This window comes from Cupressus sempervirens, chromosome 11 (genome assembly GCF_028749045.1).
Source record: "Cupressus sempervirens isolate cs-2001-9-10 chromosome 11, ASM2874904v1, whole genome shotgun sequence".
NCBI classification, from domain to species: Eukaryota; Viridiplantae; Streptophyta; class Pinopsida; order Cupressales; family Cupressaceae; genus Cupressus; species Cupressus sempervirens.
In genome coordinates, this window is record NC_143128.1 from 435,862,815 (window position 1) to 435,934,903 (window position 72,089).

Here is a 72,089-nt window from a genome sequence, read left to right on the forward strand (position 1 = left end):
ATCCATGGTGCCTATGTTCATTTAGCCAATGTATCATTGAAATCCCAAAAATATGTCTCCTTCAGTAGTAACGCCACTTCTGGTCCTCACACAACTTTCTCAAACCCTGTAGCTTCCTTTTCTTAATTCCACACACTCATGCACATTCTCCGATAAAAACTCTCCACCATATTCAAATGCAGTTGCCTTTCATCTATTTTGCCAAGGCTCTTGTTTCTAACTATGACCCTTCTACATCTCCCACGCTGAGTGAAGACTGTTACATGCCAAGAGTGCACCATCTGTTTGATATCACAACTTGTGTTTGATTTTATTTGTGTTTGAACTTATGCCTAATTTTGGTTCACTTTGGAAATTTAATGACATTTCACAATAACAAAGAGTTTAATTTGGCTTCCATCAGTTACAAGAAACCATATGAATTCCAATTCATTAATTTGTTGCAAAGTAAGAACATAAAGTTAAAAAGATTATAATGGATTCTATTTTCCAATTACTTAATTGATTAAAAATGAGGAAGACATAAAAGAATGGAAAGAGGGTTGAAAGATTATAACTCAGAAATAGTAATTCAAATGTTGTTAAAATTTGAACATTATAATCCTAATCATTTTATAGTTTTTGAATATTATTATAATCACTTATTTAAATTATTAAATTTTAAGGTTGTTAAATTACGAATATAAATTAATATCAAAATAATAATGATGAAAGATAAATTAAAATCCTTTGAGGGATGTTTTATATTATAACTTAATTTTTTTTAAAATTAATTATTTAAATAACTCATGCGGTTCCACAGATGTGTCAAGTTTCAAATTGTTAGGTTCTCTACCTATCTGCCCAGTGATGGTGACGCCCTGCCTAATTCTTTTTTGACAATGCTTCCACCTCTTTGGCATGCTTCCTGCGAGAATTTTCTTTGTAATTAAATTATAAATTATATAACCATAAATAATCATAATAGTTAACCTTTCATCCTAATTCCTTGAATTCGTGATTAACAATCAACTAACATGTCATCTGCACTTGAAAATCATAACGACCAACTAACTTACCATTTTGCTGGATTATATCAAATGAAACTCTCAATTGACTTCATGTGAACCTCAACATCTATATTCTAAGCTTGGTCGAAAATTGGGATGTAACATACCTTTCCCCTTGAGGTTCATCATCCTTGATGAACTGGAAATTGCAATGAATGTTATAAAAGAATAGTTAAAATTGGAATCTAAATTAATGGTTCATTAATGTAAATTAAAAGTGGAATTTAAATTTTGAGGCTCCATCAATGGCTCTTTCTAGAGATGCATATTCTTGTGGGATGTGGTGAGAATCCACCTATCTTTGGGACAAAAAGGAACAAAAATAAAAATGTAAAACATAAAACATTAGTATTATTAAGTAAACAATAAATGTATAATCGTTTAAGAGAAAAAGGGTTTAAGGTATTTTCCATGAATAGAAAATTCTAATACATGTCCATTTATCTCTTTAAGAAGGAAGGAATGCTCTCCAAGTTTGTCAGCTATAATATAAGGCCCTAACCTTAAAGGATAAAATTTACCATGATTCCCTATGTCTTGGTCCTTAACATTGCCATTTAACTCCCAATCTCCCACATTAAACTTTATTTTTGTGGCTTTCTTGTAATACAAGTATTTCACACATTTTTACATTTCGATGTTTTGTTGCAATTGTGATCTCCTGCTCTCATCTAACTATGCAAGAATAGTGATTCTTTCATCCATAAAGTCAATATCCCCAAGTTTCTTAGTTCTGATAAATCTATATACTAGTAGTAGATAATTTTTAGGGATTCTTGCTTCTTGCCCATAGACAAGTTTTAAAAGTGAGAATCCAGTTGACTTTTTCCTTGTTATCCTATTTGTCCTAAAAGTTGAGTGTAATTTTGAATCCCAAAATCTCTTGTTATTTCTTGACATCCTTTTTATTATTTAAAGAATACTTTTATTAGTTGACTCAACTTGACCATTTCCCTATGGATGATAAATGGATGAATATGACACTGTTATCTTGTACTTTATACAAAAGTTTGTGACTTATTTTTATCTAAAACACATCCCATTACCTAGGATACAATTGATTAATTGTGTGTTGTCATTGATGTTACACAAATGTCATATCAGTTCACAGTCAATGCATGCTAAGCTCACTTGGTCAGTGAAGATAGTTTTCCTAGTCTACTGAGTGTTCCTGAGTTTACTCTATGCAGAAGGTAGTATCTACCAAGCTCACTCAGGTGTCGAAGGAAGTTATGTATAAAAAATTGTTAACCAAGCTCACTCGACTAACAAAGGGAAAGTTGAACAGAGCCAGTGTTAACCAAGTTCACTTGGTTACCAAAGGAATTTTGTAAATTTGTAGTGTTAACCAAACATCTATTGGTTAACATAGTAAATCACTTCAGAATCAGCTTCTACCGAGCTAGGTTGGCTACCAAAGGATTTTATTGTTTTGGCATGTAAAGCTTAATTATTTTACCTATTGATTCTAGCCAACTGATGTGATGAATATTGGTTATTCTAATTTTTATTTGAGCTAACTTGAAATCTGAAAGGTATAAGTAAAAGGTCAAGTTGTGATTTCAATGTGTGTGATGTATGTAAGTTGAATGAGTTGAAAGAGATAAGAAGAGAGGAAGTGAACTTGAAGGATAAGTAGGTATCCTTGTGGAGCAAAAAAGTGTTATTCGATTAGGAAGGATCAAGTATGAACTAGAATAGATATCTGTAATCAATAATTTAGTTGCATCACAATTAGGTCATTTCATTGTTACTTTCTAACCATTGCGGCAGTGAACTAAAATCTCTTAACAGAGTTGGTTTAATAACCATTCGTAAATCCTCTAACAAGGTGGCAATTGCATTAAATTGTCTCAAGACCTTTTGCAAGGCCACTCCTAATAGGGTGATTAAATCCTTTAATAGGGTCACACCTAACAATATGTTTGGTAACTTTTAACAAGGTTGGCTCCTAATAGGGCTTACTTCAGGAGAGTGAAAAATAGTAACTAGTTACATTGGTGGTTTTTCCCAAATTGGGTTTCCACATTAAATCCTGGTGTCTGATGTGTTCATGTTATTTCTTTCATGCTTGCAAGTAATTACTAATAACATCTTAAGATTTACTAAAGTAATTCACACTCTTCATTTATCTAGTTACAGTAATTTTTTATGTGTTTACCGAGTATTAGTAGTAATCAATTTTACCAATCTAAATTTTTAATTGACATCCAAGGGATATGGAATTTATTTTAGTGGTAATTTTTTCACCCCCCCTCTCAGTTGCTCCTCTTATATTTCCAACAATTGGTATTGGAGCTTTTGGTGCTTGCAGAGAAGGTTTCAAGGACCTAAGCTAAAGATCAAGATGTCTTACAAGAGAGAGGTTCCAAAGCTGAATAGGGACAGCTTTGCAGCATGGCAAAGACTTATGAGGCTTCATCTGGCTACTATTAGTGATTTGGGATGTAGATATCTTGATGAAGAATATAAAACTCCCACTGGAACATTATTAGTTGAAGATATTGCTAAGAAAAAGAACCATAACATCATGATGATTGGCATTGCATCTGCTCTCAATTATGCTAAATTTGATGAGGTCAAAGACTATAATTGCTTTTGATATGTGGAACAAACTAAAAGAAATCTATGGAGGTGATGAAAATGTAAGAAGAGCCAAAGTAGACAGCCTTGGAGGAAAATTTTATCAAATGAGGATGAGAGAAGATGAAAATGTTACAAAATATGTGGAAATAATTAAGGCCAATGTTAGTACAATCAAAGCATCTAGAGGAGAAATCAAAGAATAAACTATTGTAAGTAAAATACTCAGAACTTTTGTTCCCATCCATGCAATTAGAGTATCTTCCATTCAAGAAAAGAGATGTGATCCAAATAAAAAGATAGGTTTGGATGCCCTAGTAGGGAGATTGATAGCTTTTGAACTAGACAACTTTGACAACTATGTTCCTACTTCCAAAAATATTGAATATGCATTTGAAGCTAAACTCTCACTCAAAGAAAAAGACAAGAAAATAAAAGATAATCAATCAAAAAGTGAGGAATAAACTGAAGAAATTTTAGACTATGATCTTGAAATTGTTGAAGCTCTACTTGCAAAGAAATATTCCAGGAGTGAAGGAAAGTACAAAGGTAAATTCCCTCTAATATGTTTTTCTTGTGAAGAAATTGGTCGTATTGCTACTAGGTGTCCAAATAAAGAAGGCAAGGAAGAGAAGAAAAGCCACAAGTACAAAGGCAAGAAGGAATTCAAAGGTCATAAATCCTACAAAGACAAAGGTAAGAAAATTTGTTTTATGGCTAAAGATTTTGATAACAATGAAGATGAAATAGTATATATTGTTGCAAAAGATGAATTTGATGATGAAGGAGATAAGATGACACTTGTATTTCATGTTAGCAAAAATGAGACATGGATCATAGATACTGGATTTTCTCATCATATGAATGAAGACAAAACTAAGTTTGAACATTTTGAACACTATGATGGAGGTAGTGTAAGGTTTGGAAACAATTAACCTTGTTACATAAAAGGAAAAGGAAAAATCTCATTAACCAATGAACTTGTATGTGATAATGCCTATTGGGTTGAAGGACTAAAACATAATCTACTATGTGTGGCATAGATGAACAACATTGGATTCAAGTAGAAATCATGAATGTCAAGGCAAGACTACTGGATAACCAAGGAAATCTGATTAGATCAGGCAGGCAAATAAAAGGTAACTTATTTTATCTTGATCTTGGTGATTGTTCATGTTTAATTGCTCAAGTAGAAGAAAGATTGTTATGGCATAGAAGGCTATGTCATGTAAATTTTTATAATATGTTCAAGATTAGCAAACTTAGAAGAGTAAGAGGTCTTCCAAATTTGAAGAAACCTGATGTTAGATTATGCAAAAATTGCCAAATTGGTAAAATGGGAAAGACTAGTTTTAAAAGTAAAAACTATCAGTCAAAAGATGTCTTGGAGATTATGCATACTAATTTGTGTGGACCCATTGGAATAGAAACCTATAGTGGAGAAAAGTTTTTCATTCTTTTTGTTGATAATTATTCTAGAATGATGAATATTATGTATTTGAAAGAAAAATTAGAAGCTTTTGAGAAATTCAAATGGTATCTAGCTAGAGTAGAAAAAGATTGAAATGCTTAAGATCAGATGGAGGTGGTGAATTCATCTCAAATGAATTCAAAAAATTTAGTATTGAAAGAGGAATCAAAAGACAAGTATCAACCCCTAATACTCCTAAGTAGAATTGAATAGCTAAAAGAAGAAATAAATCTATCATGGATTGTGCAAGGACACTAATGATTGAGAAGAATGTTGCTATGAAATATTGGAAGGAAGCTATCAGCACTATAGTTCATACTTTGAACCAAGTTCAATTGAAGAAAGACTTAAAGAAAACTCCCTATGAACTATGGTATGGCTACCAAACCAATGTAAGTTGCTTGAAATTATTTGGCAACAAATGTTATATCTTGAAATAATCTAGAAAAGGAAAATTTGATGTAAAAGGTGATGAAGGTATATTGTGGTGAATTCATCTCAAATGAATTCAACAATTTTAGTATTGAAAGAGAAATAAAAAATCAAGTATTAGCCCTTGATACTCCTGAGCAAAATTGAATAGCTAAAAGAAGAAATAAATCCATCATGGATTGTGCAAGGACACTAATGATTGAGAAGAATGTTGCTATGAAATACTGGAAGGAAGCTATCAACACTATAGTTCATACTTTGAATTGAGTTCAATTGAAGAAGGACTCAAAGAAAACTCCCTATGGACTATGGTATGGCTACAAACCCAATGTAAGTTACTTGAAAGTATTTGGCAGAAAATGTTATATCTTGAAACAATCTAGAAAAGGAAAATTTGATGTAAAAGGTGATGAAGGTATATTTCTAGGATATTCCTATAGAAGTAAAGCATACAAATGTTTGAATTTGTCTACTGGAAAAAATCATAGAAAGTGTACATGTGAGAATTGATGAATTTGCAAAAAATATTGAAGAAGAAAGAAAAAAGGAGCAAGAAGATTATAGAAGAAATGTCTACTATGAACCTAATACATTGCCAAACACATTTGACAAAAAGGTGACTTCATCTCCTAAGCTATCCAAATCTTCATCAGTTGCCGAATTGTAGGAAGTGTGGACCGAGTTAGAGGGACTTGAGTCACATTTAGAGGCTACTGAGTTAATGCATACTGAGTCTAAAGGACTCAAGCTATAGATAGAAGAACTTGAGCCACAAATAGAAGGACCAGAGCCAAAAGTTGAGATTCAAAATGAAGACAATGAAATACATTCAAAAGTCAATGAACTTGTATTAGCTAAATATGTCAAAAGGCATCATGCACCTAATTAGGTCATTGGAGACAAGTCAAATGGAACAATGCCAAGAAACAACCTAAAAGGTACATGTTTACTTGCTAAATTTGAACCTAGAATTGTCAGTGATGCATTAGAAAATGAAAGTTGCATTGAGGCTATGAATGAAGAAATAGAGAAAATAGAAAAGAATAAAACTTGGACTCTTGTACCTAGGCCCAAAGATAAAAATGTAATTAGTATAAAATGGGTATTTAGAAATAAGCTGAATGAGGATGGAAAGTGTCAAAAAACAAAGCAAGGTTGGTATGCAAAGGTTGTTCTCAAGAAGAAGGTATTGATTATGGTGAAACTTTTGCCCCTATTGCAAGATTAGAAGGTGTTAAGATTTTACTAGCTTATGCAGCTCAAAGAGGATTCAAAGTATATCAGATGAATGTTAAATCTTCATTTTTGAATGGAATTCTTGATGAGGAAGTCTACATTGAACAACCAAAAGGTTTTGTTGATCTATTAAAAAGGGACATGGTCTGCAAATTACACAAAGCCCTCTATGGTCTAAAACAAACTCCTAAAGCCTAGTATGAAAGACTACATAACTATTTGATACGGATTGGTTTTCAAATGACAAATGATAATAGTAGTCTATACATCAAGGAAGGACTAGATAAGAAGATTGTGTTGGCAGAAATATTTGTGGATGATACCCTATTCACAGGAAATGATGACTATGCAAAGAATTTTTAGAACAAATGAATAAATAATTTGAGATGTCCATGTTTGGTGAAATAAAATTCTTTGTTGGATTGCAAATACAATAGAATAGAAATGGTATTTATATCACTCAATCTAAGTATATCAAAGAAATACTCAAGAAATTTGGAATGGAGGATTCAAAACTAGTTGGAACCCCCATGTGTATTGGACTTAAGCTTACCAAAGATGATGATTCCAAAGAAGTAGATTAGACCTTATACAAATCAATGATTGGGAAATCACAATATGTATTACATACAAGGCTTGATATTGCCTTAGTATTTGGGATAGTGGCAAGATTCTTAGCTAAACCTAGAGAAAACTACATGATGGAAATAAAAATGATCTTGAGATATCTAAGAGGTACTGAAGACTATGGCTTATGGTACAAACTTGGAGGCAACCTTGACTTCAAAGTAATTACTGATGTTGATTGGGCAGGAAATCTTGATGATAGAAAAAGCACTAGTGGTGGAGCATTCTTTCTTAGTAAAAGGTTGGTAACTTGGACAAGTATGAAGCAAAACTGCACATCTCAATCCATAGTAGAAGCAAAATATGTAGTAGCAGCAATGAATTGCTCTAACATTGTTTGGTTCAAATAGTTGTTGGAAGGAATGAAGGTTGAAATCAACGAGCCAATAGTGATGTATTGTGATAACACCAATGCAATCATCATATCTAAGAATCCAATGATGCATTCCAAAACAAAGCACATTTCTATAAAATATCACTTTGTAAGAGAATTAGTACAAGATAAAGAAATCAAATTGGAATATGTGCATACAAAAGAAAAAATTCTAGATATATTCATAAAGCCATTACCTAAGGATGCATTGTTATATCTAAGAGGTAAGCTAGGGGTCATTCCCCTATCTAAAGCTCACTAAATAAAGTTTAGTGATGCATCAACAAGAACCAAGTTGAAAATCAATCAGTTGATGTAGTATTGACAAGGACATATTGTAGTTGAATATATACGCAAGGTACATTGATACTATTTAGAATGGTCTTTGGCGTGTGTTCTCAAAGAGGGAGAAGTTTACAGTCATATCTTTCTAAAAATTTATAGAGGGAGAAGATAAGCAATTCCTTCATAGAGCGAGAACACTATTGGAGAAGTTTTCTATATAAAATCAAAGAGGGAGAAACTTTCTAACAAAGGTAGTCTTGTTGTCAAAATTTCATTGTGCTGTGAAATGTTGTGTTGCCATCAATGCCAAAGAGGGAGATTTTTGGATATAATTGATTAATTGTGTATTTTCCTTGATGTTACACAAATGTCATATCAGTTGACAATCAGTGTATTTTGATCTCACTTGGTCAGTGAAGATAGTTTTCCTAGTCTATCAAGCATTCTTGAGTTTACTCTATACAAAAGGTGGTATTTACTGAGCTCACTTGAGTGTCAAAGGAAGTTATGCAGAAAAGAGTGTTAATAGAGCTCACTCAACTAAAAAAGGGAAAGTTGAATGGAGTTAGTGTTAACCAAGTTCACTTGGTTACCAAAGGAATTTTGTAATTTTGTAGTGTTAACCAAGCATCTATTGGTTAACATAGGAAATCACTTTGGAATCAGTTTCTATTGAGTTGGGTTGGCTACCAAAGGATTTTCTTGTTTTGGCATGTAAAGCTTAATTATTTTACCTATTGATTCTAGCCAACTAAGGTGATGAATATTGGTTATTCTAATTTGTATTTGAGCTGACTTGACAATCTAAAAGGTATAAGTAAAAGGTCAAGTTGTGATTTCAATGTGTGTGATGTATGCAAGTTGAATGAGTTGAAAGAGATAAGAAGAGAGGAAGTGAACCTGAAGGATAAGCAATTATCCTTGTGGAGTAGAAAAGTGTTATTTGATTAGGAAGGATCAAGTATGAACCAAAATAGAGATCGATAATCAGCAATTCAATTGCGTCACAATCAGGTCATTTCATTGTTAGTTTCTAACTATTGTAGTAGTTGTAAGGAAACTAGGCAATAAAGAATATAACCGTTTCCACATAACCCATAATAGATATGAAATAAACATGAAATTAAAATCCACATGCAAGAGAATAGAAAACATACCCACAAAATGTGACACAAGATATACCCTGGGAAACCCTCATTGAGGGAAAAAACCCAGCCTCCAAAAGCATCCATCATCATGTATTATTCAGCAAAAATACCATTGCCATACAACCATGGAAGCCTTCATGGCCATAGCCACAACCGAGCAAACTATATGAACAAGCATGAATCCACACATCTCATGCCATGCTTTCAACCTTCACAAATGCTCCCTTGGCTAACCTGTCAAGCCTTGTCCCGCTTGACTCTTGCCTTTTGTCTTCTCCTTGTCACTCTTTCTCTCTCTCTACAACAACTACCCTTGTGGCTGCTTATATAGTAGCAAGTCCCACAAAACCACCAAGTGGTATTACATAAACCATGTGCTACCTAACCCACTGACCCCACATTTAATATTGGGCATTTAATTCTTTTCTCCAATATTAAATAATTACATGAAATATTATCACAATGTTACAATACAACACATCAAGAATATTCCATGGGAATCTTTACATGTTGCACGTCCATCTAGGTACAACATTACATAATAAAATAAAATAATAAAACAACAATATTATGCAATGTGTGCAACACCCATTATCTCAACAATCTCCCACTTGTTGTATACATTGCATAGGGTCAATCTGTAGCCACATAAATGAACAAGGGAAAAATCCCTCCCAACACATCCACCATCGTGGATCAAAATACACCAAGTCCTCCATCCTGGTACCCACAACAAAATCAAAGTATCCAGCATCTCGAATATGAATGATCTCACCTTCTATTATGCCACTGTCACTGGACATACATAGAAGCCATCCAAAGAGAAAGCCACCCAACCTGTCGCATTAGAAGATCACAAATCCTGTACCAATTGAAATTCCAAGCACAAAAAATTTGATCCAAAGGTAATCACATGTATCTGTAGTTGTCAAAATATCCATAGCTGAAATAGCACCCACAGCACAGTGCCAAACCCATCCAACTATCCATACCTCTAAGGTATAACAAGTGAATCTTATATCACCGACATATCCAATCTGCAACCTGCAATCAAAAGCCTCAAGAGCAATACCTGCCACATATATACCAAGAAGCTCCACTGCAAAGGATAATGTCAAATCTATAACCAATCCACTCAACACATCTCAAAGAAGTGAATCCATGTAGTATCAAGGACATCCACAATACATAAACTAATATCCTGCAAGAACAACTCTCATAACAAGTCTCCAATAGTCTCCCCAAATTCTCCACAACCAACAAAGGAAAGAGAAAGAAAGAACCATGTCATCTCTCACATGACATACATGAGCACAAACCAGTGATCACAATATCTAACCAATCTCAAATCCAATGTAGTCAAAACTGAACATCTAGGAAGATAACCAAGACCAGAGAAACCATGCAAATCATAACCTGTATCATGTCCTTCTACACACACCTCTAGATGTAAACTATGCAAGTATGATCTCCTCCATTAAACCCTAACAAGAAGCCTCAACAACACCCAAAGCATACCATATAAATAATCATGGATGTAAGCCTCTCACAAGAAGATCAAACTCAATAAAACCATTCCTAAACCAAGGAATAACCATTCCTAATCCAAGGAATATGCCCAATATAAAACCATCTCCCAAACTCAACCAACATAACAACATATGCACATGGAGATAACCAATGCTAAACCATCTCTCAAATGAACCCTCCAGAAATAACTCATTTACCATAGCTCAAGATCCATATCCATGAAAGACAAGCATAAACATAATGCAACTGAGAGAAACAATGGGCTATACCTCTCAAGTAGCAAACCGCCGAATAGACCAAGAGTGGGGAATGAGAATGTTCATCAAGATACCCAAGTCTCCAACCAAGACTCATCTAAGAACAATCTCCTCTCAAGTCCATATCAGGTGACTACCCCTCGGACTTCCTGCTAAAATCATCAACCGTCCCAACAAATACTTCTCTAATCCAAGAGAAATCAGCATCACCACCGTCTCTAAGTATCCATGAGCACCTATAACCAATCAATCCATGCCAACTCCAAATGAAACATAGCAATATCATGAAGTATCCAGCTTATGATCAGTGTACTCAATACCAAGAAACTAAACCAAGATCAATGTCAAAGTTCCAACCATGGGCTCAGGAACATAAACATGACAACATGATCTTACCATCTCAACTAAAGAGATAACATGCTCCATATGAACACACCATAACATGTCACAACTCTAAATGCGTATCAAGAGTATACCATGACATAATAATGAAACCATCCTTATACTAAGGATAACATGCCAAATAAAAGCATAAACCACACCTTTGCCAAGAACCCTGTGAGTCCTCAAGATGCAACCATCTCCACATACCATGAAGAAAACCATCTCTACATACCAGGAAGAACCATCTCCATACACCATGAAGATAACCAAGAACTCCATGAGTCCTCAAGATCTAACCATCCTCAAACACCATGAAGATAACAAGTGCACCATGCAAATGTTAAAGATGCTTCTGCAGCAACAGGATCTAAGACAAACCTCCAACATCTGCAAACACTCAATAAATATATCAATGCCAAAAAAAACTCCCACTCAACCGTGGTACCAAGTCACCTATGGCATCATAAAATCCATCCTCTCCAAACCAAGAAGATATAAACCAAACCAGGAACTAATCCTGCACTGTCACCTCATCACTGTCACAAGCTCCCACTAAACCATGTATCCAAGCTATCCATGACATAATGATGAAAAATACCATCCTCTAACCATGAGAATCAACCAAGGCATTAAACTATCAAAGAACTCAAAGTGCACATCATGAGCTCCTCAAAAAGAAACCAAATAACCATGGTCCTCAACCAAGAAGATATACCACCATAACCAAATCAGAAAATCCAAGCTAATGAACATCAAGGATGTACCTGTATAACCAATCATGGCATGCCAAAATCCATGACACCATGATCACATCCATGAACCGAGCATTTGGCTCTCAATATGTCCAACCTGTCAGCATAAAATAGTCAACCACAATCCTCTACCATGATTGTACCTGGTAACAACATCTCATCCCTTCTACATGAAGATAAAATCATAAAATCATGTGACTTAGGGCATAGACAACCCAAATCCAAGTCACCAATCTGAATATGCATCAATAATGAAAGATCAATGGGCAAAGACAACCCATAACCAAGCTATAAATGCAACCTATAAGTATAGACCGCTTACAACACTGCACAACTTGTAGACCCAACAAGTCATCATGCATATCCAAACCAAACACTGATAACCATATCATCATGAGACCAATCTGAATATGAACTGAGTATACAATGACATCAAATCTTAAATTTCCAATGCCATAAACTCACAATGTTACCATAGTCAAAATATATCAATAAACTGTTCAGATCAATATATCAACAAATAAATCATACCAAACTTGCACCAAATCTAAACCAATTTGTAGAGCTCTCCAAGAGCTTTCCATTGACTACTCGAAGTCCAAAATCTGACTCTGTATGCCCAAGTTATGCCCTAATCCGTGCTCAAACTAAACAATATCTGACTTTAGGGCTCTTAAAACCTAACAAAATTTCAAAATTATAGAACCAAACCTACACCATGTTGTAGCGCTCTAAATTAGCTTTCCAACGCCTATAAGAACTCTGAAATCCGATATTCTAAGAGAAAGTTATGGCCATTTTACAAAGATAGTCTTTTTACCATTTTCAGTGCGATTTTTCATTTTAAATTTTCTTTCAATGACGAAAACTCCGACGGGATTAAATTTGACGGCCATCATGGGTTGAAACTAAAAAACTCTTTCATTTCCTCTGAACATGGCCAAACTAGGGCATATTATATATCAAAATTTATGGAAATGTCAACCCGGATCCAATGGTGAGGTCTGTTTTTACCCAGGAGGTCATTTTTGCAAGCTACCCCCCCAAAACCCTCATTTAAATGAAACATCCGAAGAAAAAATAAATTTGTCCAACAATTTCACATGCCCAAATATTTTACCATCCCATCATAACAGCAAACCCAAAACCCTCAGATCTACAATAAATCATTCATATATCTTGCCCTTTCTTTTATCCTCTCATGCATTCCCATAGATTCAATCTAGGGTTACAATAATAAAACCATAGCTCTGATACCACTTGTAAGGAAACTTGGCAATAAAGAATATAACCATTTTCACATAACCCATAATAGATATGAAATAAACATGAAATTAAAATCCACATGCAAGAGAATAGAAAACATACCCACAAAATGTGACACAAGATATACCCTGGAAAACCCTCATTGAGGGAAAAAATCCAGCCTCCAAAAGCATCCATCATCATGTATTATTCAGCAAAAATACCATTGCCATACAACCATGGAAGCCTTCATGGCCATAGCCACAATCGAGCAAACTATGTGAACAAGCATGAATCCACACATCCCATGCCATGCTTTCAACCTTCACAAATGCTCCCTTGGCTAACCTATCAAGCCTTGTCTCGCTTGACTCTTGCCTTTTGTCTTCTCCTTGTCACTCTTTCTCTCTCTCTACAACAACTACCCTTGTGGCTGCTTATATAGTAGCAAGTCCCACAAAACCACCAAGTGGTATTACATAAACCATGTGCTACCTAACCCACTGACCCCACATTTAATATTGGGCATTTAATTCTTTTCCCCAATATTAAATAATTACATGAAATATTATCACAATGTTACAATACAACACATCAAGAATATTCCATGGGAATCTTTACATGTTGCACGTCCATCTAGGTACAACATTACATAATAAAATAAAATAATAAAACAACAATATTATGCAATGTGTGCAACACCCATTATCTCAATAGTAGTGAACTAAAATCTCTTAATAAAGTTGGTTTAATAGCCATTTGTAAATCCTCTAACAAGGTGAAAATTCCATTAAATTGTCTCAAGACCTTTTGCAAGACCACTCCTAATAGGGTGATTAAATCCTTTAAGAGGGTCACACCTAACAGTGTGTTTTGTAACCTTTAACAGGGTTGGCTCCCAACAAGGGTCACTTCAGAAGAGTGAAAAATAGTATCTAGTTACATTGGTGGTTTTTCCCAAATTGGGTTTCCACTTTAAATCCTAGTGTCTCATGTGGTCATGTTATTTCTTTTATACTTGCAAGTAATTACTAATAACATCTTAAGATCTACTAAAGTAATTCACACTTTGCATTTACCAATTTATAGTAATTTTTTGTGTGTTTACCGAGTACTAGTAATAATCAATTGTACCAGTCTAAATTTTTAATTGGCATCCAAGGGATCTGGGATTTATTTTAGTGGTAATTGATTCACCCCCCCTCTTAATTACTCCTCTTATATTTCCAACATTACCAACACTAAGTTTTTTAGGAACACCAAATCTTTTCAGTATGTTATTCATTAACAAAAAAAAATCTATAACAATGGTACTACTCAATTGCATACTTTGGATAACATCAACCCATTTGGTAAAATAATCTTTTGTAACCAGTATCCTATTGAGTCCACTACTTGACTTATTTGTGATTTCACCTATGAAATCTATTCTCCACGTCGAAAATGGTTCCTATGCTTGTAATGTTCTAAGGAAAAAATCTCCATCATACTTTAATTTGCCTTAGCACCTTTGACATGCTTCACATTTTCTCACATATTTATAATAGTCTCTGAATAGATGAGGCTAGTAATACCCTTCTCTTAGAATTTTTTTTGCAATAGTCCAGGAAGAGAAATGTCCACAAACTCCTTCATATAATTGTTTTAAAATGGTGGCTTCTTGGTGAGTATTGAGGAAAAAATGCAGTATGCCATCTTTGTTTTTCCAATACAAGTCCCCTTTAATAAGAACATATTTTTTTGCATAAAATTTAATTGTCCTTTTTCTATTTTCACTCCATTTTTCATGATTTTTCATGGTTCTCAAATAGTAGACAACATTTGTATACCCAAGGTAATTCTTTATACTCACAATGATATGATCTTCTTCCATCTAATTAATTTATGATGCCTCAATATTAGCCTCTATGATGAGTTTTTCCAATCCTTGACCTCAAACTAGTTTGGTTATTTGAACGTCAATGTTGAATTCTTGGATTTGGTTAATCCATCTACATCTTCTCCATGTAGTTTTTGTCTATCTAAATATATCCTTGACCACTACATTGGGAACACAAGCTATAATACTAGTACCTACCAAAATGGGAGGAAGGACTTCACCACCTCAACCAAAGCATATGATTTTTTCTCATTTATATCATAATTCAACTAAGTGTTTTTAAGGTTCTTGCTAAAGAAAGTGCTGGGCTTTTCATGCCCCTCATTCTTCTTAAGCATAACAACAAAAAACATATGATAAGATGCAAAGGCAAAAACCTAAAAAGTTTACTAAAATCTAGTGCTTTAAGAACAAGTACTTCTTTTATAGCCTATTTTATGTTTGCAAAGGCTTGAAAATCCTCATCAGCCCATATTAGGTTAGCTCTTTTTTAAAGCAATTTTTACATAGTTTTGATGATTTTTAAAAAAAAAGATACAAATCTTCTAACAAAGTTAATCTGACTAAAAAGTTATTGAATTTTGTTAACTATATTTTGAATTCTTATATTGTCAGTATCCTTCACTCTATTAGGATCTATTCTAACTCCTTCCTTCAAGACTATGTGACCCAATAATTTTCCCTTTGTTACCCCAAATTGGCATTTCACTGGATTGAGAGATATTATGTATTCAAGAGCTCTTTTGAAGATTTTCTCTAGGTGATTATAATGGTCTTATGCTTTCTTTGAGTAACTTGTCAGATCATCTTGATAAATAGCCAAAATATGATCAATCAAACTGTCAAATACAACATCCATGGGTCTCCAGAAGGTTTACATTAGTTAGGCCAAAGGGCATCTTGGCATACACATCTATCCCTCACAAAGTAGTAAATGTTTTGTATTTAGTCTCTTCAACTTTTTCTTGATTATAACTAGAAAGACCATCCACCATCAATAGCAATTCATTTCATTTTACCTTTTGAAATAGAGCTTCCATATTTGGGAATGCATAAATGTCTTTTAATGCAGATATATTTAAGTTCCTAAAGTGAACACGTAATCTTATATTATCATTCTTCTTTCTGACTATAACTAAGTTAGAGATTCATGTAGAGTATATGATCAATTGTATTATGCAAATGTCCCTCATTTTAATTAATTGTTCTTTTATTTTAGGTACTAAAATTAGATTTATCAGACATTGGTTTTGCCTAATTGTTTTTGCATCTTCTTTTAGAAGGATTGCATGGTGAAAGAGATCTTCTTTGTATACTTTAAGATCATTTTATGACCATGCAAAACATGTCTATATTTCCTTAGTAAAGAAATTAAATCTGACCTAATTTTCTTAGGTAACCTTTTATCAATAAATAATTTTCTCAATGAACATTCATTCCCCAAGTTAATCTTCTCAACTTGTTCTTCTATTATGGTAGGGGTATGTGTTTTTAGCATTTCATGTTCATTAAAGACTCTTTCTAATGTGACAATCCATTCTAGTCAATCTCAACATCTTGATAATTCTCTTGACATGTTAAAATTTTAAACAAGTCCCTGTCATCTTCAAAAGCCTTCCAATTATAAATATTGTTTGTTATAGAGGGCTTGTTCTTTATTTCCACCTAAACTATATCTTCTAATGTTGTATCAATTTGTTTCATAGCTATGTTAGCCATCAAATCAGTGAGAGAATTATCATTCTTATACATCCAAGTGATTGAAAAGGCATCAAAATATTCAATCAAATCTCATAGATAATTTCTATATTTTTTTAGTCTAGAATACTTAGTCACAGCTTAGTTTCTTATTTGATATACAGTAAGTTTAGAATCAACAAATACTAATGGTAACCTAATTTTATGATGTTTTGCAATGTCAATCCCTAAAATTAAAGCTTCATATTTAGAAACATTTTTGGTACATTCAAGATTAAGTAGGAATGCATACCTACAAGTTTTACTTGAAGGGGATATCAAAATTACTCCAATACCATTTCCCTCCTTACTACATGCTCCATCAAAATGAAGATGCCATATTCTTTTGCTTTCTTCTTGCATAAGAATAGTAGAATTCCTTATACTTTGTAATCACAAAATTGAAATATTGCCAAATGCCATGCTCCAAAATTGTGAAATTTAAAGTCAATATTTAAATTTTGAGGTTCCATCACATTGATCAATCCATTGAGTCTATTGATGAGCTATTAAAATAATAGAACAATTATACCTTTTGGGACATGCGAAGAAGAAAAAGGTAAAATTAAGATGGATGTCACTGTCCCTAGAATTGAAAAGAAAACTCATAAAATGATTAGAAAGGTCAAGGGAAAAATTGGTGAAGAAGAGAAGGGGTTAACCTTAATGCTTACTAAGGGAAAAGGAGAATAATTCAAGGAGAAAGAAGGTAAAGGAAAATAAATTGTATTTTTTGAACTAGAAAATAAATTAATGAAGAGAAAAATATAGGCTACACCCTCTGGCCCTAAAAACACAAGGTCAAGGACATGTGTCATTTCTATAACCAAGTCATTACCCAAGAAAGGAATTGAAAAATTATTAAACCTACACCAAAGACATATCAAAAGAGAAATTATATTTATGAATCTTCTAGAAACCTGATCAAGACAAGAAGAAAGTTTATTCTTAAGGATAAAGAGAAAGAAAATGAGAAGATAAATTCTAATGATGTCAATGAATTTTGATTTATATTACATAAAAAGCCAACAATAGTTGATGAAATGGTAGATTTACTAAGAGAACATGGTGTTGGAAGATTGGGAAGATTTTTGGAAGCATGAAAGTTGATGATATTCCTATGTGGGAGTAGTACTATGATGATACGCTACATTCATGGTGTAGTTTATCATTGATGTCAACATAATATTTTTTTATGGTATCTGATAGAAGAACAATGATAAGATCAAGTTGGTGCAGGTGGCTAGTTGAGTATTATAACCACCTGAGATTATGGGAGATACTTCTAAATATTTGGTATATGTAGTTAACATCAGAAGAAGAAAGGATAAGTCTAGAAGAAGTTATGTAAGTTTTGGTGATGTCTATTTTGAGATAGAGTTTACAAAGGCATGTTTTGGTAAATTTTTTACATCTCTTAGTAGAGTTGATATATTGAGGATCAAGGTTGAGGACATAGAGAATACATATTTAGGATGATGTGACTAAGCTCACTCATAATAATATTACATGTATGGAAATTTATTCAAGTTACAAGGTGGAATATTAATATTATCGCTAAGTGTAACATGTTCTTAGTGTGGTCCTATAATAATTAATTAAGAAGATCTAATAGCCAACTTAGGGAATTATTTTATGGGCTTGGTATAAAGGAAGGACATTTTACTTTATCATGATGAGATTGAATGAATGAATTATGAATTGATGATGAGCAACAGAGAGTACAAAATTTGAAGTTGATTAGAGTAGTGCGGAAGTAAAGAAAACTTCATTACTGAGGTTTTGCTAAGTGATCTAAGGTTTGGTATTTAGATCTAAGGTTTGTGACCTAGTCTACAAGGTCTAACAGTGATTGGTCCAGTTGATAGGATAGAGGAAAGAATAGAGGAAAGGAGAAGATAACAATAAATTACTTGTTTGCGTAGTGAGCTCTTCTTGTAGTTGAAATTGCATGTTTGGGCAGTGGGCTCTTCTTGCATACATTATACTACAACTCCTAACAAGGTTGGCACAACTCCTAACAGGGTTGGAATCTCCTAATAGAGATTCAAAGTCTCCTAACAGGGACAAATTGTATTAAATATTGTAATAGACTCCTAACAGGGTCTATCCTCTAACAAGGAATATTTATATTAGTATATCATCTTGTGGGCATCATTCCCATCGAGGTTTTCCCTCTGATCAAGGGGTCCCTAGTCAACATATCTAGTGTAATTGTCTATGTGCATCTTATTATGGTTGTTGTTTACTTTTGTTGAATGGTTAAGTTTGGTTAAAGAAGATAAATATTTTAATTGTTGGATAACTGATTCAATCCCAACGTCGCCCCCCCCGCCCCCCCCCCCCCCAATTATCTTGGTGGACTATTGTTTCTAACACATGGAGGTTTATCCACTTTTCAATATGTTAAGTATGATCAAATGAATGATGGAGAAAAATAAATTATTGAAGATGCCTTAATTGATATGAAGGAAAAATTCAAGGAACACTCCTATTAAAATTGCAAATATGATAGATGAACTGTACAAAAATATTAAGAATATGTGGTAGTATTCCTTGGTAACTAAAATCATTGGATATATTAATGCTTAAGCTTACTATTGAAGAAATGGGTGAAGCAATAAAAAGGAACCATCAAATATTTGTACCCAACATAGAGCATTGAAAGTTCTGACAAGAAAATTACAAAATGTTGATATGGAAGGCCAAAAAATTTGGAAACACATATACAAAATCAAGGATGTTGAAGAAGAGTTGTAGAAAGAAATAAATACTCAGAACATTGAACTAGATAATGAAGATGATGAGTATGATAATGTTTCCCCACAAGAATTTTTTGATTCCATTAATGAAATGGTAGGAGATAAAATTGGAAGAAAATAATGTCACCATTGAAGATTTAATAGGAGAAGATCTAGCTAAAGGACTGAAGAAGCATAAAGATGTCATGGTTGACATCAAGCTACATATTGAAGGTCTAACATTGTTGGTTAATTGTTTGTTCTCCTCTTGTGGCTTACAACCTAACTCTTCTAATACCCAAGGTTTGGAGAAACAAAAGGATGTCATCAAAAAATGGTTTAGTATATGTGTTCTATCACTACCCTCTAAATTACAAGGTACAACTCCATTAAGACTTGCAATATGTGTAATGAATATGTCTTTTTTAGATCAAAAGTTTATGAAAGAATAAGCTCTTAACCTGAGAGAAATAAAGGCTAATCAAATTTCTTGTAGACACAAACAAAGTAGGAAAAAATATTTGGATAACTCACAACCCCAAATGGAATGTTTTTCATGAATTATCTTGTGGTACATCTATCTAGCTTCTAACTACAATTTATCTCTACTTATGCAATCATCATTGGAAACCCTAAAAAGGTAAAAAAAAATAAAAGGGAGAGAAGAAAAAGATTCATATATGGATAGTAAATGGAATTACTTATACTACTAGCACCATGATGAAATGGAATTCAAAAGGAGATAAAAGAGCCACACACAATTGTCTTTCAGCTCTTCATGAGGAAACTGTTGGAAATATATATGATAGGCTAAGTTACTAAGAGGGGAGGGGTGAATCAATAACTTATAAAACTTTAATCCTTTATTATCAATTAATCCTCCATGTGTATTTTGATCTAATTGTATGTAGAAATAACTAAAAGAAATAAAACATTCATAACACTTTGACACACAATTTGGTAACCTAGAAACCTTCCAAATAGAAAGTAAAACTAGGGTGGGGATGATACCCACAAGCTTTAGTACTAAAATATAAATTTGGCCTATTAAGGCTTACAATGATCACTTTTAATGATCTTCCTTGTTAGGAGAAATAAGGACTACTAGGTCCACCTTGCAAAAGGATTTACAAACATACAATGAAGTATGCACTTGGTAAAGAGATTTACAAAAGACTATTAGGTCTAACTTGTGAAAGGATTTAACTGATCCACCTATTAAGATGAAATAGTAGCTGATCTTTGATTTACAACTTGGTTTGCTAAATGATATTCCTTGAGTTTAATGATTACCTTTCTATGATAGATAAAACTTTGTTGCTCCTTATACTATTGTAGCCTTGTATTTTTCTCTTCTACTTTTCTTTGATTGTTATATTACTTCATATTATCTCTTTGGATATGATACAATACATTACATATATACAAATCCAAATTATAAATTACAAAGTCAACTACAATACAAGTTTACACAAAATACACAAAGTCAGCCCAATTGCAAAAATTTGAGTTCTAAAGACTAGCTCAATGAAGTTCTAATACTCAACATCCACTATTAATGTTCGGCATTATCATGCACTTAGTGAACATAGAAGCTCAGTCCATATTGATCACTTCCAAGTAGTCTTGAACTTGATCTGCATTGGTGACTTAGTGAATACTATGAAACTTGACATATAAACTGATTCACTTAATTTTGACTACAAAGCTTGATAAATTTTATCACTACGAGCTCGATATAAATTGAGTAACTTGATTAACACCGAGTGGCTTGGTTAACACTATATTCACATCACTATAACTGCAAGATTGGTAAGTACTGCACAACTTAGTTTGCACTTAGGAACTTGGTAGATCTTATGAAGCTCAGTTTGCACTATTGATCAACAACTTGGTGGAAATTGCTTGGCACTAACTGAATACTATCCCTTGGACTCAGTAGCAACTATAGAGCTCAAAAGAGTTTGAAATGCTTGGTTAACACTATTAATTGTACAATATGCTCGACAGATACTTACAATCTGAATAAGTGTATGTCACTAATAACAAACATGACTATAATGTCAACAATCTCCCCCTTTGGGATTAGTGACAAAAACACTTATTAGTCAAAATTGAATTCAAAATAAATGTCCAAAAACACCTTTTATTCACCACCTTGTGTCTCCAACTTGGTAGAGTACTCTATTTTGAGATTTTTCAAAATTGGTTTTGTAAGAGATGTATCTCTAAGTATTTGTACATGTATAATATGATAATTCTCCCCCATACAATATACTTTATATTAGATATATACATTTGCTCCTGTTAGCATGAATGTTGATGCTATAGGGGAGCATTGTAGAACATTGTTATGATGTATTTATAATTGTGTTTATCATTGATGACAACATAGTAATAAGTTTGTAAAAGACTAACAGAGTAGCAAACTATGATTTTTGTATTGAGGACATTATATTACTTATCTACTTATGCATAGTTACTAGCACATACTACATTGTGCATTTGCTATATGGGAAAGTGCATAGAACTTGAATCGACAGTGTGTAGAAGATATGATCAATTTATAGAGAACCGCATAGAAATAGAGTATTAGGAAAGTAGTTCCTATTGCATGATTGCTACATCTCATTACAATTGCATTTAAGGGTTGTATATAGTGAAATGGAGATAGTTTATTGATCATGGATGACGTCAGAGAGTGTGCATGTATGGAAATCACATGTGTAAAAGTTTTTGTATAATTATGAGCTGACAACATTAATTAAATGTGTATTTCATTTAATTAACATATGATAATGAAGTATGAGGCCAACTCAAGGATTTATTAACTAAGTGTGGTATAAAGGAAAGATTTTTTCCATATTTTAGAGACATGGAAGTGAAGAATTGCAAATCGCTAAGTAGTAGAGTAGAGTGACATACTAATGTGTGTAAGTGACCTTAAGGGTTGTTACTAATCATATAGTTCTAGATTTGATTTCATGATCTGAAGGTGAAGAAGTCTGACATACTGGAAAGAGGAAGAATTAAAATCCTATTACACATCTATTATTCTAAAAGGAATAGTACTGAGGTCAATTGGATAGTGAGTTCATTGATCTAATCAGGACTACTACTTATCTCCTCTTTCTCTTTATGATTGATATGGACTCTTGGCTAGATTAGGGTGTGTATAGCAATGTTGACTTCTTGAAGTTGTTTGGACAATGGGTTTAGGAAGCTTCCACAGCTCCTAATAAGGTTGGCATAACTCCTAATAGGCTTGGAATCCCTTAATAGGGATTCAAAGTCTCCAAACATGGACTCTTTATACTAAATTTTGTAATAGACTCCTAACAAAGTCCATCCTCTAACAATGAATATTCATATTGGTACATCATTTTGTGGGCATCATTCCCACCAGATTTTTCCCTCTAATCAAGGGTTTCCCTAGCCAACATATTTGGTGTAATTTTTTATGTGCATCTCTTTATGGTTATTGTTTACTTTGAATAGTCAAGATTGTTTAAGAGGTTAAATTTTTTAATTCTCATATAACTAATTCACTCCCCCACTATCTCAGTTATATTGGTGGACTATTGTTTCTAACAATTGGTATTAGAGCCTCAAGTCCTTGAGGAAAAAGTCTAACAACTTTGGGAGATCCATGGTGAACATGTTTAGAAAAGATAGTTTGAGATTTGATGGCACAAATTATGATAGCTGGAAGGATAAAATGAAGATTCATCTTTTCTGCATCGATCCAAGATATTGGCTTGTAACCAAAGCACCTAAAAACATTGCAAAAGAAGACAATCTTGAAATTTGTACTAAGGAATAGAGAGAAGTATTCATGTGTAACATAAGGGCAAGAGAACAAATATTGTCAGCTCTACTTAAAAGTGAGTATAGCAAGGTAAAACAACTCAAAACATCTCATGAAATTTGGAAAACCTTAAAAGCTAATTATGAGGGTGATACACATGCAAAAAGAGTTAGATTACAAAATCTATATTTCACATTCCAAGATTCTAAGATGTGTTAGAATTGCTTTAGAATAACTAAGAGGGGGGGAGGTGAATTAGTTATTCAAGGTCCTGATGTCTTATTTAAACTTTTCACCAAATGTAGTGAACTCATTCAATCATTCATCCAAGCTTTAACTTTTCTAATCAGCAAGTTACTTTAAATCAACATGCAAGCATAACACATAAAAAATCAACACATGACATAGTGATTTACATGGAAACTCAATTTGGGAAAAACCACCAGTAACATGCTACTCAATTCTCACTCTTCTGAACTGATGCCCTATGGAAGGCCTAGCCTGCTAAAGGCTTAAAAAACACTATTAAATGTGACCTTATTAGAGGATTTAACCACCCTATTAGAAGTGGGTCTGGTTAGAGGACTTTAGAATATTCACTTGGAATGTCACCCTGTTAAAGGATTTACAAATGGCTATTAGGCCAACCTAAGTCCATAGGATTTTCAAATCTAATACAATTGCTAGAGAGTATTAGAAAATCTTGACCTGACTACAACATACAACTTATCTTGTAGACCTTAGATCACTTTTTAGCTCATACCCTTTCTTGGCCTTCAATCTCTACAATTCTGATAGCTTGCCCTCCTTTCAAGCTTAGCCCCCTTGAGTCTCCATACTCAATGTACTAGTGCAATCATCTCTTCATGACCACTCACAGAAGCAGAGCCTCTATGCTCTTCCTTCTCCTAGATGTCTCCCCCTTGACACCCTTCAAACTACTTCATAGATTGGGCTCTTCAATAGCAATAGTATTAGTAGCTCTTTGCTTCTTGGTTTATGACTTTTTAAATAAAAATTTTGGAGTACCTTTTCCCACTCAATTCTTCCATTCTTTAATTTCAATTCGCATGGATTAGGTAGGATTTATTACATCTAACCCATATTCTATTTCCTCTAGAAAATTCTTGAATAATCTTTTAGAATTCACTCAAATATGGTTTACATAGGATTCTATGCCACCAACTCATCATTCTTATCTTCCAACTCATTCACAAAATTCAATGTAGCCACTATGTCAGCTTAGATTTGGCAAATCTTCATCATTTGAAATAAAGTATTAGCTCAACACTATTGAAATACTAGTGCTTGGCACATACTGTGTTACTCAACATCAACTGAAAGTTTTCTAATGATCAACTCCTGATCTTCACTTGGCACATGAAGATCACTTGGCACACACTAGAATTTTTTGTTACTTGGCTTCTACTAGGAATTTTCTCAGCTTCAACTAACTTTCTCGGCACCTACTAATGATCTTAGTTTATGTTTTGTATTCTATCTTGTTACAACTTCTTCCTCCAATATTTCTAATTGTGACCAATCTCTATATCCTTGAGTATGTCATCAATACACCATTTAAACATTTTCTTAATTGATCCTTGCACTTCGTTACAACATCATAACTCAACCTTTCCCTTAGGTTCTCTTGTTACATCTTGTTGATCAAATCCTCTTCATCAATCAACTAATTGATAGTACTTGGATCTTATAAGAAAATATCATCCCTACAAATAGAAGGTTTGAGATCAATGACAAAATAATGATTGAAAACATTCTTTTACAACAATATTCCTCTTTGATCTTCAATAATGAGCATTTCAATTAGATTTCCAACAATCTCCCTCTTTGGCATTAATGGCAAACCAAACTAATCAACCATTAGATTAAACTATTCAACCATAAGCTTACTAGATTAGAATAGTAAGTCAAATGCCAAAAAGTAAACTATAACTTCATTTTAAATTCTCCCTCTTTGTTGTTGTATCCTTGTTCTTTGTCTTTCTCCTTCTGCATTGCTCTTCTTCTATTGTTCTAATCAACATCTCACAACTTCTCCTTCTATCTTCTTTGATTAGTTTTAAATATCTTCTCCCTCTTTTCTAATTCTTTATCTTCAACAGTTGTTGATTAGTTTTTTACTTCTCCCTTTTTGACAACAATGCCAAGGACATAGTAGCATCTTAATATACAAGTGTAGCTTTTGTGATTTCATTCAATTTCTCCCTTTGTCACCTTGCTTGTGGCTGATTTGAAATTTCAGCTCATCAACTACTTTAGGCATAGATCCAAAAGTAAACATCCTCTACATCAATGTATAAAATCTTCAACATTTAATTCATTTGATGTAGGGCATTCTTGCTTTTGTTTTAGGTAGCCTTGGCTAGGGGTATCACCCCTAATTTCCCTCTAAGATACTCAAAAACATCTTTTGGTAGTGCTTTTGTAAAGATATCAGCAATCTGTTCGTTTGAGCTAACATATTTCATCTTCACTTGTTTGTCTTCCACTAACTCTCTTACATAGTGATACTTGATTGCAATATGCTTAGTTTTAGCATGCTGGATTCTTTGATATATTGATAGCACTTGTATTATCACAATAAAGTATCACAGGTTTAGTTACCTCTTCCTTAATACCTTACAGCAAATTTTTGATCCATACAATATTGGTACAATTTATTGTAGCTACCACATATTCAGCTTCAACAATGGACTGTGAGATGTAGCTTTTCTTTTTTCTAGTCCATGTAATCAACCTCTTTCCTAAGAAAAGTGCTCCTCTACTAGTGCTTTTCCTATCATCAATGTTACCTCCCCAATCTACATTAGTGTAGGCCTTCAATTCAAACTTCTCACTCCTTTTGTAGTACAAACCAAAGTCATCAATTCCTTTCAAGCATCTCAATATTCTCTTCACATCCATTAAGTGATTTTCTCTTGGATTGGTAGAAAATCTTGCTACTATTCTAATAGCTAATGCAATGTCTAGTCTACTATGTACAACATATTGCAACTTTCCAATCATTGAACTATACAATGTCTAATTTACTTCAACAGACTCATCATTCTTGGATAGCTTATATCTAGTTGCCATTGGTGTGCTAACTAGTTTTGAGTCTTCTAACCCAAATGTTTTGAGTACTTCCTTTATGTATTTGGATTGGGTCACAAATATTCCATGTTTTAATTGATGTACTTGTAATCCAACAAAGATTTTGATGTCTCCAAACACTGACATCTCAAATTCATGCTTCATTTGATCAGCAAAATCTTTGCGTAAAACATCTTTTCCTCCAAATATTATATCATCAACAAAGATTTCTGATATCAAAATGTCTTTTCCTTTTTCATCTTTGATTTACAAGTTGTTTCTGTCATCTGTTCTCTCAAATCCTATCTTCACAAGATATTTGTGTAACCTCTCATACCATGCTCTAGGTACTTGCTTCAATCCATAAAGTGCTTTGTGTAGTTTGCAGACCATGTCCTTATTTTTCTTATCTACAAATCTCTCTGGTTGTTCTATGTAGACTTCCTCTTCCAATATACCATTCAAAAAAGTAGACTTCACATCCATTTGGTACACTTTGAAACCTTTATATGCAGCATATGCAAGTAATGTTCTTACTCCTTCCATTCTTGCAATAGGGGAAAATGTCTCTCCATAATCTAGTCCTTCTTCTTTTGCATAGCCTTTGCAAACTAGTCTAGCTTTATTTCTTGTTATCTCACCATTCTCATTAAGTTTGTTTGTAAAAACTCATTCGGTACCAATCACATTCTTATCAGTTGGTCTAAGAACTAGAGACCATGTTTTGTTCTTCTCAATCTGATCTATTTCTTCTTCCATGGCTTTATACTAGTCATCATCTTGTAGTGCTTCTTTCATTGTTTTAGGTTCAACTTTGCTTAGTAGACATGATTCATTCCTGAGTCTATTTCTTATCATTGATCTAGCATCTTTGTCACCAATGATTTGATCTACAGGGTGATGTCTTCTCACATATTGGCTAATCTTGGTTCAATCCTTCTTTCCATGTTTGATCCTTCAGCTTCAAAGTCATTTTGTTATTCTTCATTTGGCATTTCATCATTCCTTTCTTGCATACTATTTTTAGAGTCAAAAAGTGCATTTTCTACATTCTGTAGCTCGACTTCTGAATGTAGCTCGACATTCACTGGTTGAGACTCGGTAGATATTGAATTTTTTTATTTTTTTCCAACTTGATTTGTAGCATTTTATTCAACTTTCATTCCTTCATAGAAGTATACAAAGGATCTATAATCCTTTGTTTGCTTTGACTCATCAATCTGAACTTCTGCATGCTCATCAAAATTTACATTTGCACTCTTCAAAACTTTGTTAGTGTTAACATTCAAACACTTATATGCCTTCTAGTAGAGTATCCAAGAAATATTCCTTCATCACTTGTAGCATCAAACTTGCCATTTCTGATATCTTTTAGAATATAGCATTTACAACCAAATACTTTGAAATATTTAACATTGGGTGAGTGACCATACCATGATTCAAAAGATGTTGCATTTGTACCTTTCTTGACTTGAATTCTATTAAGTGTGTAGACTACAGTACTTATAGCTTCTCTCTAGTATTTTAGTGCAACATTTTTCTCCATCATCAAGGTTCTAGCACAGTCAATCACTGACCTATTCCTCCTTTCAGCAATACCATTCTGTGGTGGAGTTTTTGGTGTTGATGTTTTCCTTTTGATACTTTTGTCATTGCAAAATATTTCAATCTCTCTTGATGTGAACTCACATCCTCTGTCTGACCTTAGGCATTTTAGGTTCTTTCCTATTTCCTTCTCAAATCTAGCCAAATACCACTTAAACATTTAAAATGCATTAGATTTTTGCTTCAAGAACATAGCACTCATCATCTCAAAATAATCATCTACAAATAGCATTATGCATCTGTCTCCTAGGTAGTTTTGTACTTCTATTGGGCCATATAAGTCTATATGAACTAACTCTAGTACTTCATTGGAAGTGTATGTTTTTCTTTTGAAACTAGACTTAGTCATCTTCCCTAGTTGACATTGTTTGCAGATTGTGTTTTTTAGGTTTCTTCAACTTGGGCAACCCTCTAAGGTTCTTCTTCTTGCTAATGCTGATCATATTATCAAAGTTGACATGACACAGCCTTTTATGCCATGATCACACATCATCAAGTCTAAAAAAAAAGACATGTTGCATCTTCCATATCTAGGTAAAATAGATTACTCCTAGTTTGTTCACCTTTTCCTATCATATTTCCATCATTGTCATAGATCTTGGTGGTCTTGTTTCCAAATTCAACTTTGCAACCTACATTGCCTAATTGTGATACACTCAACAAGTTATAGTTCAATCCTTCAACATAGTATGCATTATCACATGAAATTTTCTCTATAAGTTTGATAGAACATTTTCCTTTGATTTGACATGGGGCATCATTACCAAATCTAAAACTATTTCCATCATATTGAGTAAAGGTAATGAACTTAATTTTATCTCCTGTCATGTGATGTGAGCATCCACTGTCTATGATCCACTTGTTATTTTTTTTCATATAGGTAACCAATGTTGTTGCTTCATCTTTGTCTTTGTCTAATTCATCCTTCATGGCTACATAGACTACTTCATCATCATTCTCATCAGAATCTTCTTCAACAATGTAGCATCTCTTGCCTTTCTCTTTGTAATCTTTGTTGTCATCTTCTCTTTTGTTCCGATACTTGTTTCCTTCTTTATAGTTCTTCTTCTATGGACATCTTGCAGCTATATGACCTACTTCATTGCAATTAAAAAATATGATAGGGAGCTTATCTTTGAATTTTCCTTTTCCTCTATGGAATCTCCTAGCCAGTAGTGCTTCCAACTATTCCACATCTTTCACATTTATGCTGCTATCACTAGATGCATGTTTTCCTTTCCTTCTCTTCTTATTTGATGTGTTGTCCTCAATATCTTTTATTTTCATTTCAGCCTTGAAAGTAGATTCAAGGTTCTTAGGTCTGTAGTTGTCAAAATTGGATAGCTCAAATGCAGTAAGTCTTCCCACTATTCCTTCAAAGGTTAGTGTGTTCCCTTGTACACACCTTAGCTCTTGGATGGCTGAAACTCTTTTAGCATAGATAGGGAGCAGAGTTCTTAAATATTTGTTGATGGTTGTCTCTTCTTCCAATTTTCCACCTAGACTCCTTATTACACTTACCACTTCTTTCATTTTAGCAACATACTGAGCAACATTTTCACCTTCTTCCATCTTCATGTCATCAAACTTTCCTCTTAGGATTTCTTTCTTTGCTCTCTTGACATTATAATCTCCTCCATAGATTTTTGATAAGATTTTCCACATCTTGAATGCAGTGTCGTAGTCTTTGATGTCATCATATTTTGCATAGCTAAGTGCAGAGGCAATCTCCAACATTTCTTTGTTATGTTCCTTCCTTTTGTTCAAATCATCTGCAGTAAGAGGTCCTGTTGGAGTTACATTTTCTGTTCCAATTAAAGTTTGTGCATAGTCACCTATTGATCCAAGGTGCAATTTCATTAAACTCTACCATGCAAAAAATTTGTCTTTGTTGAGCTTGGGTACTTCTCTCTTCGACATCTTGATCTTCTTTTGGACATCTTGATCTTCCTGCTTCTAGTACCTTGAAACTAAATCAGCAGACAGCTCTAATACCAATTGTTAGAATTGCTTTTCAATAACTGAGGGGGGGGGTGTGGTGAATCAATTATTCAAGGTCCTGATGTCCTATTTAAAATTTTCACTAAATTTAGTGAACTTATTCAATCATTGATCCAAGCTTTAACTTTTCTAATTAGCAAGTTACTGTAAATCAACATGCAAGCATAACACATGGAAACCCAATTTGAGAAAAACCACCAGTAACATGCTCCTCAATTCTTACTCTTTTGAAGTGATGCCCTATGAAAGGAATGCCTTGTTAAATGCTTATAACACACTATTAAATGTGACCTTGTTAGAGGATTTAACCATCCTATTAGAAGTGGGCCTAGTTAGAGGACTTTAGAACATTCACTTGGAATGTCACCTTGTTAAAGGATTTACAAATGGCTGTTAGGCCAACCTAAGTCCATAGGATTTTTAGATCTAATACAATTGATAGAGAGTATTAAAAAATCTTGACATGACTACAACATACAACTTATCTTGTAGATCTTAGATCACTTTTTAGCTCATACCCTTGCCTGGCCTTCAATCTCTACAATTCTGATAGCTTTCCCTCCTTTCAAGCTTAGTCCCCTTGAGTCTCCATACTCAATGTACTAGTGCAATCATCTCTTCATGACCACTCATAGAGGCAGAGCCTCTGTGCTCTTCCTTCTCCTAGATGTCCCCCCCTTGATACCCTTCAAACTACTTCGTAGATTTGGCTCTTCAGCAGCAATAGTATCAACAGATCTTTGCTTCTTGGTCTACGACTCCTTAAATAGAAGTCTTGGAGTACTTTTTCCCACTCAATTCTTTGATTCATTAATTTCAATTTGCATGGATTAGGTAGGATTCATTGCATCTAACCCATATTCTATTTCCTCTAGAAACTTCTTGAATAATCTTTTATAATTTACTCAAATATGGTTTACATAGGATTCTACGTCACCAACTCATCATTCTTATCTTCCAATTTATTCACAAAATTCAATGTAACCACTATGTTGGCTTAGATTTGGAAAATCTTCATCATTTAAAATAATGTAGCAACTCAGCACTATTGAAATACTAGTGCTTGGCACATACTATGTTACTCAACATCAATTGAAAGTTTTCTAATGCTCAGCCCCTGATCTTCACTTGGCACACACTAGAATTTTCCATTACTCGGCTTCTACTAGGAATTTTCTTGGCTTTAACTAACTTGCTCGGCACCCACTAATGATCTTAGTTTAAGCTTTGTATTCTATCTTGTTACAATTTCTTCCTCCAATATTTCTAAGTGTGACCAACCTCTGTATCCTTGAGTATGTCATTAATACATCATTTAACTATTGTCTTAATTGATCCTTGCACTTCATTACAACATCATAACTCAAACTTTCCCTTAGGTTCTCTTGTTACATATTGTTGATCAAATCCTCTTCATCAATCAAATAAGTGATAGTACTTGGATCTTATAAGAAAATATCATCCCTACAAATAGCAGGTTTGACATCAATGAAAAAAAAATGATTGAAAACATTCTCTTACAACAATCTTCCTCTTTGATCTTCAACAATGAGCATTTCAATCAGATTTCCAACAAGATGATGGAAGATGAAACTATGAGAACCTATATTGGCAGAATATCTAAGATTGATGTATGAATCACATCTCTTGGTGGAAAGAAATCTAATGATGAAGTAATTTGGAAGTTATTGAAAAGTCTAACGCCACCTTTCAAGACAATAACATAGATGATTTGAGTAACGCTACCTGGTGCCACTAATTTCACCAAAGAAACATTGCTCGGTAGATTAAAAGCTTAAAAATTTATTTGGAACAATCTAGAGAATTAATAGAAGTTGAGATAGCATTTAGTGCATTTAACTTTAAACTTGGTCTAGCAAGGAACACAAAAGTGTAAGGAGACATTGCTAGTAGTAGCAAGTCTATTAAGGAAAAGATCCAAGAAGGAGTGGCTCTTCTTGTGGAAACAGAAAAAGATGCTAAGAATATCTTTAAATGTTGGACATGTAATGAATATGATCATTATGCATCTAAGTATCCCAAAAGAGAAAGAAAGTATAAGGGAAGATTCAAACCTAGAAGTTGTTTATATTCCAATGAAGAAGAAGAGGAAGAAGAATTTGATCAAAACAAAAGTACAGATGAATTAGGATTTATAGTTACAAAGGAGGATGATCTTAACAAAGAAATCAAAGAAGAAAGTGTGGTAATCTCACAAGTTGAAAGGAAAGATTGGATCATTGATAGTGGTTGTTCACATCACATGACTGGTGATATGAGAATTTTTTTCAAATTTAGAAGCCATGATGAAGGAATTGTTAGAGTAGGGAACAATGTAGCCTGCCACATTACAATAATTGGATCTATCACACTAGATGGTAAAACAAATACTGATGATGTTTATTTTGTTGATGGACTGAAACATAACTTGTTAAGTGCTGGACAACTTATGGATAAAGGCTACCAATTGCAGTTTGGTAATGACACATGTATTATCAAGAACAAGGAAGGAAAAATACTTGGTAGCGGCACAAGAACCAGAGATAATGTATTTTAGTTAAAATCCATTGAAACAACATGTTTGGTAGTAAAGTTGACAAAAGTTGGTTATGGAATAGAAGATTTTGTCACATTAACTTTGATAACATTGTGAAAGCCAGTAATACACTTTTTGTGAGAGATTTACCTAAGATCACTAAGCCCACTAACATTATTTGTAAGGAATGTATCTTGGCTAAGTAGAAGAAAGTCTCATTTCCTAGCAAGAAGTTTGGTACTACACAAAAGCTAGAATTGGTTCATACAGACCTGAGTGGTCCTGTAAGAACAAGAGGATTGTACAAAGAAAGGTATTTTATGATTTTTGTTGATGATTTTACTAAAATGATGTGGGTGGTTTTTCTTAAAGAAAAATTAGAAGCATTTGAGAAATTCAAGATATTCAAGAACAAAGTAGAGAATGAATATGGAGTTAAAACAAAAAGCTTAAGATCAGATAGAGGAGGAGAATTCACTTCTAGAGAATTCAATATCTACTATGAAGAACATGGTATTAGGAGATAGCTATCCTCACCCCATACACCTGAGTAGAATGGGATTACTAAAAGAAGAAATAGATCAATTGCTAAAGAAACAAGAGCTAGGTTATTCGAGAATGATGTACCAAAAACCTTTTGGAGAGGAGCCAATATAGTAGTACATACACTAAACAAAGTACATATTAGAAAATGTATGGAGAAAACACATTATAATTTATGGTTTGGTCACTCACCATTAGTCAAATATTTAAGGATATTTGGAAGCAAATGCTACGTTAAAAGAGATGATGATATCGGTAAGTTTTATCCAAGAAGTGATGAGGGCAAATGCTACGTTAAATCTTACAAATGTTTTAAATATAGAACAAAAACTATAGTAGAGTGCTCATATCTAAAAATAGATAAAAATTTTGGCACTAAGGAAAAGATGATGGATTATAACTCTGATGGAGATGATTATTTTGGGATGACCAATAGATGCAATGAACTATTTATCAAGACTAACAATGACTTGCAAAATAATTTACAAATAAAAGAAGTAAGAGAAGAAAAAAACACAATACCTAAAATAAGATTTGAAGCAACAAATCCTACCCCAAATAAGAATGTAATGATAAATCATCCTGTTGATTAGATAATAGGAAGTAAAGAAATAGGATTAATGACAAGAAGTAGAATCAATGAAGAACTATGCCTAATATCTCAAGTAGAACCAAAAAGTGCAGATGAAGCAATCAAGGATGATTATTGGATGAAAGCAATAGAAGGAGAAATTCAATAGATAATCAAAAATGACAAAAATGTGATTGGTACAAAATGGGTATTCAAAAATAAAAAGAATGAACAAGGAGAAGTAATAAGAAACAAAGCAAGACTAGTATGCAAAGGTTACTCTTAGCAAGAAGGAATTGACTATGAGGAAACATATGCACCTGTAACAAGAATGGAAGTAGTTAGAATGTTTTGGCATATGCAGCAAATAAAAATTTGAAAGTATATCAGATGCATGTTAAGTCAACATTTTTGAATGGAGAACTTGAAGAAGAAGTATATATTGAGAAGCATGAAGGATTTCCTTTGACAAAAGAGAAGGATATGGTTTGTAGATTAATGAAAGCTTTGTATGGATTAAAGAAAGCATCTAGAACTTGGTATGCAAGGCAAGATAAATACTTAGCAATGATTGGATTTGATAAAGGAACAATAGATAGTAACTTGTATTTGAAAGAAATAGAAGGTGGTTTACTAATAATTATTGTATTTGTTGATGACATCATTTTTGGAGGAAACGATGAAGCCAGTAACAAATTCTTAGAAGATATGAAGAATGAGTTTGAGATGAGCATGATAGGGGAAATGAAATTTTTCTTAGGATTGAAAATTGTTGAAAGCAAAGAAGGAATCTTTATTTATGAGACAAATTATTTAAAAGATTTGCTAAAAAGATTTGGTCTAGAGATCTGTAAACCTGTTGGAACCCCTATGGTAATTGGTCACAAGTTATCAAGCAAGGATGAAACACCTACTATTGAACAAAAGAAGTACAGATCTATGATTGGAGGATTGCAGTATCTAACTCATATTAGACCTGATATAGAAAATGTGGTTGAAATTATGGCAAGATTTTAGGCTGATCCTAAAGAATATCACTACACAATAGTGAAAAGGATATTTAGATATCTAAAAGGGACATCTGATTATGACATTTGGTATGATAGAAGTAATGACTTTACTCTTTGCACTTATATTGATGTTGATTGGGCTAGAGATAGGGATGATAGAAAAAGCACTAGTGGAGGAGCATTCTTTGTTAGTGGAAGATTGATTTCTTGGCTTAGAAAGAAGCTAGATTTCACCTTACAAAGCACTATAGAGGTAAAATATGTTGCAGTAGTGAAAGTCATATGGATGAAGCAAATGATGAAGGATATTGGAATTACATTCAAAGAACCTATTATCATTTACCGTGATAATACAAGTACAGTTAACATGTCTAAGAATCCTATTTTGTATTTTAAGACTAAGTACATCTCTATAAAGTATCATTTGTTAAAAGAAAAAGTTGCAGAGAAATAAATTAGATTGTAGTACATTAATGCTAAGGAACAGATTGCAAACATTTTCACAAAGGCCTTACCAAAGGTTAAGTTTGAGTACCTAAGAGGTATGCTTGGGGTTATGGCCTTGCCTATTTTAGAATAAAGATGCAAAATTGCATTAGTCTAGGGTACATAACATCGTTATTAGACTAGATTGAATGTCAATGCTTCCTCAATGAGGGAGTATTTTTAGTGAACAGAGTTAGCAAAGGACTCTTGGTAATTGGTAATAGGTATACAATAGTGTCTTTAGACACTTGAGTTGTTTATGAATTTATATACAAAATTGTAAAGCAATAGACTAGCTTGTGGTCGTGTTAATTAGATGTTGAAGAAAATTAAACCATTTGTGCACTATCTTTGACATTGATGTCAATGGGGGAGAAGTATGGCATGAAAAACATTATACTATGGGGAAGAATTGTTGCAATAAAGGATTTGCATGAAGCAAGATTTGGTTGATGAAGAGACTTGTTGGTATTCTTGGAACTAGATGTTTTTCATCTATGTTTCCATCAACGTCAAAGGGGGAGATTGTTAGCATGAATGCCAATGCTATGGGGGAGCATTGTAGAACATTGTAATGATGTATTTATAACTGTGTTTTTCATTGATAAAAATATAGTAATAAGTTTTTAAAAGACTGACAGAGCAGTAGACTATGATTTCTATAATGAGGACATTATAGTACTTATCGTCTTATGTGTAGTTACCAGCACATACTACATTGTGTATTTACTATATGGGCAAGTGCGCAGAACCTGAATTGATAGTGTACAAAAGATATGATCAATTTATAGAGAACCATATAGAAATAGAGTATTTAGAAAGTAGTTCCTATTGCATGATTGTTATAGCTCATTACAATTGTAGTGAAGGGTTGCACAATGAAATGGAGATAGTTTATTGATTATGAATGATGTTAGAGAATGCGCATATATGGAAGTCACACATGTGAAATTTTGTGTATAACTATGAGCCAAAAACATTAATTAAATGTTTATTTTATTTAATTAATGTATGATAATGAAGTATGAGGCCAAATCAAGGATTTATTATCTAAGTGTGGTATAAAGGAAAGATGTTTTCCATATTTTAGTGACATGGAAGCAAAGAAGACTTGTGAATCACTAAGCAACAAAGAAAAGTGAAATACTAATGTGTTTAAGTGACCTTAAGGGTTACTATTATTGATCACAGAGTTCTAGATCTAATTGTATGATCTAAATGTGAAGAAGTCTGACATACTGGAAAGAGGAAGAAGTAAAAGCTTGTTACACATGTATTATTTTGAAAGGAATAATATTGAGGTCAATTGGACAGTGGGTTCATTGATCTAATCCTGAAGCTATATGGACAGTGGGTTTACCTACCTTTTACAACTCCTAACAGGGTTGGCACAACTCCTAATAGGATTGGAATCTCCTAATAGGGATTCAAAGTCTCCTAATAGGGACTCTTTGTACTAAATGTTGTAATAGACTCCTAATAGATTCCATCCTCTAACAAGGAGTATTCATATTAGTACATCATTTTATGGGTATCATTCCCACAGGGGTTTTCCCTCTAGTCAAGAGTTTCCCTAGTTAACATATTTGGTGTAATTGTTTATGTGCATCTCTTTATGGTTGTTCTTTACTTTAAATGGTCAACATTGTTTAAGAGGTTAAATGTTTAAGTTTAAATTGTCATATAACTGATTCACCACACCGCCGCCCCCCCCCCCCCCCCCCCACAATAATATTGGTGGACAATTGTTTCTAACATCTCCCCCTCTATGTATACTTCATCTTATAATATACATCTTCTCTACAATATACATTTTCTCCCCCTTTTTTATAGTAATTCCAAAGATGTATCTATATATTATACAATAATGCTAAAATGTGACAAGAAATCTGCATGTACCTTTAGGATTAGTGTCATTGTCTTGTCCCAATTCTCTTGCAGCTCCTTGCATGTGTGCAATGCAATCTGTACTTCTACTGATAGTTCTATCATGTGGTCTACAATTGAGAAGTTGTTGTCATGGATGAGAATTTTGGCATGTGCAATATGTTTCTACAATGCATCCATGTGTGGGAGAATCATTCTCTGAATGTCTATCAATGTAGCTCTTATTTTTGCTTCTTCTCTCAAAAATTATGCCTGCATATTAGTTAAGAATCTAATCATTAAATAGTGGGTAGGGCTGTAACTTGGGTCAAGTTGCAACTATTGTGCACTTGCCTTCAGATCTTCATCAATCTTAGAAAGTTTTTCTTTAATATCTTTGGTGAAAATTGAAATGTCATAGAGTTTACCTAATGGTGAAGATACATTGTTGCAAGAGTTCTCTAGTGAGCCTAGAATAGTATATAATTGTACTTGATGAATAGTAATCTATTCAGCAATAAGTTCCAAAACTTTATTCTCAAATTTCTTCTCAATTCTCTACAACAATTTCTCCTATCCATTCAAATCTTCATTGAATTTCTAGACTATGTCTACTAACTGATTCAAAATTGGTTGAGAAGTATCAACCTCTATGTTTAGTGCTTTTGCTAGGATATTCTTTTCATCTTCAATTATTTGGGATTCCTTATTTCTTTCATCTCTAAGCTTCTATTTCTTAGCTTTCTTCTGAAGAAGTTCTCCAAAAATGTGAATCTAATCAAGATTGAGATTTGAGATGTTCCAATTCAGAATTAAAATCTCCTCATCTAGATCAATTTCTTCTTCCTTCTCTTTGCCTTTGCCCAATTTTTTTGACTCAATTGAGACTTGGTCTCAACTAGCCTTGCACTTATTATTTGCATGCTAGGAATGGAAACAATAGTAGAAATTGTAGGACATGCTGAAAAAGTAGATATTACACTTATTTCTGAAATACCAATTGTAGAAATACTTGGTATAACCAAAACTAATGTAGAGGGAAGTGTTGGTTGCTTGGTAGATGAAGTTCTTTCCACTTCTATCAATGAAGGACTGAACTAGATAGGTGCAAGAATTGATTGAGTCCTTGTACTTACAGTGTTTGATGCAATCAATCCTATTGTAGCTTTCTTAGGGCTTGATGTTTTGAATGTTTGGCTCAAATAATGAGGAATTCAAGCTATGAACACTACAATAATTTTTTTTGGTTTAGCCTCCTTAGTGTTCTAAATTTTAGGTAAGTCTTCCTCAATAGCTTCCTATCCCTATTCCTCTTCTTCATCATCTACATTTTCATAATGTGTAATTCTTCATCATCAATTTCTTCATCTTTTTCATGTCCATCATCATCCTTGTTGCTAACATTGACAACAAAATCACTTGGCTTGTGAAGAACATAAATATTCTTCCAAGTGTTGGTCACATTCCTTACCACATGTTCAATGTCATTCAACAATATAAGACAAGTGTTGAATCTCAAGGTAAGTTTTTCTTCATTCTTCTTCAGAGATTCCTTTACCTCCTTGTCATTCAAACTCAGCATGAGTTGCCTTAGGGTCTACTCATATATTTCTTTTGTAGTTTTCATGTCATTCTCCCATCTTGGCTTGTTTTTCTCCATTAGATCACTCAAAATTTGTTGAGCAAGTTGGTCTGGAGAATACTTCCACTTACCCATTTTAGACATTAATACATCTTCTATTTTCTTTTGCTCCTCTTTAGTCCTAGTCTCATACTTTAGTGCTTTGAAGTTTGGTATGCCTGATCTTGACTCTATATCTTTTAGTCTTTCTTGGAAGGTGGGTGGGGCCTTTTAAAGATTACATCTCCTTCTTCTTTGTCTAGTTTCTTCCTAGATGATCTGCTTGTAAAAAAAATAGTAGATGGTTTGGCAAGCTCGGTTATAATAAATTTTCCTTTCTTCTTTAATGGCTCTTCATCCTCTAACTTCTCTTCATCTTCTACTTCTTTATCCTCCTCAATATCATATCCTTTTCCTTCAGTCAGTAAAAGAGTGGTACTGGTTTTAAATTTTACAATTCTCTTCTTTCTTTTGTTGACTGCCCAAGGTAGTTTGATTTCCAATTCAATTCTATCCTTTTCTTCATCATAGATTCCAAAGTATGTAGCTTTAGGGTCAATAGGCTCATTAATCAGTGCCTCAATAATATCCTTGGTTTCATCTATGTTTACCTCATAACCTAGAGGTTTAACCCATACTATTCTTGGTCTAACTACCCGCATCTATACTTTGTCAGTATCAACCATGAAACAAACATCATCTTTGTAATCATCAACTAGTTTCTTTAGAATCCCAAGTCTATTATTCATCTTATCCTTGAATGCATCAAAGTAATTTTTCATAATACTCACATAGTTTTCGTCCATTTTAGATATATTCATTAATTTGATAAAGAATAGATACATCTTTCCTCCATACTACTGTACCTCTAGATGGTAAAAAAAATCAAATAGAAAAATAGACAAGTTAGGAGTGAACCAAACTTACAAGGATTATTCTTGTAAGTTCTTATACTCTCCATGTTCTTGTTGAACTAGTTCAACATTAACTCAACAAGGTCAAGTGCTATGCTATTTTTGACCACCTTGTATGCAAGATCCATTGCTTCACATGACACACTATTGAGTCTTCTCAAACTATATATTTTGTGAGTAATGACAAGTATCATGAACTTCAATTCCACATCTGTGATATAGCTAATCTCCATTCCCCTTCCATCCCACTTGGCAAGGATTTTCTTTTCAAGCTCAACCCGACTTAGGGTTTTGGTTGACTTTTCTTTTGCCAACATAGGAAGACTAGTGATCCTATGGATCATCTTCTTCATTATCAAAATAGATTGATCCAACCACAACTAACCATTGTGCACATGACTGAGGATATACTTTATCCATTCGATTTGAACATCCTATGGCATATGTAAAATGTGAGTCAAACCCATCACTTTAAGATATTTATGTTCCAATTTCAACACATCATTCACACATAATTCTCTCAATGATTCATCCATTTCCAAAGTTCTAATATCCTAAATAGCACACTTAAAATATGAACAAATATCATTAATCAATAGTACCTTTGGTAGAATTTGTGATTGAGCTCCACTTAGATCTAGGGCTTTTGCGATGACAAGACTCAGCTTAAATTTTGATGTGTTCCATTCCAAGCCTCAAACTAACATATATGAGTCTTTCTTGGATTTGCTACTAGTGGATGCCATCTTTTCTCAGTAGGATTTGAGAGAACACAAAAATCTTCAATAACTCGCTTGAATTGCTTAAATGCTCTAATTTTTGCTACACAAATAGCTCTCAAAGATTCATGGTGAGAAATGAATTTGATTCTATCCTTTTACCAAATTTTTCCTTTCAATCACCATAGATACTTGGTGTGATTTTTGTCTCAAATGATAGACTTTCATCCACTTCACTTGCATTGAATACTCGGTAGAGTCATTCATGACTTGGTAACTACACAACATATATTGTATCTCCCAACCTTGTTCAGAAAGCTCTTATAACCCAACCTCACTTAGTAAGGTCTATAACCTGACTTTAATCAGTAACGAGTAGTATCATTTGAATACTCAGTGATCCCTTTACATCTTGTATGTTGATATGGATCTTTCATTCTACTGATTGGATCTAATGTGAGATGTCTTCTTTAGAATCCTAGTTCGAGTACTCCTTGCAAGAGATCAAGTAGAAATACTAGAGTCACCGAATTCTTGAGTGAAATGATCATTATTTCTCAAACTTGCATTCTTAGTAGATTTTGGAATCCATTTTTGTCTCATCTACTTCATGATGTTATCAACTTTGCATTCTTTTCATCTTCTATTCTTCCAATATTCATAAGTTCTTTGCAAGATGACCAAGTTTTGTAAAAATAAAATATCTTCTAGTAGTGTCTCTTATTCGCATGTGATGTTTTACAAAATTCATTCCAATGTGTGCAAATTCTCCATGGTAATGACATATGCACCAAGTGTTATAGTCCCAACCATATATAGCTTTTACAATCTATTCTGTTGGGTTCTATATCTTAGTTTTGCATTCAAAATATTTGTGCCCTACATTTGTGATATTTGCCTTCAAATTTAGGTTTGTATTTGCATTCATTATCTCTATGTCCATGCTAATTACAATTGTAGCATTTTCTATTGACTTTAACTTTCCCATTGCTCTAACATTTGTTTGATGTATGACATATCTTACCACAATGACTATAAGTAGGTCTTTGATTCTTTTGAGCTCCTTGCTTGGATGATTCACCTTCTTCTACATATCCAATTCATACTTTTCCTTTTTATCTATAATAACTTTGACCATTCAATTGATTCATGTCTTCTTGAGATTTCATCATCCTCTCACTAGTTTTCCTTTCAGTGTTTAGATCATTCTACAATCTTTCATTCTCTAATCTTAGATTCATGATTTCTTCATTTGCATTGGTAAGTTGATCAATGAAGTTTTCTTATTGAAGGGATAGCTGCTCAATTTCATTGTTCTTTCCTTCTATCTTATTTTTCTCTTCCATGACTTTACATAATCTAACTAACTAAATTTCTTGCTCTCTTCTCAATTTTCTTACTTCTTCTTGAAGAATGCCATTCTTTTCCAATAGTTCTTTGATCACCTCATTAGCTTCATTTGAATTTCTTAAGTGGATGTCTTCAATTATTTCTTCAATGTAGATTTGGTCATTCATCTGGATTGCAAGATATTTTCTTCTTTCTAAAGATTGAGAGAGTTTCTTCTTTTCTTTTTTGAGTTATCCAATAGCTAATTCCAAATCTAGCTTCTCAGTATCAATAGCCTTATCAAGTTTGAATACCTCCATATCCTCTGATCTTTGCTCAAGTTGTCAAACTTTTCTCTAAGAACCACAAAGCTTTGATACCAATCGTTGAAAATTCTAATCACCTAAAAATGGTCATCTAGACTATTAGTCCCCTTCTCAGCATTTTGGTTAATTTAATTAATCATTTACTTAGACAAAATTGCTAATAATCAATTAATTTGATTAAAACCTATAGTTTGACTATGCTATCCTAAGTTCATTATTTGATTAAAAGAACATTTCCCCTTTTAATTAAATAAAAGACCCCATTCTTCTAACCCATTTAAAGTGAACACATAAAGTCCTTTTTCTATTTTGCAATTAAAAGAAAAGGCTTTGTGACTTTTGTCTTATATGACAAGTCAACTTATATTCTATTGGTTTACTTGTGTGTGCTCATGGATCACTCCTCTTTTCAAATTCTAGCATTGATCATCCACCATCTTCATATTGATCTCTACCATCTGTATGACTTTAAAAGAGAGAGAGATTTCCCCCTCAAAGCATCCATTTTTTGAGTATTGTTATGCTGTAGGTTTTCTAACAAGTTTCTTTGGAGCTTTGTGGAAAACTTCTATTTCTTGTCTACATTCCCTCATACCATAGAATTTTAGCTTAGATTCATGTTGCATGTTAGTTTAGCTTCTATTTTGCAATAACTATCTCACGTAGCTTAATATTTGGATTGTAACACTCTCATACATGTTTTAGCATAGTTGCATTTTGCATTCTCATCTTAGCTTAGTTTCCATACTTGCATTGCATTCTTGAGGAACTCCTTCAGACATTTTCATTCTTGCATCTTGTCTTTGGAACTTCCCATTGCATGGTTTACTAGCAAGAAGTGTATTCCTAAGGCTCAACTGAGAGCCCTTGAACTTGAAATACACTCTCTTGCACTCCATGGATAGGGAACTCTAAGCCGGCATCCAAGCATTCCAAACTCATGGAATCATTTGGATAGAAGGGTTTAGAGTGGGACACTTTTGAGTGTACATTTTTGGCACCCACCATGGCAAAGCTCCATGGGCAGGAAATAGAAACTAAAACATACATGAAACCAAAATGCTAAAACATTCATTTGAGATAAGTACACAAAACTGCCAAATCAAAATCCAATATCTCATATATATATCTCAATGTGTCACAGTACATATATAAAATGAGATCCAAAATCTGGATATCCATCTCAAAAATACATGCTATACACTCAAAATTTCAAAATTATTAGCCTATGACTGACTGGCACCCTCTACAGCAAGAGGAGGTGGTGGTCCTAGTGGTGGAGTCTGTCTCCTATTTGGTGGTTGTACCACACCCTCTAATGTGCCCGCTTGCTTTGAGTAATTGTGAAGTCCCTACCCTAGTGGCACAACACCCCTATAGGTGGCATAATAATAAGTAGCATGTGCACCATGATGTGTTGCCTCTCACCTAGTAGTGTCTTGCTCCCTACGGAGCTCATCCACCCATGCTCGTTCATCTATCAACTGATGGTCTCACACTGCGATCGCTACCCGAGTTGTCTGTAGCTCTACCTCCAAAGTACAAATCCTCACATCCTAGTCATCACCTCCCCATGCTGGCTACTCTACCCACACCTCCTCTTCCTGTGCCACCTATCATCTCCTCAGTGGCACCTCCTCCTCTTCCTCCTCCTCCATCTCCCTCGCGGCCTATCCCCGCGTCCTCCTCATCCCTACTCGAGATCCCTCTCCACCCTCCATCCATCTCTTGCCTCTACCCCCTTTGTGTCCACCTCTCACAAGTAGTGTATCAAGCTCTGTAAACTATGGGAATGGGTGCTTTTCCTCTCATAAAGGTATATTGGATCTACCCCCACATCTGCCACATCTGGGTGGTAATCCCAAGGAGTCACCACTAGAGCTGTTGTACCCCATACCGTCATTTGATATTCTAGCATTGATAACCATCTTAGGGCCTCGTTAGTGTGCATTTGAGCATAGGTGGTCATCTCCATCGATATCCCCTGTCACTCCCCAAACTGTCACCATACTCGGCTGATCACAAATCGCTCTATTATATCTGTGCTTTGACCCACCAATGGCCTACTATATCACATATAGTCTAGCTCCCACGAATCTAACCATGTCTGGCACTCCCAATATGGCTGCCACGTGAACACCATTAGCTCATCAAATACTCACCGATAATAAGTCACATCCCCATTATGTCTCTATGGGATTAAACCACTATAACAAAAAATGTAAGGTTGGCTCCGCTCTCGTGGCTACACCCATGGTCGGATCACCGCAATGTGCTTCCAAGCCCATATATGTGCCAGCACTATTCCACATGCCCAAGAACCACCACAATGGTATATTATCTCATGGAGCTCATGATACATATCAGCTAGGATCGTTGGCCCCCATGCCATCCTATGCGGTCGAGCAATCGAATCTGCCACCAGTTTGCCCAATCCCAATGGGAAGCCCTTTTAGCTCCTATCGGTCACCAAGGCCTAAGCAACCAATGAACATAACAAACTTGGTAGAGGGTAGCCAACACCATAATCATCAATCAGTCACTCCCAACTCAGATGATGGTCTAGGATGGTCACATCCTAGAACATTTGCTACATAGATGCTCGCCCCTCTATCGGAGTTTGATCATAGTACACCTGTGAAATATCACCAAACTTAACATCAGTATCATTGACATCAACATCAACTTGCTAAAACATGATCAATCATTCAGAAAATCTTACTAGCTCGCCATGGCATGGCACTCACAAGATGCGATACACATCCTCCAGTGTAATAGATGCCTCTCTAGTCAATAAATGAAAGGTGTTATGCTCGTTGTGCCACTGCTCAACCAATGCAGTCAGTAATCCATGGTTTGCTCGTATATGGGGCATCTGTATGACCCATCACAAACCCATAACAGATATAGCAGCCTGCTCTGCATCACAAAAAAGGTCTACATCACGCAGCCCCACCATCTTGGGGGCTCTAATATGTAATGCTAGAAATACCTCATGTCAACACAAAACATGCAAACATTAGTAACATATCGAAAACATGATCATAATGCACCAAAGTCATAAAAACATGCCAAAATGCATCTATGCGATCTTTTTTTCCACTAAGGGTGATACAATTTGCTGAAATAGTATTGTACAATACTTATATTAATGTTATGCGACACATTTCTATCATGCGACATATGGGTATGTCCCATACGATAGAACCTACAATAGTTGTGCAACACTTTATTTGCAAAATTCTATCTCATGACATTTTAGAAAGAATCTGTGCAATACTTTTTAAGTATCACACAATATTTTGCAAAAAACCCTTCATGCGTGTGAAAAAGCACCCAAAAAAAGCTCAAAAACATGACAAAAAGTTGGTTACTTATTGGCACCCCATACTGCTCTGGTCAGTTGTGGAACTAGTTGCACTCGAAATAGTGTCGGTGAAGCGAAATGTTTGCCAAAGCCATCATCACCTCTCAACCACTCAAAACCTCTCCATAAGGCACAAAAGACAAATGATTTTTGAAAATGACTCTTGGGCCCCTTCTATAGCTTTCAACCTCATTTTGACCTAATTTTCAAACATCTTAGAATTGTGTGAAAATTGCACCCCTGGCTAATTTTGACATCCCGGATCCATTTTCAGGATCAAAATTGAAATTTGAGTTCATCTTGATAGTCAAAATTGAATTTTAAAGTTTCACCTTCTTCTAAGTAGTTAGCTGACCCTTTGAGGTCTAATCTTTGAATTATCACTAGGGCATCTTCATTTCTTCATGTCTTCATCATTTCTATGCTTCATATCTACCTCTATTCACCTTTTCACATCTAAATCATCTTTCTACTTGATTTGACCTAATTTTTTATTATTTATCCTTCATGGTCAACTTCAGTCAAACTGGGGTATTCTATAAGTTTCTTATAGTCACTCTTTGGTTCTAATCATTCATCTATCATCCTGGACATTGTTGTATCTCAATTTATTCATATCTTGCTAATTTTTGCATTCCCCTTCATTTCGATTTCAATCATGAGGGGGCAGAAATAGTCTATCAATACTTGCTACAACTATCTACTTCTTTGGAGCATTTGTTTGATCTTTTCACTTGCTCTTGATCTATCTGCTTTGCTAGGTGTTAGTATTCTTCTTGAATTCTGAAATCATCTCTATCCTAGTGTTTAGTACAACTGCTATCAGACTATACATTTAGGATTTGCTATCTCTTTCTACATTTCATTTTTCAAAATCAAATATCCATTTCTATTGCTGCATACTTGGCTTCTATTTTCTTTGATGTAATGTGTTCCCAGATCAATCACACATTAGTCAAAGAGGGGGAAATGTAATCACCTAAAAATGGTCATCTAGACTATTAGCCCCCTTCTCAACATTTTGGCTAAATTAACTTAATCATTTACCTAGACCAAATTGCTAATAATCAATTTATTTGATTATAACCTATAGTTTGACTATGCTATCCTAAGTTCATTATTTGATTAAAAGAACATGTCCCCTTTTAATTAAATAAAAGACCCCATTCTTCTAACCCACTTAAAGTGCACACATAAAGTCCTTTTTCTATTTTACAATTAAAAGAAAAGGCTTTGTGACTTTTGTCTTATATGACAAGTCAACTTATATTCTATTAGTTGACTTGCGCATGCACATGGATCACTCCGCTTTTCAAATTCCACCGTTGATCATCCAACATCTTCATCTTGATCTCTACTATCCATACGAATTTAAAAGGGAGAGAGCTTCCCCCCTCAAAGCATCGATCCTCATTCGAATATTGTTATGCTGCAAGTTTTCTGATAGAACTTTATGGAGAACTTCTCACTTCTTATCTGCATTCTCTCATTCCATCATAGTAGCATAAGATCATATGGAATTCTTAGCATAGTTTCATGTTAGTTTAGCTTTTATTTTTGCAATAATCTCACATAGCTTAATAGTTGGTTTTGTAACACTCTCATTCATGCTTAGAATAGTTGCACTTTGCATATTCATTCTAGTGTAGTCTTCATATTTGCATTTGTATCCTTGAGGGATTCATTGTAGACACTTGCATTTTTTCTCTTGTCTCAAAGAACCTCTCATTTCATGGTTTACTAGCAAGAAGCGTATCTCTAAGGCTCGGCTGAGAACCTTCAAACTTGAAACATACATTCTTGCATTCCATGGATAGGGAGCTCTAAGCTGGCATTTGAACATTCTGAACTCATGGAATCATTTGGATAGAAGGGTTTAGAGTGTGACACAATTCAAGTGTACAATATGCATTTAAGGGTGGTTTGCCCCTTAATATGATGGAATTTGCAAAACTCATTTTCTTTATACTAGGATACTCTAGACTAATTGTGTTCTAATGTTTGTGTTTAAGAGTGCTAAATAAGGTTATCCTTGGCCAATTTCTTGAAAATAACATGAAGGGGTTCACCCAACAGGGTGTATATTCAAGGTTTCCTTTGAACATGTGGTTTTGGTCTAGCTAAGAGTGTGATAGCATTGGTCTAATTTTGAGGATGTTGATTATTTTGTGCAAGTGGTTTTTGATAAATTGGTTTTTGTTTTTGATAAGATTTTTGTTGATAAAATGTGTTGGGTGTGTTAAATTTTGTCCCAACTACATTAACATGTTGAGTTTCTATGGCTTCATTGATAACTATGTTTTTATTTTTGTTTGAGTACTGTGGTTTTTCATTGTATTGACCTCAATCTTGGGTGTTTTCCTTGTAGATATTAATGACACCATCTTTAACAAGTCTCTATTTAAGGACCATTTCCTTTTCATTGATTTCTTTTTATGTTTTGAGACAATTCATAACCATGTGATTTGCAAGACTAGGATGGGCATTGTTGAACATTTTAACAAGGTGGCGCTCTAGGATAGTGCAAGAAATCCAAGTGTGAGAGTTTGCCACCTTTGAAAGTAGTCTACAAGGCTTTCTCCTCCCTTTTGTTTGGCATGAACTAGGTCAACTATGAATAATTAAGTTTCAGTTAAGTGAATGTACTGGGCACAAAGGCCTCTGATAGTTCAACAAAAGTTTAGATGGTGCCATGAGGGGTCCAATAGAACCACTCAAGAGAAGGCCTTCGTAAAATTTTAGGAAATAGATGCATGAGAAATACATAGTTGTAAGCCACTTCTTGGAAATGAATATAAAATTCCTTGACGTGTATAATTGGATCTCCTTTCCCCCTAAATTTATTAAATTTAGGAACCTCAAAATGTTTGGGAAATGGCATCATCATGATTGCTTTCTCAAATAGGTATGGGAAAATTGTTTCAAATTCAAAAGTTTTGGAATTTGTCCCATCTTTAAGTGCCTTGAGATAATTTTTCATCTCTTCCCATTCAGATTTGATTGGTGTTGATATTGGTGCCCCTAGTCCTGGTGCCCTTAGTGCAGAGTATGTCTTAGATTGTGTGAGTGAAAGTGGATGGTTTTGCTAAAGGTATTGTGGTAGATTAAGTGTGGATTTAATGGTGTTTTTAATAGGATTTATGGTATGTTGGGGTAGTGGTTAGACATATTATTGCATATACTAAGAGGATTGTTGCTGAGGTGGGTAAATATAAGATTGTTGTCCAAAAAGATAATTATGTGTTGGTGCTTGGACATATAGTTGTTAGGGTGGTTTTTGCTAGAGAAGTGGTGGTGAAAATATTGAGGCTATATTTTGAGATGGACATATGGTAGTTGCGCTCCTACTTGAGAAGGTAACTGAGTGGTGATGGGTGTCAAAGAGCTGGTGGAGGCATTCATCCCTATTGTTGGCAATTGGCAGTTGTGGTATTGTTTGGCTATTCCCTAAGGGTGACATGGAGAAGTAGTTAGTGATTGGTGTTAGTGGATTGACTGGTGATGGTATGGGTTGATATGCTTTGAAAGTTGGCAAGATAGATGTACTAAATGGAAAGCTTGTGGTAACTCCATATATTTTTCCAAAACCTCAAGGGCCAAGTGGAAATGGAGCAATGTTTTTTTGCATAGATGCAAAATGGATTGGAAGAAATGAAAGGTGGATTGGTAGGTTTAACTGACGACATTCCCATAAGGAATTGTGCTGTTGATTGGATGTTTGACTAAGATGTGCCAAATGTACTACTAGTGGGTATGTTTGGAGTGGAAGAAATTCTATGGGAAGAGGAAGATCCCATTATATTGAATGGAACAAATGTGAATGGTGAAGCAGTGGCAACAATAGTGGTGGATATGGGAGGTTGGTGAGGTGTTGTGTGGACCAATGTTTGAGTGATGGTGATTTGATTGTTTTATGGGATAGGGGCACTAGTTATGTTCTTTGATGCCCCCCTTGTGGGATTTAAAAAGCTTCATTTGGATTAGATATACCAAGGGGGGTGGCAATCTACCAAATAAGGGGTAAACATGATCAAATATATCTAGAGGTGGCGGTCTCCCTAAACCAAAAACACTGACATTATCCATTAGGAAGTTGGCCATAATGGTTTCCCTATTTCGGTCTATGATGGTATTAATGATAGTTACATGCCCTATTTGATTCATAAACACGTCTATATTTAATGAGCAACTTGATTCTTCTTGATTTTGTGGTTGTAGATTATGTGTGACTAAAGACTAGAGGGTAAGGTTGTACACTAGTTGAACTACCACTAAGATTGGGATCCATGTATTTCTTCTTCCTTTGGTTCTTAGAAAGATACATGGTAGGTGGCATGAAAGAATGATGCTTCTAAGGATGAAGTACAAGATGTCTGGTACAATGAGTGCAAGTATATGTTTATGGATTTTGTTGCTAAATATTCTTAAGGATGACTATGATGGAAGGGTTTTCTAAGATATGAAATATATTGGTAGATGAGTGGAAGTGATTGAGTAATATGAAATCTAGGAGGCCTAAAGCTTAGTGATATGGTGTCAATGTAAAAGAGAGGATGTTTTCCCTATGTGGAAGCTTGAGATATGGTGGTGATATCAAACCTAAGGTAAACTTGTGACCTTTTGGATGACAAGGATGATCAAGTGTAGATCCCCCAACCTTTTTCTCAAGGTGATGAGGGCTACAAATGAAAAAGACTAATTACCCTAAATAATGCTTAGTTTGAGGGATAGTGTGATGGATGTAGGATGTACAGGGTAAAAATTTCTCAACAAGGTGATACAAAATGCTTAAGTAGAATTGGGTTGATGGAAGATGTTTTGATCTATATTTGGTTTGAGTGAATTTGGATATCTAAAGTATATGACCTAAAAGACGATGAATTTATAAAATGCTTAAGGTAGGATGAGAATCTATATGGAGATCTAACTTTATGAGATGGTAGTTGCAATATGTGTGTGGAAGAAGAAGAGCCTAATCAAAGTGGGTATAGCTAGTGTACTCAATAAGGCTTATGTTAACTCCATATCTTAGGGTTAAATTTTGAATTTTCTTATCCCACTCGATTCGTAAAGCAACTTCCACACCTTCCTTTCTCAATTTGATCTAATTTGGTGAGCCTCATATTAGGTGTATACTTTTTGTGTTTTGTGTCTATCTCCCTATAAACTCTTGTATGTGGAAGCTTAATCTTTTTTAACTTAAGATTTGGTGGATCTAACATGAGATATCTCTACTAGGTTTATTGTAACTATGGGTTAAGGTAGTGACTACACTAAGTATACCTTCCACTTTAGGTTGGGTAATATAGATGTGATTGGGTAATAGTTCTTTGAAATAATGTTTTATCAAAAGGAAAAAATAGCTTAAGTTCAGCTATAAGGAATAAAGTGGGATAGACTCAGGCTAAGATTTTTGTGAATAGACCTACTAATAATCCTTTTGAGATAGTAAGGGTAAGTTTGGTTTGAAGATGGATGTTTTTTTTAAGTGTATGCAAAGGGATTTTTGGTGAAATATGGTGTGGCAACATTTGTTTTGAGATGGGTTAAGTATAAATTGACTAGCTTAAACTTGTTGTGAATGGACTTGCTAAAAACTATTTTTGAGATAACAAGGATAAGAATCTTTTGGATACATTGTACTATAAGAAAATAGTCTCTCAAAGGATAAGGCAACTTTGAGAGAGATAAACAAATGATCTATTTAGCAAAAGGATTTGATAGTAACCATAAGAATGTGTATATTCAACATATGTTTTTTATAGTTATTTTGCACAAATAAGATAATTCAAACAAAAATTTTATCCCCAAGGTCAGTTTGGCTTCAATGTATTACTCTTTAGGCCTATCGAGAAGAGCCGATCTTGATATTTTCTATATCTAGTGTGATATTTCCCTCTAATTGAAGAGGTGAATCAATACAAGAGTTTAACATCAAAATTACACATTAGACATCCTTCAAGGTATGAAAAATAGAAGTCCCTCTTCTACAAGGACAATGACTCTTGGAGATGAAACCCAAGTAGCCTTATGCTTCTACCATGGAAAACACATATGTCAAGTAACTTTAGAGAAGCCTTATATTCTCTTGCACCATGAGTAATACACCAAGGATAAAAGGGTATCTACTGAATTGGCCCGTAGTTGGGTTTGTGGAGTTAGAGAATTGGTTTTTATTATGTGATCCACTTAAAGATCTATTTTGGACATGCTGAAATCATAGGAAATATTTTCCACCTCATGTTATCCCTAGAAACACATTGCTCAAACTTGCCTAATGGAGTGAGAAAGTTTACCCTTCCCCTCATTTATATATTGACCAAATTATTTATTAGTTTGAGCTTCTGACCAAAGATGATACACTTCCCAAAGGTGGATGAACTTACTAGAAGCACTCCTAGGTTGTTGTGAATGATCTTGCTAATAATTTTGGTACATGTGTCACGTAGTTAATGGTCCTAATTTGCAAAAGTAGAGAAGATGGAGATATGCTAAAGGGTAGAATCTCAAGACATGAAAGGCACTTGATTCATTTTTAATTTGGATGCTTAATGTATTGTAATAGCTACTTTGAAAATACACATGATTAACATATATTGTTCACTTCCAACTTACAGCGATGGTCAACATAAGAAATTGCATCAACAAAAGAAAATAAAGCAAGTGAAAGAATTTGAAAGAGATAGGAATAAGAACAAATTAGCCTTATAGAATTCAAGATTGAGATTTTGTTTTTTTAAAACACAAAATTTGAATTGTTTACACATAATGTTAATTTTCACTTTGAAACTAAGTGTTTATGGCATTTGTTCTTTTCTTAGTGCACGACATTCAAAACTTGTTTTCTAATTACCTAAGCATCCATTCCAATGAAAGACATATCTAATTATTCAACATTCATTCTATAAAAAAATTTACCTTTAAGAATTTGAGATTTTATTTTTGCCAACTACACTAAATAGACTTGCAAAACCTGAATGTTGGAATCTCAAAAAGACACCGACGAGCTAGCCCTATGAGCATAAGTCAAATAATCAAACTGATTAAGTAAACTAGTAAACTCATAGGAGTCAACCTATGATCCTATAGTATCAGAATGTAGTCAAATAGCATGAGATCATGGTGTAGGGTTTGGTAAAAAATAATGAAAAAGTGGGCTACGGGAGAAATACTCACAAAGTGATCCCACAAAAAATGGATCCCGTAAGTATGTGAAAAGACATTCCCACTATCAAATATATTGGCAGGTTTGATGGTGAAGGTTATGAATAGGATTTTTGGGACTAGCTATTTTAGTAAAGCATTTCCATAGGTTTTTCCAACAAATCTACCACTAAAACTTGCATTCTCGCAAGAAGGTTGATTAGCAAGAATGATATGGAGGGTTTTATTGCCATGTGGATTTAATATCTCATATGGAACGTGTTCCTACCCTCATAGGTTTTTAATCCCATAGGTTTGTTGGTAGAAAATTCATCACTATTGATTCATGCAAAAGGTATGTTTAGAAGTTGATTTGATTGGAAAAAAGTGATATGGTTGTGAGTGCACTTCCTAGATTGAGAGTTGTGCACCTAAAAAAGATTGTCAAAAAGCTAACACATCAAACAAGAAACCCAATATGTCAGTTTGGTTAGTTAATGAAATAAGTGAAAAATATGATTAGAATGACCCAAATGTGGGGTACCACTAGGCATGTGCCAAAATAGAATGCTAAAAACCTACTATGCTACTAATATTAAGAGTAAATTTAACATTCACTAATTGAATTGAAGCAACACTTTTGATAAGACAAAGGCAAAACACTATGGAGGAAAGTAGAACAAAAATGGTAAGCTTCTCAAGTGTGCCCTATGATGACTTTGATATTTCTAGATAGATAGGGGATGTGTGTTTATGATGTGATCAAACTTCGAATGGTAGGTGATCAAGCATGGAGATGGATGAAGGATTTAGCAATGGGTGTGTGGATGGAATTTAGCATAGTAAAGGTACAAAATGGTTGTGTTGTAGTGGTCAATATGGAATTATAAATTTTCATTAGGAAATGATATGAATTGTGAGGGGAAATGTTTTTATTTATAGGCCATGGGGTAGTGAGATGGAGGGGTAGGATGTGAGATGAGTGGTTTGGTGAGGAAGGGCTAGGATGTTCTAAAAGGGAAGCACATGGATTGTGCTTGTTTGGAGCCAATCAATAAGTCACACTTGTCACAAGGAGGATGAGTGTGAGGGGATAGAAGACTTTAAGGGAATTTGACTATTTTGGGGAATGTGAGGGGATAAGGTGGAGTTATGATGGGTGTGGGATTGTAAGAGGAATTTATGGGGCATTTATGGCATTTGGTTGAGGATGTGAAGGATGTGACATGAGGGGAGACTTTGGTTTAGGTTAGAAAGTCTTAAGTGGTGCTTAAAGTTGTGCAAATTATTAGGATGGATTTAGGCTTAGGTTTAGGAAGGGATTAAGGATGCAAGTGGCATGTTAGAGGGGGACAAGTGTATGGCATTAATGAGGGGGATTAAGTAGTTGGTTAAACAGGATTAGTATGGGTGAATGGGTTGGACTAGGGTAATGATAGGGTTTAGAGATGGTTTAGGGATTTGTGAAGATTTATTAAATGATTTTTTTAATAAATGTGGGATGTGGGATCAAATTAAATAGAGTTTTACATTTATTTAATTTAATATAGGAATGAGGATCTAATTGATAAATTTATTTTGGGTAATCATTTCATTTTATCAATTGGACTATAGTTAATAGAATAAACTAATTAACTAGAGAATGACAATTAATTAAATAAATATAAAATATTTAATCAAAAATGTCCTAGAAGATGATTTCATAAGATTACCTAATGGTGTTTTAATCCTTCAACCCAATAAGCATTATCACATCTGAGTTCATTGACAAGAGAAATATAACCTTTTCCTTTTATGCAACATGGTTCATTATTTCTAAATCTTACACTTCCACCATCATAGTGTTCAATATGTTTAAACTTTGTTTTACTAGTAGTCATATGATGAGGAAATTCACTATCAATAATCCATGTATCATTTTTTCTAATGTGATAGATAAGTGTCATTTTATCTTCTTCATCATCAGATTCATCTTTTACAACAACATAGATCATTTCACCAGCATCACTACTATCTAAATATTTAGCCATGAAACAAGACTTCTTACCTTTTTCCTTTTAGTCCTTGTAGCTTTTGAAATCCTTCTTGCCTGTATACTTTCTATTCTTCTTTTCATCTTTTTCTTCTTTGTTTGAACACCTTGTAGAAATGTGACCAACCTCTTCCCAAGAAAAATAAAATAGAAGAATTTTACCTTTGTACTTTCCTTTGCCTTTGGGATATTTCCTTGCAAGCAGTGCTTCAATGGCTTCAAGATCACTGTCAAAACTATCTTCCTCTTCACTTTTAGATTTTTTTTCTTTTAGAATTTTCAACTTTCTTCTTGAGTGACAACTTGGATTCAAATGTAGACTAAATATTGTTAGAACTAGGAACATAATTATCGTAGTTATCTAGCTCAAATGTTGTCAATCTTCCCACTAGAGCATCCAAGTTTATATTATTATTTAGATCACATCTCATCTCTTGAATATTTGATACTCTAGTTGAATAGATAGGAAGAAGGCTTCTAAATATCTTGATTACTATTGTCACATCATCAATTTTTCCTCTAGAGGCTTTGATTTCACTAACACTAGCTTTGATTCTTTCAACATATTTTGCAATGTTTTCATCCCCTCTCATCTTCATCTGACCAAACTAACCTCTCAAGATTTTTTCCTTGGCTCTTCTCACATTATCATAACCTCCACAGATATCATTTAGCTTTGTCCACATATCATGAGTAGTAGCACACCCTTTGACCTCATCAAATTTAGCATAGTTAAGAGTATATACAATGTCAATCATCATAATGTTATGATTCTTCTTTTCAACAATCTCCTCCATAGTCATTGTTTTAGTAGGAGCTTTATACTAAGAATTCAAATATTTAGACCTAAATCACTTATGGTTTCTAGATGTAGCTTTATAAGTTCTAGTCATGCTTCAAAGTTATCTTTGTTCAACTTGGGAATCTCTCTCTTATAAGACATCCTGACCATTATCTTAGGTCCTTGAAACCTTTTCTGCAAGCACCAAAAGCTCTAATGCCAATTGTTGGAAGTATAAGAGGAATAACTTAGAAGGTAGGGGTAAATTAGTTACCACTAAAAAATCTCAGATCTCTTAGATGTCAATACAAAACATAAAATCTACTGAAACTATTGTTACTTAGTTAAAACACAGGCACTCGGTTAACACTAAAACTATGTTGTAACTTGGCAAGAACTATAATATCAACTATTACATGGAAAATAATAAACATGCAAATCTTAAGATACTAGTTGTGATTAACTTTAATTAACTTAGTTGCACACACATTAAAGAAATAGTATGAACACAAGTGACACCAATATTTAACATGGAACCCAATTTGAAAAAAATCACCAATTGTAACTAGTTACTATTTTTCACTCTTCTAAAGTGAGCCCTGTTAGTAGCCAACCCTAGTAAAGGTTATAAAACACACTATTAGGTATGAACTTGTTAGAGGATTTAATCACCCTATTAGGAGTGGCCTTGTTAAACATCTTTAGATACTTCAATCTAGAAATGTCACCTTGTTAGAGGATTTGGCAAATAGTTGTTAGGCTAATCTATCAAGAGATTTGATACACTGCTATAATGGTTAGAGAGTAACAATGAAATGACCTAATTACTAATGCAACTATATTGCTGATTTCAGATCTCAATTCTAGATTGAATAATTAATCCTTCCTAATCATTAATCTTTGTCGCCCAACAAGAATATTATGCTTATCCTTCAAATAGGCTTCCTCTAAGCATCTTCTTATCTTCCATACACTCTCGCACATTCAATCCTCAACTTGACTTTATAATTATATTATTAACATTGTCAAGTTAGCTTGAATACAACTTAGAATAATTAATATTTATCTCCTCATTTAGTTAGGACCAACGAACAAATCTATTAAACTCAATATGCCAAAACAAGATAATCCTTTTTTTAGCCAACCCTGCTCGGTAGATACTAACACTGAAATGATTTTCCTATGTTAACCAAAAGAACTTGGTTAACACTACACCTTTGCAAACTTTGGTAACTGAGTGATCTAGGTTAATACTATTTCCATCTAACTTTCCTTTGTTACCCAAGTGAGCTTGATTAGCACTCAAATTCTATGAGTTTCTCTTCAATGCACAAGTAAACTTGGTAGACATTGTCTTCTAAACTTAGCAAACCTAGAATGCTTGATAGATATAGGAACCTATCTTCACCACCTAAGTGAGCTTGGCATTCACTAAATGATAAAGATATGACATTTTGTGTAACATCAAAGACAATATAGAATTGATCATTTTTTTCAATAGAAGCACTGCTAGTAAGGAGATTCCATAGAGGCAAAGGAAAATTCAAAGGTAAGTTACCTATCATGTATTTTAATTGCAATGAGGTTGGTCATATTGTTGCTATATGTCCAAGAAAGAATAACAATAGAAGTGGAGACAAATATAGAAGTAAAAGAGATGAGAGCAATAAAGATTACAAAGATAAAGGCAAGAAGCCTTGCTACATTACTAAAGAGGAAACCAAAGATGGATTTGATGACCATGATGATGAAGTAGTATATGTTGCAATGAAGGATGATTCTAATGAGGATGAGGAAACTATACTAGTATCTTATGTGAACAATAGTGACAGATGGATCATTGATAGTGTGTGTTCACATCACATGATTGGAGATAAAAGTAAGTTCATTTCCCTTGATTATTATGATGGAAATAAAGTAAAGTTTGTTAATGATGCACCTTGTCTAATAAAAGGGAAAGGATCTATCAAACTCAAAGAAAAGATCATGTGTGAAAATTCTTATTATTTAGAATGACTTAACTATAATTTGTTGAGTGTGTCACAATTGAATAGTTTAGGTTGCAAGTTTGAGAACAAGATAGCAAAGATTTATGACATTGATGGGAAACTAATTAGGAAAGGTGATCAGATTAGAGGTAATCTATTTTATCTTGATATGAATGATGCTACTTATCTTGTTGTAGAATTTGATGATGTTTGGTTAAGGCATAAGAGGTTATGGCACAAGAGGTTATGTCATGTTGACTTTGATAACCTAGTGAGTATTAATAACATGAAAAGAGTTAGAGATTTTCCTAAACTAAAGAAACCTAATAATATGATATGAAAACAATGTCAATTAAGAAAGATGAAAAAATCTAGTTTGCAAAGTAAGACTCGCACCTCTAAAGATATTCTAGAGATTGTTCATACTAACTTGTGTAGACCAATTGATGTGAAAAGCTACAAATATGATAAGTACATTATCCTATTTGTTGATGATTATTCTAGGATGGTGACAATTGTGTTTCTGAAATAGAAATTTGATGCTTTCCAAATGTTTAAGTGGTACTTAGCTATATTTGAAAAGGAGATAGGCAAAAGCTTGAAATGCCTAAGATTTGATAGAGGTGGAGAATTTACATCAAATGAGTTTGATATGTTATGTAATGATAGAGGAATCAAAATATAGACTTTTGCACCTAGGACCCCTCCACCAAAATTGAATTTTTGAAAGGAGGAATAGATCTATAATGGAATGTGCTAGGACACTCATGATGGAGAAGAATGTTCTTTTAAATACTAGATAGAAGTTGTAAGTACAATTTTGTATACCTTGAACTGTGTGTAAGTCAAGAAATGTACTCATTCAACAACTTTTGAATTATGGTATGGATACTCACCCAATGTAAAATATTTTAAGGTATTTGGAAGCAAGTGCTACATTCTTAAGATTTTAGGAATGAAAAATTAGATGGTAAAAGTGAAGAAGGTATATCCTTAGCTATTCCAAAAGAAGTAAAGCTTATAAGTGTTTAAATACTATCACTAACAAAGTTGTGGAAAGTTCAAATGTGAGGTTTGATGAATATAAAAAGGTACATGAAGTTGAACTTGTAAAGGAACCTGAAGAGTAAAAATCATTTGTATACTTTTATGAAGGTATACCTACTAATAAACATATTGTAAACCAAGTTATAAATCAATAGCAAGTTTCAGAGGTTGTCGAGTAACATACAATGAATGCTAAGTTGCATTCAAAGAATTGAGCTATAGTCAAGAACCAAGTTGTAGAAAAAAGTTGAGGCATGTTTTGATTTTGAGATAAGTGTATATGAAAGAGATGTTGAATTACCTGATAGAGAAGAACATATTGATTCAAAAGTTGGCATACCTACCTAATGAGGAAAGAAGAGTAGAACCAAGATTGTCAAAGTATGTTGAAAGACATCACCCTATTGAACAAATTATTGTAGATAAAGATGCTAGACTGATGACAAGGAATGGTCTGAGAAGTGATACATGTTTGTTGATCAAGCATGAGCCTAAGATAGTGAAAGATGCATTAGAAAATGAGGACTAGAGTAAAGTGATGAGAAAATAGATTAAGAAGAACAAGACATGGACTCTAGTTCCCAAACTAAAGGACAAGAATGTGATTAGAACCAAGTGGGTGTACAGAAACAAGTTAGATGAAAATGGTGAAGTCACAAGGAATAAGTCTCTAGATTAGTTTACAAAGGGTTTGCACAAGAAGAAGGAATAAACTATGGAGAAATATTTTCCCTTATTGTAAGATTGGAAGGAGTAAGAACTCTACTTGCTTACTGTGCATACAAAGGTTTCAAATTTTATCAAATGGATGTGAAGTCAACATTTTTGAATGGCATATTAGAAGAAGATGTTTATATAGAATAACCAAAAGGATTTTTTGATGCTAACAATAAGAACATGGTATGTAGACTACACAAAGATTTATATGGTTTAAAGCAAGCCCCAAGAGCATGGTATGAAGTGCTTCACAATTATCTTGTGAAGATTGGATTTGAGAAGACTACTAATAACATAATTTGTACTTGAAGATAGATGGAGGTAAAAGTATTTTACTAGCTGAATTTCTTGTGGATGATATCATATTTGGAGGTCAAGATACATTATGTAAAGCATTTATAAATTAAATGAAGAAATAATTTTAGATGTCTATGTTTGGAGAGATCAATTTTTTTATTGGTTTGCAAGTATATCATATGACATATGGTATATACATCACTCAATCAAAGTATGTGAAAGAAATATTGAAAACAAGTTGTCAAAGAATGATGATTCAGTTGATGTGAATCAAATATTGTACAAATCTTTGATTGGAAAATTGTAATATGTAGTACATAGTAGACCTAACATTGCATTATCTATTGGGATTGTTGCAAGATTCTCTTTTAGTCCTAAGGAGAATCATTTGATGCTTGTGAAGAGAATTATGAGATATCTAAAAGGAATAGAATACTATGGTCTATACTACAAGAAAAATGAAAATTTTGAGTTGAGAGCCTACACTAATGTTGATTGGGTTGGAAATATTGATGATAGAAAGAGCACAAGTAGTGGAGAATTTTTCTTAGGAAAGAGGTTGGTCACCTAGAACAAAAAGAAAAAAAATTGTAAATATCAATCTACTATTAAAGTTGAATATGTGGCTATTGAAATAAATTGTACAAATGGTTTATGGATCAAACAATTACTTAAAGGTATGAAGAAGGAAATCATTAAACCTGTGGTACTTTATTGTGATAATACAAGTGTTATAAATATATCAAAGAAACTTATGATGCACACAAAGACTAAGCACATTACAATCAAGTATCTTTACTTGAGAGAGTTAGTTCAAGACAAAGAAGTGAGGATGGAATATGTAAATACAAAATAACAAATAGTTGATATCTTCACAAAAGCTTTACCTAAGGATGCTAATGAGTATCTAAGAGGTAAACTAGGGGTGATATTGTTGGACTAATTCCCAAAAATCCCCTTTGAGATTCATGATATGGCTTAACCACCTCCTACACTCTATAAGTCTAGTGTTTATATTGGGTATTAATAGGTCAATCTTTTGGTGCAACAACAACTCTAGCTTGTAACAAGTGGTATTAGAGCTTTGTCATAGGTTCAAATCTCCTTGGGTAACACTAAGGAGGGGATTTTTAAACTAACCATCAATGTTCCCCTTTGAGATTTGTGACATGGCTTAACCACATCTTTTGTTTTATAAGTCTAGTGGTTGCATCAACCATTAATATGTCAATCTTTTGGTGTAACGACAACTCTAGCTTGTAACAGATACCCTTGTCCAAAGCTACTTAAGAAGCTTAAGTAGTGCCCTACATAAACTAAGCAAAATGTTGTTTCTTACAACTTGATGTAATGGATATTACTTTAGGAGCTATCTAAAGTAATGAAAGAGTTGAATTTGAAGATTTACGATTACATGAAAGGTGACAAAGGGACAATCTAGAATTTATTATATCTACATATAGAGATGACAAGTCTTTGGCATTGCTATCAAAGAGGGAGAAATAACAAGAGAAATAACTTTAGGGAGAAGTTACTGAGGGAGATATAAGAATAGAGTAGAGAGGGATAGATACCTAAATATCAGAAAGAAGGATATATATAAAAAGGGAATAGTAAAGGAACTTGACAAAGCTCACATTACTCTACACAAAGGAAGGACATGTACTACACTAATAGAGAGAGAAATTTCAAATATTTATTTTCTTTTGGGTATTTTTGTTGGTATTGGTTTCCCATCAATTACAAAGAGGGAGATTTTTGATATAAGATTGTTTTGAAGTGAATAACTTGTAATGAAACAATCATTATTTTGTCAATGATGTCAAACTTGCCACCTATTGGTGAGACAATTGCTTTTTGGTCTAAAATATATCATTTAGTTGATTGATCAAGAGGATTTGAAAAGAGGAAATAATAATAGAACCTAGAGAAAGGTTGACTTACTTGGTATGTAAAAGAAACACTTAGACCAAGTAAGACATTGATACTATAGCGTATTGTTTATCTACTTAAAGTCTCAAATGAAAGATTACTCAAGTTAAGGCTAGTGATGAGAGTCAATTATAACCTATTTAATGTCCTATTTTAATCCATTTTATGCAGTTACCTATTCACCTCCTTATTCCATTTCCATTATATTTCATTCCATTTTGTTGTTTTACGTTGCATATGGAGTAATTTTTATAAGAAATATTTAATATTGTTTTGGGATTAAATTTTGGAGAATTCATTATGGTTTTTCCTATCACTCGCTATGCATCTTCCTATACCTATTTTAGAAATACAAAGTTCCATCAACTTTGAAATGTATTGCTTGCTATATCTTATTGTCATTCATTATTTCCTCAACAATTTAAAGCATTAATCCTTCCAAGAGTATTGACCAAGGAGTATGTTGAGAAAGAACCTAATAGGAATAATTTTCAACTAAAAATAAAGACAGTCAATTTTGCATTTCCTTTTGTGAACAAATACAGATGAATCTCAAAAATCTAAAACATGGGTATTGTCCAGAACATGCCCAATTAAAATCCCATGTGATAGAATCTTTAGAACATGCATGATGGAAAATTTAGAGGCCATTTTCAAAACGTGATTTTTCAAAATAATAGTTAGTTCATATTAATACCTTTGCAATCTAATTAATATGACAATTGGATAAGATGGATTATCATGCTCACATTATTATACAAATTATTAATAATACCCAGTATATTTTGAATTTACTATCATATTAAGAGATAAATTAATATAGTAATATCATATTTATATTAGTAAACTATTATATTAGATTAGTTATATGCTTGGTGTTGGTAATGTTTCCTCTAGACTAGTTGATTTTGTGATTTGTTACATTCATTATCCTCATAATTGTTAATGTTTATTTTTGTTTCTGATGTTCCTTTCGCTAGGAAGTGACAATTCCTATTGCTGAGATTTATTTAGTGTTTCATAGATTTGCTTCATTTGTTGTAGCTACATTCATAATCTGTCATCTCACAACTATCATCCCTTGATGGCATACTACTTGGACACCTTTCACAAGCTTATGCTCTCGGATTGACACGTATAGACCAGTCGAACTTCTTCATAAATTTGTTAATTCTTTTGTTATTATTTGTCCTAGTTTTGGCCTATCATTTTGGTGTCATTTCTATGGAAAGGTGTCAAATGCATGTTAGTTTGATGATTTGAGTTAGGAACAATGTGTTACGATGAAAGCTTTTGCAACTGCTAGCCTTGCTTAAGTAATTAATCTTAATTTACATTGGTTAAATCATATAGATACATTGCTTTAGAATTATGTTTTAGAGTTTGCAAGTAGGCTTAAAAATTAGATTCATTAATTGCTTTAGAAACTAGATTTAATTTTATATTAGCATTAGTTTTTGTGAGCTATTGGTAAAGAAAAGACACTTTTGAAGATTTTTTTTAAAATAATGCATTCGCAAGGTTGTTCAAGTACATCAATTTTGCATTGCCCCTTGACCCCATTGGTGGTTGTTGCCCCTAGACCCCCACTTTCAAATTTAAAAACAAATGAAGAAATTGGTAGGGAAATTGTGCTAACCAAAGGTGAGATTTTAATACCCTCTCTACCTAATGAATGCATCTTAAAAGATATTGATCTTCCATCATCATAGGTATGTACAAATGGTATCTTTATGTTTGACCAAGAAAATATAATTGATGAATTATTAGAGAAATGTGATTTTGATGATGAAAATTTGACCACTTGTTGTTCTCTTCACTACAGGAAAGATGATCAGTGCATATGCCTAAACAATCTCTGTAAATGGCGAGTGAGGTACAAATTTTTTGTGATATCTACCAAGATAAGGGAGGAATTAAACAAGCATTCCTTGTAACTTATGAACCATTTCAAATACCAACCCAAGAAGATCAAGGTATGCATTATGTTGGTAATATAGATTGCCACTCTACTTCATTGAAAAGCCAACATATTTGTTCAAGACATACTTCTCCATCTAGCATGCATAATGAATGTAATCATTCATGCTCACAACAACCTATATATCCCTCTTATATTCCACCATATCCATCCTTACCATCTTCGTTTCACCCATCCTTCTTATTCCCATCTACTTTATCTCCTTCACACTTCTTACCATATTCATTATCCCCTTCACATTGGACTCCATCCTATCCACCAAAGGAAACTATATAGCCTCATACAATACTTCAAAATAAGGTGGTTGGAAATACATATAATATTGAACTTTCATGGATCACTTTACCATACAATGATGTGCTTGAAATTAATAAATCAACATTGGAATATATTGATGCACTTAAGGAATGGGATTTTGGTTTAATTAAATTAGAAGAACAATATTATTTATTGAAATATAATCAACTTTGTTCTTCTTTTCTACTTAGTGAATTCAAAATACCTACAAATGAACCCATACTTAAAATTGCATCAATTTTGATTAATGGACTCATGAGCATGCGTGTTAATATCAATCATGCAATAAGTAATATTAAACCATATGCATTCCATACTCCACAAACATGCTGCCAAATCCTCCAATATCTATATTTTATTACTCTTGTACTTATACATATTGATATTTGGAGGCCTACAGTTAAAATGTGCATCCCTCATATAGTTGTTGATTTGGGATCGATAATTGATTAAGCACAATCATATGGGATTCTATGCATTAATGGCCAAAATGCTAAAACTAGATGATCATTATTCCTCATTATTGATTCTTTCCATTGTCCTAAGATGATCAAATACACTATGGATGATTCATTTATTTAGCAAGGATCGAGGTATTACTACCCATATATTTTTCATTCTTGGTTCTTGTATACCCAGATGGTCATTCATTGATAACATGTGCTAGTTTCTTGATTCCTTGGATGATTTGAATTCCCTATACTTTTATAACCTACAGTTAACTTGGGAATACATCCATTGAATTATTGAAATATTTGATTTGCCCATCATTCAATAAGGCTCAAAAAAAAATTGTCAAGATGTGTTACTCTCTTTAGGTTACCTAATTTCTTTGGTTATCCTAATGATTTCATGACCTTGTAGCATGAAGTTAAGTTGGGGGGAATCCCTTCAATCTTGTGGTTTTTGGATGATTTCAAATTAAGCTTTATTGATTATTTTTTTGGTCCTTTTAGCAAACCTCAACATGTGACATCTCCATAATTCAAGGTATGTGTTCTAGTGTTAATTAGCATTGCTATTATATCAACACAAGAATTCATTTTTATTTATCCATTCTATCAAGTATCCAATCAAAGTAATAACTCTATCTACCATCTATAAAACTAAATAACCTACTTAATGATAGAGTTATTGAATAGATGATATTTTATTACTATACTTGATATGCTTGGTTTTGAGGATATGGTTATAGGACCCTTGTTGTGGTGTGATGATCTTAGAAACAATACTAGTTAATGATGATTCTCTACACAAGCCTTGCATAACACACTATGTCATCTTTTGTGGGCTTGCTAGCTATATGGTGCATATCAATGGCATAGGGTGTTCACCACTTTAAGATGGGATTTCCTTTCTTTGGTGATTAATTTAGTGGAGGAAAATATGCAACATGGTCTATGAGGTTCATTATTATTCAACCAAACATCTTACAATACTTTGAATACAGAGCTAGCTGCTACACTCCTTCCTCAAGTTGTCTCTCTCTAGAGTTCTATGGACACATTAGTGACTACTATTGATTTTCACTCCATACTCATATATTTGGTAATGAAGGTGTGTTACTTGCAACATTAAATTTTCCTACAATTAATATTTCACAAGCTTCACAAGAATAGGGTTTCATATCTTTAGGAGATGTCATCTTATTTTGTCAACATAGAGAAATATGAGAATCATCATCCTTATGAGTAATACTCTCACCCAAGTGTCCCAGTATGTTCTAAAGCTCTCCAGTCAGTTTTTAGATTCAGTGGTGAGAGATACATAGATCAAAAATGTTTCTTGTGCATTGGTTTGTGGTTCCAGTTCTGATGAGGTTATTCTTGGTGATCATTTCAAGTTCATTATGCAATCAAGTTTCAACAGTGCCTTCTATGTGGTCATGGTCAATAATCAAGCTTTGGATGGTATCATTTTTCATCATCCATGTCGAGATTTAATTTCTTTGGTCATTCTATGCAATTATTGAAAAATAAAAAAAAATATCAAAAAAATCAAAAAAAAGAAAAGAAAGAAAAAAAGACAAAGAAATAAAAGATCCAACAATAAAAACTTTCAGGCATTGTTGGCCAATTAATATCTGAAAATTGATTTTCAGTGGATGTTAATTGCAAAATAAATTCTTAGTGGTGAAAACTATTTTTACAACACCATTAAGTGGTGAGTGATTGAAAACTAGCTTGCCAGTGGTCACTTGTCATTATCAAAATTTATTCAAAAAAAAAATCAATAATTGGTGTTCTTGGTTTTTCTACTAATCATTCTTTTTAGGAACACTCATTGGTTTTAGTGGTTGTTTTCACCTCCTGTCGCTCACTTCGAAAACTTTTCTCCTCTTCAATGTGATCCTCACATCTTTGATCACCCATAGTCTAAGTTGCTTGTTCAGTTGAGGCGTTTTCAATGGAATGCACTACTTCCTATATGATTTATACTAGTTTAATTGATGATGGCGGCCCCTCGAATTGCAATCACTCTCCTAGTTTTCTAGTTGCTTCTAGTGGTCTTCTCTTTTCTGCTTTTAGTTAGATGGTGGTCTTTTGTGGTGTTGTAGTGTTGTTCTAGATGCCTTTCTCCATTCATTGTTGATTGCTTCATTTCTTTTGGTGGTGAAAATTGCTAAGTTACTCTATGTTCCCACCTTGGTCTCTCTACACATGCATGTTGGTAAAATAGTTGATTTTTCTTTTTCCTTATTTTATCTCTTAACTTTATTTGTATTTCTTATTATATTGATCACTATGCAACAATCCTACATATCTTCTCCTTATTTCCCATGGATGGTCAACCTTTAAGTTGTGGGGAGGAATGTCATCTTATTATCTTCCATCCATCGTCCCTTAATAATCCCATCATACTAGATCCATTATGTCCATCATACAATAGCCTTTGTTTTATCTCTTATCTCTCCTATTTCACCAATTTAAACCCCTCTTGTGCAAATTGAGATAAATTCTTCTATATGAAACCTTTTGAACCATGATGCTATACAAAAAAAATGAAAAGAAATGGAAAAGAAAAGAGAAAAGAAAAATAATTTATGAAAAGTTAAAAGAGATATCCCTATTGAAGAAGAAAAATAACAAAGCTTGTCATGTAAAGAAAAGAAAGGGATTTGTGTTCATCTATCAATTATAATGGTTTAGGGTGGAGACAAAGCCAAAATCCATAAACTTAAAGTGCTTTTAGTTAAAACTAAATATCTCTAATCATAATGATTGCACGAGGACATGCAATAAGCTATGTTGGGGGGGATGATGAGAGCCAATTATAACCTATTTAATACCCTATTTTAATCCATTTTATGCACTTACCTATTCACCTCCTTATTCCATTTTCATTATATTCCATCCCATTTTGTTGTTTTACATTGCATATGGAGTAATATTTATAACCACTATTTAATATTATTTTGGGATTAAATTTTGGAGAATTCATTATTGATTTCTTATACTAATATGTTATGGTTTTTCCTGTCACCTGCTATGCATCTTCTTATAGCTATTTCAGAAATACAAAGTTCCATCCACTTTGAAATGTATTGCTTGCTATATCTTATTGGCATTCATTATTTCCTCAACAATTTAAAGCATTATTCCTTCCAAGAGTATTGACCAAGGAGTATGTTGAGAAAGAACCTAACATGAATAATTGCCAACTAAAAATAAGGACAGTCAATTTTACATTTCCTTTTGTGAATAGATACAGATGAATCTCAAAAATCTGAGACATGGGTATTGTCTAGAACATGCCCAATTACAATCTCACATGGCAGAATCTTCAGAACATGCATGATGGAAAAGTTAGAGGCCATTTTCAAAATGTGATTTTTCTATTATGGGTTTGGACTTCAATTTTCAAAGTTTGCTAATTCTTTTGTTGTTGTTGCTAGCTCAACATATAACTCCTCTAGCTTAGCTGAATTCATACGTGGAGATGATAGCAAGGGCACTTATGTGGATGCATGTTAAAAAATCTATGATCCATATTTATCAACTAGAAACAAACCATGGTTCTCTCCACCACAAATTTGTGCTAAAAGGTTTTCTATAGCAAGAAGATGTCAAAGAGGATAGCATATGAGTGATCAATAAAACAAATCTAATCAAATATTATTCCATATTTGTTGCTAATGGTGCAAGTCTAACATGGAAATCAAAATTGGTCATCTGTAACAAACTGTTTCAAATCTATATTGTTACAAATCATTTTAGCTATAAACAATATTGTTGCTACAAAGCATTACCTATTCTTGGTGTGAAATACCTCCATTTGATATTCATTCTATAGCCATTCATTTCTAGATTATATATCTTTGTTTTTATTGGGAGATGGATATTAAGGAGAAACCTATTGATCATATTGTTATAATAGCAATCATCGTGAGTTATTAACAAGTCTAAATTTGTAAAGTTGTTATCTACTGCATGTATATAAGCAGCCCAATGTAGATTTAAATGTATTATTCTCCCTCTGTAAAGTCTAGGAATGAAATAAAAAAAAATTGATTAATCGAATGTAGAACATCAAAGCTTCTTCAACTCACCTTGTAGACTAGAGAAAGGGCCCGCTCTTGGAATGTTCGGTGAGGTTGTTAATATTGCAAGTTATTTTAGATTGTTTGCTAAGTGAGTTCTATAGCTTAAGTTTGGTGTGCTTGAGTTGCTATAGAATACTTTTTTATTTCAAACTAAGAGTTAGTTCATATTAATACCTTTGCAATCTAATTAATATCACAGTTATATAAGATGGATTATCACATTCGCATTATTATATAGATTATTAGTAATACCCAGTATATTTTGAATTTACTATCATATTAAGAGATAAATTAATATAGTAATATCATATTTATATTAGTAAACTATTATATTAGATTATTTATATGCCTGGTGTTGGTATTGTTTCCTCTAGACTAGTTGATTTTGTGATTTGTTACATTCATTGTCCTCATAGTTGTTAATGCTTATTTATGTTTTTGATGTTCCTGTCACCAAGAAGTGACAGTTCCTATTGCTGGGATTTATTTAGTCTTTCATGGATTTGCTTCATGTGTTGTAGCTGCATTCATAATCCCTCATCTCACAACTATCATCCCTTAATGGCATACTACTCAGACACCCTTCGCAAGCTTATGCTCTCAAATTGACACGTATAGACCAGCCAAACTTCATCATAAAATTGTTAATTCTTTTCTTGCTATTTGTCTCAGTGTTGGCCTATCAACTAGAAGAAGATCAAGTAAGAAAAATGTCTACCAAGCCTTGTCAAGAAATGAGTGCAAGCCGAGCAAAAATCAATAGAAGCTAAGTGAAATCAAGAGATGTCGAGCAAATATGAAAAATAGTTCAAGTCAAGTGATTGGTAGTATATGCTATGTAAAGTTTAGTTGGTGTCAAGCATCAATAAACTTTAGTGTTTGTTGAGTGAACTAGTGTTGATCAGGTGAAAGAATAGTGTAGATGTCGAGTGATAGCATAGTGATGTCAAGTGCTAGTAAATGTGTTAAATTGAAGATTTTACAAATCTTAGCAAAAAAAATTTTCTTTAATTGTGTGAATCATGTGGAAGATAACTATGATGAGCTAGTGGCACAAAATTCAAGGTAAACCATTTTGAGGTGAATTCAAGGAAGATTAGAGAAGATTTTAGAGGAATCAAATGAAAAAGTGGATAGATTCATTGTATCATGTTACGTAGGGTTTTGCAACCCTAAGTATCTCCCCTCTTCATTCAATTATGTGAGAATTAAAAACAAGGTAAGCTTTATATATATATATATATATATATATATATATATATATATATATATATATATATATATATATATATATATATATATATATATATACATACATACATACATACATACATACATACATACATACATACATATAATTCAAAAGTTATTTTGCATTGTATATTATTTAATTCTTTCAAGAATTAAATATTATCATGTTTAAATGCAAAACAATTAAATAATCTATTTAATTTAAACCAATGTTAATCTCTCACATAGTTAATTCTAAAAAAAGAATTAATTATTTTTATGATATGAGGTTGAAAATGAGAAAATACAAAGGACAAGGTTAATTCTTTGTAAAGTGCTTAATGATTATTGTAATTAATATTTAAAAAAAAAACAAACAAGTGAATTGGTAAGTTGAAGGGGGTAGGATAAATGTGAAAGAATTTAAAATAATTAATTCTTTAAAGAATTAATTATCATTGTAACATGAGGCATTTGTAGAAAACTTGTACGAACAGAAAATCTTGGAGAATGATCTAGATTGGAAAAGGAATAATTAATTCTTTAAGGGAATTAATCATTATGTAATGTACCCAAGAAGTTAAAAGGGAGTTTGGAAAGAAATCGGGGTAGTTGCCAAACTTCTTTTGAAAATTATTTAATGGGTGAAAAATAATTGTAACAGGTTGTTCTTCTCAAGGGGAGAGATGTCTATACATTTTTCCAAAAAGGGGAAGGCATTTTAGTTTTAAAGATTTGTAACAAAGAAGGGAAGGAACAAATGATATTTATTTTGCAACTTGTTTCTAATGTTAGGGAAAATAATCATATGGTTGTTTGCTTGTTTATTTGAAATAAAGAGGAATTTACCTTGAAATGCTATGGTTTTAATTTTTTTTTCTCTGGTTGGAAGTGATCCTACAGTCACTCTGGTCACATTTGAAATAACATCTTGCTCTCATTTATTAAAGTTTTTTGTGTGTGATGAAATCTTGAGGTTTTATTCATCCAAATATGCAAAATGAATATTAGATTTCATTGCATTTCTCTGCATACGGGAAAGATTGATTAGATAGCCTGTGTGCTATGTATTTGATTTCCTTTTAAAGTTTACTAAATCCAAAATCACATTCATATCATGTTGATGAATGGATGTTAATATTCCTTATGTGCCTTCTGGTTAAAGGAAAATCTGAAAATTATTTATTTTGAATCAAAAGGAGGGAGTTGTACCTCTATTTCAAAATTTAGAGAGCATTTGACAAGATAATTGCAAGTGACTCTATTGTTAGTTTCAGAGTTTGTCTTTCTTTTTTGGTATTCAAGAGTCAATTGTTAAGGTGTTTTTGGAGAGGACAAACCTATTTACTAACATATCCTACCTAATCCTACCTAACCCTAAAATGGATGATTGTGGTTAAGTGGCTAAATATCATAATTCTCTATTTATCAAGATAGATGGTCAGAAGAAAAGGTTGTCATGTGTAAGAACCTAAGGAAGACAAGGAGTCTAGGGTATTACTTCATTCAATGACCAAACTGAAGTGACTGCAATTGGCATGCAAAGAAAGAAGGCTTAAGAGTATGAATTCTTGAAGGGTGAATAAGCTATCAAAGTTGAAGTGGATAAATGCTAGGTAGAATGGAGGACTGAAACAGAGATATGTAATCTGCAAGTGAGTTATAATTTGTTATCAAATCAAGCCTTGCTATTACTTTCTAATCATTATATCAGTTTAGGGTAAATCCTTTGGATTAAGGTTAACCTAATAGTCATTTGTAAATCCTTTAACCAGGTGATATTATAATGGAATTGTCCAAAGTCCTCTAGCCAGGCTCACTCCTAATAGGGTGATTGAAATCCTTTAACCAAGTCACATTTAACAATGTGTATTGTAATCTTTAATAGAATTGGTCTTTCATGGGCCATCACTTTAGAAGAGTGAGAATTAGTAGCATGTTACAGGTGGTTTTTTCCAAATTGGGTTTCCACATAAAATCCTTGAGTCAAATTGTGTGAATGCTCTTATGTTGTTTCATGTTTAAATTTTTGCAAATTTGTTTTGACCTAGGATAGTAACCTACAAAGTTTAAGTACTATATGATCTAGTAGATACATGCATGATAAGTTTTTATGGATATTGATATGCTATTAATTGAAAAAAAATATTTGTACATCTAGACATTAGATAATTGATTCACTGCACCCCAGTTATTCTAAAAAATTCCAATAGTAACCAACCCTATGTGAAAACTCTAAAACCAAGGTTGAATATAATGAAGAGATTTTTACCTCATTGTCAAGTGATTTAATTTTTAATTGTAATCTAAATATATGTATTAGGCTATTTCATTATGTAATTAGTGATATGTAAGATGCTATGTAATGTAATTTTTATAGTATCACTTGACACTTGTCATGTGTATGTGTAAATGGCATGTCTACTAGGGTTAGCAATGTAACTCTTAACCTCACCGACTTATTAGGAGCCTAATTAAATCCCCCTTAATTAGAGATAACTTGTAAATTCCTACCAATTTGTTTATTTGAATTTAAATTTTCTAGTAACTTCTAGTGGCCTAAACGTGGTCCTAGAG